The sequence below is a fragment of the Phasianus colchicus genome, chromosome 4 (genome assembly GCF_987193195.1).
Source record: "Phasianus colchicus chromosome 4, bPhaCol1.hap1.1, whole genome shotgun sequence".
In the NCBI taxonomy this organism is placed as follows: Eukaryota; Metazoa; Chordata; class Aves; order Galliformes; family Phasianidae; genus Phasianus; species Phasianus colchicus.
Window position 1 is genome coordinate 40,581,431 of NC_143439.1, and position 72,089 is coordinate 40,653,519.

At 36.6% G+C, this 72,089-nt stretch overlaps 1 long non-coding RNA gene across 1 annotated transcript; it reads left to right on the forward strand.

The window, feature by feature from the left end:
* The first annotated feature begins 2,981 nt into the window (after window positions 1-2,981).
* Window positions 2,982-25,534, forward strand: LOC116239120 (uncharacterized). The gene is made up of 3 exons (XR_004169062.2): window positions 2,982-3,056; window positions 7,370-7,420; window positions 24,892-25,534. It is a non-coding gene; the product is annotated as an uncharacterized LOC116239120 (long non-coding RNA).
* The last annotated feature ends 46,555 nt before the right edge of the window (window positions 25,535-72,089 follow it).

Genomic DNA, 72,089 nt, shown 5'->3' on the forward strand with positions numbered 1-72,089 from the left:
AGTTTCCCATTATTTTTATCTTGAAAATACAAAGCTGTGATGCTTTACCAGTTTAAAATTCTGTCTCCAGACCGAAACATGCGTCATGAAACATTAAATGCATTGAGATCAGCAAATTCCCCAGTTCTTATGAACTGACAAAACTTTCAATAGCTCTTAAAGTCTTGTACTGTTCCTGGTATTCACAGAATTCTGCTGGTATGACTTCTGAGCTGTTGTCATTAAAATAAGATTCCTGTTTCAATGAAAGCATGGTGTCAGGACCATTGCTGCTTCACAGGTCCTTTACATACTATGCCCCTTTTCAAAATCATACTGTAGTATTTTAGGGAGCCTAAAGGCCCATCCTTACTTTGGCAATACATCCTCATTGGGGCAGAGTAGCAATACAAATGTGAAAGAGCTACAGTTTAACAGCTAGAATCAGTAATAAAAAATAAAGCATTTCTTAGATGTGTTGTATTGTATGCTTTTCTGTGACTAAACGATATTGACTGTTGTTCTTACTGGAGAGGAAATAAGTATGTGCTTGGAGCTACTCAGACAACGATTCATCATTTCCTCATGTGACAGAAAGAATCCCTGTGCCAGAATACAAAATCCGATGGCAGCTACAGTAGCAGAAAATCAGAAGTCTGTATAAGAAAACTCACAGGTTAATCACAGCCCAGTTTCCAGGGATCGTTCACTTCTTCAGAAGCATTGCTTTAGGACATAATTCAGTTCTCAGAGGACCACAGTTTGCAACTTAATTCAAACATTTCATAGAAAATGAAGGTTTGAAAAATATGCATTTTATTCCTTATTTCTTTCTAGTGAAGCTTCTGTGTGCTACTGTAGTGAATAATGGCAATATTCGTTCTTAAAATCTGATGCTGGTTCAGTCATTATGCCAAAATAAGATGAGAAATCCTGCTGTGAAAGGTGATGAGACACCATTAATAAACATCATTTTTTATAATGTAATGGTGAATTTTGCTGCTTGGTAAACCCACTATTAATATCTGTGAAGGTAAACGATTATTGCTTTGCTACTTTAATTTATGGAAATTTGAGTTGGTTCATAACCACTTACTTAAATTCTATTGCTAGTATAAAACAATAGATTTAAAGCTGTGTCATAGCATTTTCTGCCCTAATTGGAGTCAATTGGCAACATTTTAAGCAATAAAGAAAATAGGTACAGACACTAGCCTTCAATCTCAAGGGTGTCTAGAATTGTAAAGTTTACACAGTACACTCAGAAAACCAAAACTGACTCTTTGGGTACAAAACATGCTATCCCAGTTTCTGGCGATACTCAGATTTATGTCCTGTTGGCAGCTTGTGGAATATGCTCACTCTTAGTTTAGCAGTGTCTACACTTATCGCCGAATAGTAACAAGTACAGCTCTTGGACAGGTGTTTTCTACCTTGACTAGAAAATGTAGTTATCCGGCTCAGAGCCAGTCTTATGAAGTGGCAAGATCTAGATAGAAGATTCTTATATCTAGGACCAATGTTATGGAGTGTGCTTTCTGTCATAGTGGCTAAACCTCCCTTCAATTTTTCCTAGCCTTCCATTATTTGAAGCTTCAAATTAGAAATGCCGTTTCTAAAAGATTGTGCCCAAATTATAACAATCAAGGGAACACTGAACTATTTCATTTTGAACTGAACTTTAAAACACTGCAAGGTGCTTATCATTGCATGTTTTCATATATTATTAAAAGATATTGCAATGGATATAGGAAATGTACAATCTAATCTCAATTCAATAAAACCTGGAAAAACAAAAGCTTTATCAAGAAAAATGAAAGCACTGCTTGAAAGCAAAAGCTAATTAAAAAAAAAAATCTTAAAAATGCCCTAGAGAGAGGCAAACGTATGGATAGTAGTCACAGTCTGTTTAATGTTGGCAAGTGTGTCTAACATGACAGCACATTCAAACCAACCTTTGCCTGTACAATCCAGCATCTGGCATGGCTATAATGATTAGGCTTCATAACATTTATTAGAAATGCCTATTTAAAGTAAAAAGGAAACATGGCATTCTGATGTACTGCTATTATTTTGTTTATCAATAGCTCACAAATTCTTTGTTTATTTTGAGTGTTTCGTATTTATGTGTGAGAATACTTAAGCGATACAGTATTAATGTGATTTACTGCTGTAAAGAAACACAGGAAATTTCTTGTTCCTCCTTGCAAAAACAGTTGGCAATAACTGAGAGAGTGTCAATGATTAATACTGATAAAAGTAATAGGGAAAATTTTTTCTAATATTTTCTACTTTCAAATTTTTTACATCCAGTGGTCAAAGAATGACATCTTGCTCCATCATTTACTAGCAAATATACATATTCACCTTTTTGAACTATGTGAAATATATTAGCAGAGTTTCTTATGACTTATTATAACCACAATTTTACATCCAAACATGGAACAACTGAATTAAAACATTTTGCCATCTCTAACCTCAGTCATTGGGTAGCTAGATGTAATAGCATGCCATATTTTCTGTCTGCCAAAATACACCTGCAAGTTATCCGTAACCACCATTGCAATGAATTCATCCATATAGATTTTCCCATTCTTCTTCTGCAGAAGAACCCTTAATTTCAAAAGGAGTTATTGTGGATTTGTCCTGTGGATATGAGTGCTGCTCTGAAAGTGATGCCTCCTGTTTTGTTCTGTTGGCCCATGATATCTGAGGCAGATGGTGGTATGACCCACCAATGTTACACTGCAGTTTTGTTGTTGTGTGACAGACAGCAGCAGAGGGGCAGTCTGACAACATGGTGTCAGACATAGAAGTACATATGAAGCAAAGGTGTGTCATTTGTATGGTAACTGCTGAGTCACGGCCTGTACCACTGATTGAGCACCTGAGGTAAGGACCCAGCCAGCCTTGGGAGCACAGGTGAAGGCAATTCAACTGTGCCACCAGAAGGGGTGGAGCCTGGCTGCACCTCTCTTAGACCTCACTTAAGGGCTGACTGCCACAAGGGAAGAATCTCTGCTTGGAGATTACCCCTTTGCGAAGTCTTCTCAGGGAGCCTACATCTTTGGAAATAGGTATGCACTTTTCATTTGTAACACCTTTCAGTTCATGCTAGTCTCTTTGTTATTGCATCTCCTGTATTGCTATTCTACTACATTGATCTTTCTGATTGTTATAGTCTTTGAATTCCTCTATGTAGAGAAAATGGCACCCATGCACATTCACTGACGCTTGATGAGTGTTTTTGGAGACCAAACAGCGAATGTGAGCATAATGAGGTGGTTGATGCATTTCCATGGTGGTGGTAGAAACATTAGTCACTCTGAGCAGCCTGGTGTTGTGGTTGGTGACCCTGCTGGTGGCAGAGGGGTTGAAACTAAATGATTTTTGAGGTCTTTTCAACCCAGGCCATTCTCCAATTCACTAGTTCAGATGTTTGAGTGCAACATGCAGACTGTTGTTCATTGATGGTAAAAATACATAGGTAATGATGATAGCTATGTTGAAAAACAGTGTTTTATAGCTGAGAACTTGCTCTATCAACTAGTATTACTGTACTTTTTGTATCTGTTCTGGTTTCCATGGAAATAAATAGGAGGCATTACATTCAGAGCAACCTATGTATAATATACTCAGCTATTCAATTACTCTTCATATCAGTGTAAAATGGCAAATCCAGGTTTTTGTTCCCTGTGAAACTGTTAAGGTCATCAAGTGCATTAATTAGCTTTAATGACCCTGATGAGCCTCACCTGCATCCCCACATCCCCAGGCCACCTGGGCTCTACTAGTAGCCTGGGGCTGCTCCCAGCTTGGCATAATGAGTCCTGCCTCAAGCTGGCCCCACCTGTGGTTTGACTCCCCATCTTGACCTTCATTTGACTCCTGTACTGTATTATGATCTGGATGGCTGATTGGACCTGGCCACCGAACTCTAGGGTTGTATTGATTGCCTTGCTTGGATGCTGTGGGATGTGCTTTGGCTGTAGAGGTCTTTTCACAGTCATCTGTGAGGTGCTCTCTGCTCCAGCCTGTCCTCTTGTCAAGGGGCAGGCTTGCTTTAGTGGCTCATGCCGCGTTTATTTGAGATCCCTCCCCTAGGAGGGAAGGTCAGACTAGCAGTGGGTTTAAGTGTGCCTTCAGGAATGCTCAAGAGGTAACTTTATGGTTTTTTTTCCTTTCTCAAAAATGCTTTGATAACTAAGCTGGTAGCTTCACTATCTGTTAAGTGAGGTGGTAGATTACTATGCATTTTCAAGGCATACAAAGAAGTAAGTGCAAGCTTCAGGACGTATGAATATTAGGAGACAATTTGTTCCTCATTTTATATCTGACTGTAAACCCAGACTTCAGCTGTTTGCTTGTGGGAGAATGTGTTTTTTTTTTCCATGGAGTATGTATACCTGCTCACATTTCTAAGGTTGAGTGGATGAATATATGCGTATCTATTCATATGTCCTTGTACTGTTTACACATAACAAAATTTGTCCTTAAAATCTCCCTAGAAAATCAATGTATTTATCATTGCTTAAGATCATTTTACTAGTGATCTTCTGCAGAAGTCGCATGTTACAGTTCTTTTTAATATTGATACTGGCAAACATGCATGTGAATATTTGTTATTTTTTATAATTAAGTATCAGTATATCTGTTATTAGTATTTGCTGCTACATAGACAGTATTCTTATGATATGTATGAGCTGAAAGCATTGCATCCATGTAGCCTGGTTGGTGATGGAAGTTAAAAACAAATGTAGAAGTTATTTCAGATCTGTTGAACTTCATTGCCTTCATAGCTGTGATAGAGTGCGTTACCTATTTGCAGTGATAAGCAAAAGATTTATCTGTCCAGACCATCAAAGTCTCCTAGTAAGGCAATAAAACTTTATCCTTACTTTAATTTCTTGAGTTTTCCTTTTGTTGATATGGTTAAAATACAGTACAGCAAAATGAAATGCTTTGACTTCAGAGTTTAATATGCTGCTGGAAAAGGAGTTGAAAAAATTAAAATTGCTAGGGAGAGTTTAACTGTTGTCAGAGATTCTGGAATTTCACCTATAGAATTGAAGTTGGAACAATCATATACTTTTCAAGCTAAGACTGATTTCAAATCCTATTTTTAATCTGTAATTCATGTATTTGAGGAAGTAGTTCATCTATGAAAGTACTGTTGTAGGATAATGGCACTATCTACGTTATATGCATACACGTATTGCTAAGCAATGATAAGCACAGACATTGACACCAATTGTATCAGGGATCCTGCTGTCAGCCATTTTGCCATATCTGCAATGAAGGGGCATGAGTGCTGCTGCAGTGGTTGCAGGTTGCAGTGATCAGTGGAGATCAAGTAATGAGTTCTAAAAGTAGCCTTACCCTTTTGTGTAAGCATTCTTTGAAAAGAAATTCTCTATATCTTTCTCATTTTAATGACAGAAGGTGAAAATCGCTCACAAATACTACCTTCTTGAGTTTAATTAGTTAAATTTACATTTGAATGTCAGGTTTAGAAGCTCGGTACCCTCACTGCTAGCAATTGAAGCCAGGTGCTTGAAGCTAGTCCCAAACTAACCTTTGTTCTTTGTAGTAGTCATATTGAAGGGGAGAAGGTGATTATGCTGCAGGATGTCAAAGGAAATTGCAGTGACCCGTGCTCTTTATTCTCGAGCAATATGGTAACTTGTAATTCATAAAAACAAGGGAACATTTTTAGTAATTTCAGTAAGTTTATTTCAAGTTTTATGATGCGTCAACACATACTTCTACTGGTGAACATAGCTGTAGTTACTAGGCATGGTACTTTGGTGCTTAAAATCTGCCCAACAAATAGTTTTCAGTTCAGCAATAGTCAAGTCTGTAGTTAACTTTATGCACATCTGTAAATAAACAGCTCCACTCATCTTTTTTTTTTTTTTTGCTTTTTTATTTCTAATACCTTACTTTGCTCTCAGACTGGACAACTGGACTTTGACAGTTGCTTAGTAGCATGAATCATGCTTGTACAAGAATCATGTACCATGATTCTTACTGTACTTTGAAGCACTGATTAGTACTGGAGCTAAAACTTGTTTTTTTCACGGGTATAATTGTTTTCATGAATATCCAAAACCAAGCAACAACAAAACAAAAGCCAAGCAGTCAACAACGAAAAGCCCAGTTGTCTTCTCTCCCTCTTTATTTCCCAGTTCTCTTACAGTGAGTGACAGTTCAGAATGTCAGTGTCCTGCAGTTAATTTACTGTGGCAGCATTTATTAAACAATAGGAAATGTGTGTTGTGAGCCAATGGATAAACTTCGGTGGATCTTATCAGTGGTTAAAATAATCTACTTGGGCAAGCTATCCTCATTTATATTGTGGTTCTTGTAAAATCAAACAGCAGCAAACCATTTCTCTTGGTTTCAGCTAGGACAGAGTTGATTTTTCCTTCATAGGAAGGAAAGTTGTGTCTATGTTTTGGCTATGAAAGCAAAAGTGTTTAGCATAGTGATGTTCTGATTGTTGCTGAGCAGCTCTGTACAGAGTGCGAATTTCAGTTTTTCGCTTTCTCATACTGCTCCCCCAGTGAGAGGGGTGGGGAGGCACAAGGAGCTGGGAGGGGACAGAACCAGGATAGCTGTCCTGAACTGGCCAAAGGGATATTCCATCCTGTATGATAATAACATGTGAATAAAAACTTGATAAATGATGATGAGTTGGCCAGAGAGCAATCACTGCTCAGAGACTGGCTGGGCGGTCTGTGTGTGATGAGAGATTGCCTTCTTCACAAAGTGTTTTATGTATATATTGTTATCATTGCTATTATTATTTTATCTTCCTTTCCTGTCTTAGTAAATGGCTTTTATCTCATATCTTGAAAGTTCTACTCCCCACCCCCTGGGTTGGAGGGACAAGGTAGCAGGAAATAAGCAAATAACTGTTGTATTTAGCTGCCTGGTGAGTTATATCCAACAGCATTTCATGTAAAGACAACCTTACAGAGTTTCATCTGTCTCAATTAATAATTACAACACAAAGTAAGCATCAGGAATAACTAGAAGAAAAACGTCCTTCTCATTTCTTTGCCTGTGTCACTCACGTGACTGCTTTTAACTCATGCTCATTTTGCTAATCTTAGAAGTTTTAGTCCCAAATCTGAGCCAGCAGGTATCAAAAGGTAATACTGGGGCTTCCAGTGTCAGTGTTGACCAGAAACAACTGTTACTACCGATCTAATGATCCAAGAACAGTTTGATTTTTATTCTTAATAATTGAAGTGTCATGTATTGGCTGCCATGGACCACTTGATAGGCAGCACTTGTTTTTATTATTGATAGTTTTCTTTGGTCAATTTCTTGTAAGGAAACAAAGGCAGTATTTTTATTTGAGTATCTTCTGTTTGTAATCTAGGAATGCCTCAGGAAGGTAACCTTGATGTGGATGATATGGATGAAAAGGGAGGTAAGCACTTACGATTTTTTAAAGAATGTGAAATATACCTTGTGTGTTTACAGGATTGTCTTCTTGAAGCTGCATTTACTGTGCTATACAGTTTTTTAGCCTGCTTTTAAGCATAAAAGCAATCCTGTTTATATAGTGAAGGATTTGCATTCTCAGTTGTATTTGCACTTAAATATCCTGATAGATTGAGGCTTTTGCCTTGTCACTAGACTTCATAATTTTTGTTAATCTTTCTAAGGTTAAAATATTAAGATTAAACTATCATTTTTCAACATTTTTGAAGAGTCCCACGATATTTTAAGAGTAGTTCTATGTATCAAGCCTTTTGGTAGTATGTACAGAGATGAGATTTTATAAAGCTAACTATTTGTAGAAGGAAATACAAAATGAAAATCCTTCATTAAAGATGCTTTTGTAGATATGTTACAGGAAAATATGAAAGTGGATAGAGTAATTCCATGTATTGAAATTATAGCTCTCTACTTTCTGCATGGAGTTACAAGCTGTAATGGAACCGAGGCACTTACTAGTACTTTTTCCATGTCATTTATTGCATTTAATGAATCAGGAGGCCAGATACTAGACTGTGCAACTGAAATTTCACAGTCAGAATGTTTGATTATATATGTGAAGTAATTTAGTCATCAAATAGTGCTATTAAATTTAGGATGCCTTTAAAGCACTGTTTCTATTGTTGTTTTCACATTCTATTTTGCTGGCAATAAATCATTTTGAAGCAATTCATTTCTTACATGGTGAGAGATAGACAGCAGATCCTGAACTCAGCAGGTGACACATTAAATTCAGAGATGTGTCAGTCACATTTAAAGCATATGGCTAACTCCTACAGCAGATCACTCCAGTGGAAAAAAACAGTTTCTGTGCAGTTCTCTATCCATGTCAAGCTGAAACAGAATTTTATTTTTCTTCATGTTGAGAATGAACTCCTTATGAATATTCTATGCTTTGTCACCAAGTACCAATAAAACTAACTGATATTCATGTTTAAAATCTGATGTTCATACCAGGAAAGGCCAGTCCAGAACTTTGAATTAAGGCCACTTTGATTATACTATACTTGTACATGATATATCTTAAAGTTGCAAGTAAACAAAAATCAAGATTTCTATTTCTTATTGTGTAATAAGTTGTACTTCAGACATCCCTTGGTATTCACCTTTTGGGATCCACTGGAGTGTAAGGAGGAGACTTTCTCCAAAGCCTTCAGGTTCCAGTCTGATAAAATGCAGAGAGACTTGAACTAGCCGGGATATCTGCTCTGCTGCAGGTTGTAGCACTTGCTTCTGAATGGGACTGGCACCTCCAGCACAAGTCCTCACAGCCAGGTTTGTCTGGTAGGAGTTTGGATAAATCATAAATAAGACCTGGGGGATCTATTTAATGAAGTACAAAATTTAATCAATGACAAACTTGCACTTGAAACATCATAAACATCATTTTGTCAGTTTTAGCAACAATGAAAGTTAGTTACATCTTCATTTTAATGCACTTAAGTAACTGCTCTTGCATGTCAGTGTGCAAGCTTGACTTCAAACTTTCTGTGCAGCTGTAGTTAGGCTGTGGTGTATAGTTGCTCTGGATGTTATATTTGAACTGTCCAAACCAGTTAATGTTAAGTGCTTGTTTTGCACCTTGGTCTGCAAAGAATGATGTGTAATGTCTGTAGCAATTGCGTTTTACCTCTTGTCTCTGTTACTTAATATTAAACTTTAGATTACACTGAACTGTGTAACTCTGCAAATTTTTTCTGAATCCTTTGCATCTATCTTTTCAGTTAATCCCTTTAAAGGGAAACTATATAGTACCAAATCTTACAGGGCTTAATTTTTGGAGCTTTCATGAGTACTGAGCAAGGATTAAAAATTCTGAGAGGCAGTATGTTCTGATGATCAGCTGCCATTTGCCATATATCAGAGCTGTTCAGATTTAATAGATGTCTCGTATCTCTTATTGTTATTATGATTCTAATGGTAATGTAATTTTTCTCTAACAGACTTTCTCCTATGAAATTAGCGTTGAATGTATTTTTTTCCTTTGATACTAATCACTGTATCTATAAATGGAGTGAAAATGGATGAAGATATGACAGATGCAACTTCTTAATTGACATTTATGGTGGACTCTCTAGGTACACTTTCATACCAGAACACCATCAGTATTTCCCTTAAGTAATGTGTTGGCTCTTGTCAAATACTTATTTGAAAGGTCAGTTGTGTTGGTGATAGCTCTCATTCTCTCCTGTTGCTACTGCTTCCTTTTCTGTCACTAGCTGACATTAGAGAGAAAGCAAGTATAGCAGCCAGGAGACCTCCATGTCAGCATTAAAAGATACCCCAAAGACAGTGAGGATGGTACTTGTATTTGTGGTAAGGTGTGACTGACTTAAGGAAAGTAGCATAGCAGTCTTGTGACTGCTTTTGGACAGGTAGACTTTTTAGCATATGACACAATCTCCAGGCTGTTTTCGTGTGTGTAGATCAATCTACAATTACTTTTCCTCTCTATATGATGTCACCTCTCCTTACAATCTCTCCAGTGTGCAATATGTGCTCTTTAGTCAAGTGTCAAGGTTTGCAGTGTGCTCATGCATGTTTCAATATTTCATGTTGAAGCACACTTAATGCTAAATATAAATCAGAAAAACTCTCATCTGAAGTAAATCTATGCATTTGATTTTGTCACACTTAAATAACAAATATTACGTATTCCAGATCTCTGCATGAATTTGTGTCCCATAGCTGTATCCCTTCCTTTTCCCATTCCTTTCTGAAGTGAAACTGTTTGGGATCTGGGGGGCAACTAGGAAGAGAAATTAGAAAATGGAATTATGAGATACACAGGTGGCTCTCATTTTAACTGCTGTGCTTACAATCAAGTTCAATGTGGTACTTCTTTGTGGATGTCATGCCACTCTTAAGGTCAAAATATTCGGTAGCTGTTCGCATTTGGATCAGGAAGATGCCCAACTGACTGCTGGTATTCTAAGAGTGCATAAAATGACATCTTGCCTTTTCTCTTGTAATTATTATTGTGAACTTCTGTGAGGATGAGAAATGAGTTTACTTTTTTAGAAGTGGTTCTCAGAGGACTGAGCCTGTTCTTTAAACTTTGATCATTGCTGGCTACTACTGAAAATCTTTTTCTCATGTGTATCTCTAAACAATGAAGGGATTGCACTGTGAGTGAGGATTCCCATCATTCACCATTAAGATTGCTTATCTGGAGATTTCTGGCTGCATGAGGCTGCGTGCACATGTTTTCTGTTAATTTCTTGCATACTGTTTACTTGTGTGTACCAACTTCCTTTATTCTAGAAATCTGACTTATCAGGGAAGTAGGAATAGTACATAAGATGTAACTTAGAAGTATATGGCATGTAGCTGCTTCATGAATATGCTCAACATCAGTTAAGAAAAAAACCCGAAAAAGTATGAAGCAAGCTCAAACTGTCCACTCTAAATATAAACATATACTTCAGAGTAGCCAGTTCTAGAGAGCTGAAATCAACTTGGAAGCAAATTACCTGAGTGAGTTTGGGAATTTTAATTTAAACAAATGTGAACAATAAAGGGAAGTCCAAGGTAACTTCTAGTAAGTAAAGTCGTAAAGGCTTAACAAGAAAGCAGTGAGTGCTGGTTCACGTATACTGGTTCTGGTGCGGTTCTTTGAGATCTAGCTATTCAGAATTTTGTACAGTAAAATACAATTTATTTGTATTATTTAATTTTATCAATTTTTTTAAGCAATTATAGTTTTACTTACATTTCTGTAAAGTATTTTTTCAGCTCAATGTATATGAAGTTCTGAATAATTGTTTTGTTAAAATATTCATAGAAGTTAATGTCGTCTTGAGACTTGTGTATTTTCTGTTTATCTTGATAATATGTATCAACTATTTTTCCCATTTCACTTAATCTTGAATTTTTCCTGTGAGTCTTACTCCATAGTTCCAAGGACTGCATTGGATCGAAGCAAACACATTTGGTTTAGAAAGTGTTTTTTCATGTTTAGTGAAATACGGACTAAGAGAGAGATCTACCTGGCTTGACTTGATATTTAAATGCTTACTCTTACTCTGCTGTAATCAGTGATCTTTTGCTCTCTAGGTCGATCAGATGCTGTAACTATTACTGTTAATACCTAGTTCTCTTAAGGTACTTCCTGGAATCTTATATGTAATTTTCAATTACTTCTATATCTCTGGATCAGTAAGTATTTCTGAAAAGACCTAGGCAATTTGAAATGCAGTGACTTTAGCCATCTTCAGCACCACTCTAGGTGGAAGATTAGGAATGGATTCTTCCTTACTTGTATAGTAATGATCTCATGCAATTTGAAATGAAAGAAGAGCATCTGAAAACAAGCAAAACTGAAGTGTGCTGTTATGCTTGACCATTTTTCATGCCTGAGATCTTTGTCTCTGAAATAATAAAAGCCAAACTTTAAAGCTCTTTCTGAAAACTAGATCATTATTACTAAAAAAGCAAAATATATGAAATTGAAATTCTTATTGTGTGATAAATGGATGAGAATAATAAAGGATGTGTTCATCTTACATAGGGAAACTGCATTTTGTAAGTCTGTTATTTGCAAGTCAGGAAAATAAGCAGTTTTGTCCAACCATCATTCATGACTGCATTAAATTTCCCTATTTTTTACTAGTAGTGCACAATCTAAGAAAAAACAGATTTGATTGTTTTTACTCTGATTTTTACTTAGTCCAGCCTTCTAATCCATACTTCTCCAATAAGGATGTGGTGTAGGACCATGTCAAAGGTCTTGCAGAAGACCAGGTAGATGATACTAGTTGTCTTTTTTTTGTCCATTGATGCTGTTGCTCCATCATAGAAGGCTGCCAGACTGGTCAGGAATAATTTGTTCATGGTGAGGTCATACTGACGGTCTCAAATCACCTCCTTGTCTCACATCTGCCTCAACATATTCTACTGCTCATACTAGGCACCTCCAACCCACAGGCTGAGCACTGCTCAACTTGCATTATGGCCTGCCTCCTGCCCTGTACCATTGTGACACTGTGATGTTAGGCTGGTTGGTGGCTGTGCCCTGTCTGCACAATTCCCATTCAGCATCAACAGATCATGGGAGCAAAACCAACTGTACTTGGGCTGAAACAAGGGCATGGATATGGTGCAGTGCCAACTCAAATTATGGTAAACAAGTTTATGGATTATGGTCCTGTGAACAGCAAAAATTATGCTACTTTGCTTTCTTTTTTCAGAAAGGAATTTGAGGATTGGTTTGAGGATTGCAAAATTGATGTTTTTTTATTATGCCATTTTCAGTTGACATAAATATATTTCAAATAGACTTGTATGTCAGATATACAAATATTTCAAATGTATGGAGCTGCAATCAGGCATTCAATTCAAATTATAGTTTGGTTATGTCTCTTTACTAGATCTTCGCAAGACCTCTCTTACCACGAAAAAATAATCTCTTGCTTCACAATTATGCCTTATTTATCTCATCACTTTTTGACAGTGCATTCATGAAAAACTTTTTTCAAGGATGAAGTATGTGAAGAATAAAACTAAATCAAAAGTCTGAACACCTTTGGAATTCACTAAGAACTGCAGCCATTTCTTTTGTACCAGACACTGATGTATTAGTTTTGCAGAAACAAGATGAAATATCTCAATAGTATGTTTTTGTTGCCCTCTTTTTAAATGTTATATGCGTTATTTCTGGAGCAGCCTTCATTAATGCCTCCTATTTTATTGTCTAGGCCTGTTATGTCTGAGGCTGCTGGTGGTATGACAGTGGGCATAGAACGTTCCCACCAATACTCCATTACGTGTTATGGCTGTGTGACAGATAGTAGTGGAGTGGTAGTCTGGCAGTGTGGAGTCTGATGTGGAAGTGTATATGGAGCAAAGGTGTGCCTTTGAATTCTTCCATGCCAGGAAACATTGACATTCATTGATGCTTACTGAAAGTTTGTAGTCACCAAACAGTATATGTTAGTGCAGTGAGACAGTGACCTGTACATTTTGGCACTGGTGACAGCAGTGTGGGAGGCAAACCATGCTGTGGATGGCCATGCATAGCTGTAATGATATGAAATGAAAAGCATCTTGATAAACTAATCTGCACAACTGCATATTATTACCAGGAGACTATATAAGAAGCTGAATATTGGCTTCTATGCTTTAGAAATGTTGGAATGTGGTAAAGTGGGGCCCAGGTGGGTCCTACAGATGTTCCTACACAGGAACAGAAGAATTGCATATACAAATTTGTCAATAACTATTGAAAAAGTACAAGTCTGATGGTGATTACTTTCAGAGCAGACTAGTTGTTTGCAGATTATTTTGGGGGGTGGGGAAATGTGTAAAAGCAATGTAAAAGACCAGGGGTCTTTTAACATCACTTTTCTTTGTGTGGTAGACCACGGCTGCAGTTATCCTCACAGGTAGTAGCCTTTTGCTGAAATTCCAGTAATTTATTTAATCCATACATGGATTTAGCTTGGGATCTGTGACTGGTTTGCCCAGGAATATCTGGCCAAAAATGAAGCCATGCTGAACAGAAATTTCTCTACTTCTGAGATTATTTCCATTCTCTCCATACCATGCTTTATTTTTTTCCTCCTCATATCTGGAGAAAATTGCACTAAAGAAAGTCCTGCTTGTGCTTATGTGGCTCTCTTACATCAACACAGCTTTTGAATGAAAGCGTTCTACAAATTGTTTTAATGGGAAAAGATCTTTGAGTTTATGTTCTTCTGAGATGTTTTGTAGTAAATTTGACAGCTTAGCTGATTCTTTACATAATCTAAGGAAAGAAAACAGTCTCCTTTGCATAAGCTTGATGGGAGCACTTAATTCTATGTTTCAACATTTATTGAGGTTTCTGAGTTATATTCAAAAATATGAAAACTGATATTGAGAAGTATGATTATTTTCAGGTAGAACTGTTTTCAGTGGGGCTTTCCCTAATCTGGACAGATCTTGCTAATGCAAAAATGCATTTTAGGAAATTAAGTCAAAATGTCACCTTATTTAGTCTTCCATAACCCTTTAGCACACGATAATCTGAATTTATTCTGATGATATCATGATTTTACTAGTCTATAAAAGTCTGTCATTATCTCTGTGCACATTCAGAATAGTAACTTAGTCTTTATGTAATGATTTATCACTTACTTCCCTCCACATTACACTTGCTAATTCACTAAGTCTCATTTTGTGCAGTAGAACAGTATTATTAAAAAATCCAATTTATGGGTAGGTAAACTGGGTCACACAGAGTTTGAGGGCTTTGCCAGCTGGCTGACAGCAAGTCAGCTTTAATGAGGAGTAGGCTCAAACTGCCTTGATATTCAGTATGCTTTCATATGTTACCCTATCAGTTGAATATAGTTCACTTGAATTTGAAATCATGTTGCTAAAACAAAGCTCTCCCATGTGTGCAGGCTGGTGGGTAAGTGTGTTAGTGTGTGTGGAAAAAAATCACATCATCTAGAAATAAAAGGTTTTTTTCACAAAAGTTAGTTTGGCTATGTAAGATACTCCACTGAGATGGTTCTTGTCAATTTGAAAGCTTTATTCTGTTTGGCTGTGAGGCTGTAATCTGTGTTATGGATTAACTCATTATACAATACTCTCCAGTCTTGATGGTAGTAATTTTTTTTTCTAAGGCAAATTATCTTTCACTAATCTTACTGATACTCCACTTAGACCACTGCTGCTCTACTGTTAACTTTTTGTTTTTGATTTTTAAATGTCTCCCTGTCATCTGCACACTATACAATTTTCTAGGGCACTATATTATCATGAGATTTTCTTGTGGGTGAAAAATAAATCACTCAAAACTTTTATATGCAAAATACTTGAGAACACGCTGGAGCTTATAATCTTACTAGAAATCTTCATAACAACTACCCAGTGATGACCTAGTTAGGGTGTTGACAAGTAAGAATACTTACTGATAATACTGTAGACCTTGTGGAAGTTCCTTAATATTTCTTCCAATTCTTTTTTCTTTTTTTCATAAGACTCAGAACTGACAGCTGTAAAACAGTTTAAAATTGCTATTGCTTGAATTGAGCTATTAGGTACACCTGGATAGCTGAGTGCTGGTGAAGTAGCTCTGTTGTACTCAAGATCTGGAGTGAAGACAGACAGGACCATTAGTATTATTACAAGTGGTGGGGATCTTATTAAGTTTGTGGTAGGAAATATCTTAAAGTTCTTTGAAGGCCTTATTTTGTTCTCAGTTACCATATTTCCTGCCAATGTCTGCTATTAAAAGTGAGTATAATGGATAAGGGATGAAAAGAGTAAGAGAGTATTCCTATATACTGAATTTGTTTTCTATACAACTTTGTTGCATCTAATTAGTACATACTAACAAATATTAATTAGACTCATTTGTTTTGCTACAAAGAAGGAAGATTTTTTGGCTTTAATGAATTTATTCAGAACAAGAAAATGACAGTGCTTAACCACCAAGTTTATTGATTCAACTATCTGTTGAGTTTACACAAGGATAATTATTTGTAAATTGGGTGACTGCTTCAGTACCATTGTAAAACGTTCATTGAAATATCAGGTGCATTTTTTTATTCTTACATAAAAGCATGTATGAAATTCCAGCAAATATTAGCACAAATCTTCCAAGAATCATGATACTTTCTAGCATGGGAAATAAACACATTGCACTAGTTTTTTCTGAGAATCTGAATAAGAAGTAACACTTCTTAGCCATTCAATACGAACTTTTCTAAACTGGCTAAAAGGAGATATTTATAGTACAGAAGTGATTAGTATACCTGAGTACATGTTTTGGACAATGTGTACTTACAAATAGTGCATAAAGTGTTGGGTGAACACTATACATGTATCATTGTAGACAAAGGAAATACTCTATTCGTTATAGTAGTCTTTAAATAAGCTTCAGTATAGTAACTACCCTAATACCTGTGATTTGTGATGAAATGAAAAATCACAAGTTGGAAGGGACCTATAAGGATCATCGAGTCCTTCTCCTGTCTCTACACTGGACCACCCAAAAAACAGACCATATGACTGAGAACATTGTCCAGATGCTTCTTGAACTATGGCAAGCTTAGGGTCATAACTAGTGCCTTGGAGAGACTGTTCCAGTGCCCAACCACCATCTGGTGAAGAACCAGCTGGCTAGCCCTCCCCTGGCACAGCTTAATGTTGTTACCTTGGGTCATATCACCCTCACTGAAAAGAGGAGAACAGTACTGCCCCTATGGTCCCCTTGTGAGGATCTGTAGGCCACAATGTAATTTCTCCTCAGTCTCCTCTTCTCTTTGTTGAACAAAGCAAGGGACTTCAATCACACTTCGTTTGTTTTCTCTTCTAGACCCTTCACCATGCTTTTGTTGTTCATTTGGCTGTGTGGTCCCAGGATGCTTCTTATAGCATCTGTTAGTTGACAAAAATATATTTGTACCATCCCTTTTCTTGCAAATTGGACGTTTCTCCCTTAAACTCAATACTAATGAACTAGTCATGAGTTGCGAATTAACTTGCAGTCAGATCTGAGCTGTAAATCATTTTTGTAACTTATGAAAATGTTGGTCAATTTGTGTTGTGTTCCTCCTTCCTAATAGCAAGAACAAAATATGATTTTTTTCATTAAGCAGTTTTTTCAAAGATCCATTTCTTTTATTTTCTCTGCACTTCTGCATTGCATGACTTCTTTGGAATGTTCACCAAATTCATGAATCTCTAAACTATTTTTTTGGATGAAAGTGGGACAAAAACATTGTATCTCTTTTCCTTTCATTTCTTGAATTTATGACTGACCCGTAGCTATTCATCTTTATCTTCATTACTCTGATTCCAGTGAAAAACCTTTTTTGTTTTAGATACCCAAGGGACTAATTGCAGCATTTTTTTCTTTGTAGTGAGGATATCTGAGAGGAATGACTATTCATTCAGGTTTCTGACAAAAGAATAACTGTTGAAACATGCCTTAAACAGTATCTGAATCTGTGAAAAAGTTGCGGATTTGGAGTGGACAATTGAGTAAACTGGAAGTATTGTAGTAAACAGAAGTCAGTGAGGATTTTGACGCGATACTTTTGAAGAAGCCACAGGTTATATGGGCTCTTGCCAATAAGTCACAAAAGTCATCCTTGTGAAAAAACATGAACCACATCAGATGATGTGATTGCCCAACGTCAGCTTGAATATGCCATTTTTCACAGAATTTGTTACAGAGCTATTTTATATATATACCAAGGAATTTAATTCCTCTAAAACTTTTCCATTTGTATCTTGGCTACCTGTGCCTTAATTAATCATTGTGCTGCAGGCATATTAAGCAGACTGAATCTTAGTGGGCCATCCTGTCATCCTAAATTCAGAGAGGTAAGGTCTTTCTTTTCTTGTAACTGTAGTTCATACAGGTGTTTACTATCAGTGCAGAGAAAGCATGTGCATGAACCTTCTCTCTGGACACATGTTCTTCACCTTTTTGGTGATACACAAGAAAAAACACAGCCGTAACATCATTTGTGATATTCTTTGCAAATCTGAAAGAAGTTTCATTTGCCTACATGTTGCTAAATTAGTAGGTGACAATTGTTAAGGAGGCTGCTGAAGTTCTAATTGGTATTTCTACTACCATCCGCTGAGGTAGACAAAATGCATTATTTTCCTGCTGCTGACACACAAAGGTCATTTGTGAGAACACTGACTCAAGTAGTGGTGTCATCGTTAATGGAAAGAACAGAGGCTGATACTTGGGCATATTTTTAATAGCTTTTTGCAAATTGTGTGGGCAGCTGCTATTTCATTATTTATTCTCAACTTATGAATCTCCAGTAGTATTTGTAGAGGCAAATAAAGATTTTCAAAAACAAAACTTGAAGCAGAGTGGACACTTGCAAAGGCAAATGCTGATTTTTCAGACAAAGTACCATTTGAATTCTTCAATCAAGTTTCAGGATTCTGTAGTAATAAGGTCCTTGTAAAGAACAAAACAGTGGTTAATGAGTTCTGTTTCATTTCTCTGTCTTTATATGGCACCCCATGGCTCTAAATATTTGATATATTATTCAACATATAGAAATATAGAACTGACAGTAGTACTCAAGCTCAGTAATTATAAGGCATCTACTTATCTCTTCATAGTTCTAAGACTGTAGTAGAATAAACACTTAAGAGAATGTTTCATCTTCAGCAGAGCAGACTATTTAATTTCGGTCTTGTATGATATATATTCCTGCCTATGAAGTACCAAAATGCTTTACAAAACAATCAAATAAATAGCAAAGTGAATATATGGACAAACTTAGCAATTTGTATCATGCTCAGTAAAGCTAAATGGATGTTTCACTCCCAAAAGTGAAATTCTGCTCGCTTAGTGCTTTGGTGAAAATAAAAATCTCACAGATTTCACTTTTGATGTGTTCACTTTGAGCTATTCTTTCTTACTACAACCCAGGGTGATTTGAATTTTTCACACAGAATTTGAAACTTAAAGATATGAGGAAAAGAAATTGGAAGGATGATATTTTGATACCTGGGTCTATTCCAGTATGGCACTGGAATTATTCACAGGGACTATGAAGCTAACAATTTACAATACATGATCTGTGAAATAAATAAGAAGAAAGATTCCAAATTCTCACATAGAATTAAAGGAGTATATTTATCAGTCATATTGTCCATTAATTTATTTTCATGTCTTTCTTCAGAAACTTGGATTTTTCTATTTAAGTTTCAATCCATTTAAAGTGTGATTGGATATTAACCATCCTTGTAATCAGATGCAAAGAGACAAAGGGAAGCGTGGTACCTGTGGTCATACAAGGAGAATTGTTACTGACCTAGGAATGAGTAGGTCCTTGGTCTTCATGCTTAGAAGAGAGACTGGTAGTTATGAAATACGTTGGAAGGGAGGTAAGACTTGTGTCAAATGTATTCACACTGATGGAGGTACTGTAAGTTGGAGAGAGATGTAAACTCATGAAATTTATTAGACATTAGTGAAGCTCCTGAAGACCCAGCTGTTATCTTTGTATGAACAATGTGCAATGTTTACAATTATAGCAGAAGAAAGAGCAGATGGCTCTTTTGGCGGTGATGGGAATTGCAGACTTGCAAGTGCATCTCTTTAAGTTGGTCACAGGCAGCTAAGTGCTCCACTGGAGGTACGCAGCACAGTGCAGCCTGGAGACTATTGCTCTCATAGGGATGCTGCTACAAGACTTTATTCAAAACAAAGACTTTACAAATGAGCCAGCATTAAAATCCTTGACTGAAAAAAAAAAAAAAACATTCTCAATTTGCATTTGCCATCCCCAGGGAAAAATATACAGAACAACCAAACTTGACACACTAAACAGAAATATTTTTTACCAGTAGTTTTTTGTAAAACTCTTTGGTCTGAAGGAGCTTACATCAGTTGAGAGTCTAGTTCTGACTAACTTTCTGTTTCAGGAGGAGCTCAAAATGCACAGCTCAATTATTACTGAAGTAATCAACTGTTAAAGTTGTGTAACTGGTGAAAAGGATTTTGCCATACCTTGGTTGCTTGGATACCTAAACCAAACCTCACATTCATGTTTTTAAGATTTATGTTATTTTTCTTTGAAACCAAAACAAACAAGAACAAATTTCATTTGGTCATGCTATGAAATGTTAAAAAGAACTCTTCTGTTGGCCAAACCATGCACACTACACTATAGCAATAAAAAAAAAAAAGAGAAAAAAGAGGGGAGTGGGGGAGAACTGCATATTAATGATTTGTATCTGTATTTCAAACATGGATTACTACTCTTTTGAAAAACAGCACACGTGTGAAATAAGAAACAATGTTCACACTCTATTCTTTATTTTGGCACTGACCTTAGTGTAACACCCCTGTCTACTTGACCTGTACTGTCATCTGCAATGTAGCATTTTCATTGCCCTTCAGCATCTGTTGAGCAATTATATAGCAGTCCTAAAATTGTGATGGGAAAATTATCTAAGCTTCATATAGACTTTGAAAAGATATCACTCTTCTATATCTGAGAATGGCTGAATTTTGGGTGATGTATATTGTCTGTCTGGAAGGCTTTGTGACCACTTTTTCAAGAGTGTATCAAAATGAGGAAATATAAATTGACTCCAGGAATTACAGATTAAAACAAATGGAAAATGATTAGTAAAATTATCTTATTAACGAGTCTCTACTCAGCCTGCACTGTTAGAATTTCTTCATGAATGAGCAAACTGCATGTACTTGCAGAAACTGATGGTAGGGAAGAGTTTTAACCTTTGCAAAGAAACATAGTTTCTCTGGTGACAACTGAAAAATGCACTCTTCCGTACTCCTAGCACAGTCAAATAGAATTGCTTACTCTGCTTTTCACTAGTTTAAGATATTTACATACAGGAAAAGGATATGAAAACAAGTAGATAAATGTAGGATAGAGTTTCATCTATGCTGGCACTAGATGAAGGTACTGTGCTCCAAGGACAGGTCTTGTAAATTTATATAGCTTTCCTTTAAGCTTCAAAACCGTGATTTGTTATTTTGATGCTCAACTGTAGTACCCAGAGGTGGTACTAAAGTGCCTCACATCTTTCACAATACCTGCTCCTCTGTAAAATTTCTGACCATTTTGATATCGTAAAACCTACTGAGTCAATAGCACTGTCCAGTGCTATATATGTGTTGGTATGTGTTTGTAACAACTTTTTCTCCTATGGAAATGTTTCTCTCCTGTACATGTTTTCTAAGCTGTGCCAGCCTGAATTATGTATTTTATGATTTCTGAAAATGCCTACATTGGCCTGAACTATGGTTACAACGCTTGTTTCTATTTCTTACTACATCCTATGCAAACTGGTTAAAGCAAAAAGAGAAATCTGTTTTACTAACTAAATCTGCACTATTTCTATTGACAGTTACTTTACTGTCAATATTGATAGTTTTGTAACAAGTTGTCAGTGTCCACCCACTGAGTTTCCCTAATAGGCATCAATTAAACACCATTATATAGTCTTGGAAACAAAACAGCCATTTCAAGTTGTAGGAATAAAATATAAAGTAAAATATGGTCATGACATTGATATGCTGAACGATGCTGCTGATGTTATGCGCCATTTCTGATCCACTACTGGGGAAAAAGCTTTTTTTTTTTTTCTTTTTAAAGTCTCTACTATTTTAATGGTAACGTGGTCTGCTTTGCAGGACATACAGCTATAAAACCACTTTCACTGCATTAATTTTTAAAATGTTTATTGTTCATTTTTGAAATGAAATGTAAGTTTTAGACAACACCTCAGCCTTGCTGTATGGGTATTCAGATCATGGCATGTAGCTGCTATAAAATTACTGTACTTGTGTGCATCAATCAATAACATGTTTTGAAACATGCTTAAAACAGTAATCCTTTTTTTTTTTTTCTCACATAGCTCTTCAGTAGCCTAGAGTGAAAATTATATAAGCACCTGAGCAACAACAGCAACACTAAACAGTAATTAATAATAGCAAGAACTATTCCTTCTTTTTTTGTATATTTTCTAAATATTTTATGAGTTTCAGCTTTAGAATGTTGAATTAATCTGTTTCATATTCTCTGTTGAGTTTAATGTGTGACTATGCTTTAAAAGCAGGAAATTTCGCGAGTTTTAAGTAGGTAGCTATTACTTTTTTTTATCCCTTCAATTAAGGCACAGAGAAAATTTTGTGCAGCCTTTTGAAAATCTTGAAAATAAGATGAATCAGCTTTTAAAAATACACACAATTTAGATTGCAAAGTCCTGAATTATTGAAAGCAAAGGCTACTCAGGATTTGTGACCCTTACTGGCTCTGCTCGATTTATAAATGAAGCAAACTTACCCTTGGCTTCTGTGGAGCCTTATAATAAATGTGGCTTCTAAAGACAGCAAATACAGAAGTTAGAAAAAGGGAACTTTCTTCAATAATAGAAACAGAGCTGATGATCTCTATGAGCAGATAAAATCTGTGAGAATGCAAGTCCTCACCTTTAGTAATTAATTGGTAGATATAGTTTGAAAACAGCTTCACAAAAACAGTATCCCTACAGAGTTTCTTCATGCTCTTACATGGAGTTTACCTTAGCAATCTTCTTTCCAGTATTATAAAGAAATGATTTTTCTTTGGTGCAAACTAGGTTGTAATTTTATGTGAAACAATCACTAAAATATAGAAGACATACATATTTAAAACTTCTGGTCAATAAGATGGGAAGAACATGTCAATAGGTATTGAATCTGGAAACTAACTATAGTAAATACAGCAACAACAAAAAACAGCTACAAAACCAGGCCACTAATTTCATATAATGTATTCCTTTATTGGGTATGCTACTGTACTTAATCACTGCCATTTATAATTCAATATTTAGGACTTAAAAATCAAATTGCACTTCTTATTTCTTCTAAGACTCCTTATACAGGAGAGGGCTGGTGTCAGCTTGATACTGCAGTATTGTCCCATGGCTCTTTCATGCAGCTGAAAAACACTTTACTGAATAATCTCCACTGAGCAAAAAGCCTTTTTAAGAGAATTACAGAGAGTAGAAAAAATGGTGAGGAAAATGAAGAAAGTTAAGAAACAAACTTCCTAACCGTTATCACCTCCTTTTCATAATTCTTATTTCCGCTCCTATGAACTGAATGAAGAAAAAAAGAAATCTCACTGATTTAAAATCAAAACTGATTGTTGCTGGATTCAAATGACTGTTTCACAGTGGACTGTATTTTTAATCATGAGTCAAAAAGCCCCCATGCTAAAATTATGCACGTGGTGGGCAATTGTGCAGTTTGATGCAAGTTATACATTAGGATTTGCAAATTACTGTTTACATAGGAGAAAAGGTGTTCTCTTTTGATTACTCTGCCTGATTAAAAAAACACTGTCTATTGTGTAGAGAGCAGAAGCCAATTTCTATATGCTGGCTCATTATTCCTGTACGTATAAATTGCTTGACAATATATTAGTAAGATTTTGAGATTCAGCTATGTTAGAGCAGAGTGATGCGTAAGAATATTTTTTGTCTATGCCATGTCCACTCAGATAAAAAATGTATCTATTTGTTTTCTGAAATGCAAGATTGTGCACAGACAGTATGAGAATCTCAAATTAGTCACTGTTAATTCATGACATCCTCATGAATTTTTGAGTGTGTAAATCCTATGATGTACCAGGACATATGTTTCATTGAGTATGATACTTCTTATCTAGTTTTTAATCACTTTTTCTTAACTGTTAATTTTTCCCAAATTTAGATTTGATAAGGTATTAGGGTAATGCTTAAGTATTCTAATTATGGTCTTTAAAATTCATTTTTATTTCCAAAAGATGTATTCTGGTACAGTTTATTCCCTTTAAAATTCCCTAGTAATTTCTTTAACTTTTGGAGTAACTCTTGTCAAGTTTTAAGAAGACTGACTGAAGATATTTGGTCTTCAGCTCGTACACAAGGGTGTACCTTTGTTAACTTCAGGGAATGGTACTTATTTGCAGTAACTGCAGATGTGCACCATCGGCATACAAAATACTTTGCATTAAACTGTCTCTGTCAAAGCATAGGAAGTAGGAGCACAAGAAAAAAGTTCTATTTCTTGCAGCTCTGGGAAGGATATTAGGTGAACTCTCCAATAGTGTTTCTGCACACTGCTTTACAGGGAATTAAGTTAAGCCATCAAAATATTCAAACAAACATTGACAACTGGCTGTGTAAACGTAGTGTTCCCTTTGCGCACTGTAAGTTCCGACATGTCATTTCCCTACATAAATTTCTGTTTCACCTCATACATATGGTGCCACCTGCTGAACTGCTTAATGTTTTTCTTGCCTGGATAGAAGGAATAGGGGGGGAGATGGCAGTTCTTAACTTGATTTATTTATTTATTTTTCTCTCAGATGTACATAACGTGTGTGTAACAGATATTTACCTAAAAATGCATACCAAATACATAGCAGATTGAAATACTGTTTGTAACTGAAAGGGTTCTACACTGCTTGCAGAAAGCAAACCATAAATCAAGGAGTTTTGTCTTTTTGGATCCATCCACTTTTTTGATGGTACTATTTGCTACATACTCTCCTGTATATTTTTATCCTAGCAATTTACAGAAGTATTTGAGTGAGAAGGCTTCTTTTCTCCCTGGCATTTTTGCCAGTGAAAATGCAGTTCTGAATGAGTTGTTTGTTCGTGGTTGCGAATGAGATGCTGGAAGAGAATGGAGATATGAAAGGCAAAAGATGAAATAAAAAACCAGACATAGCACAAGCCTTGGCTCTGTTATCAGCAGTCTGCAAACAGTCTTGTTGAACATCATTATCTTACTGGAAAGCTTTTTCAGTATAGTTAATAGGTCACAAGATAATTACTGAGCAGTTAGTCAAAACAACAACAACAAAAAAACGAAGATAATTTTTTTTTTTATACTTATCTAACCATGGATTTTGCTTATGCTTCCAGGTGCTTCACAGTTATAAAAGCTGAAATATCATTGTGTTAAAATACCACCTGCTGCAGGTGCCAGAGCAACACAGCAATGGCAAAATGTTGGTGGGAAGAACATCTGGGACAATGCCTTCTGTCCTTGTCTGGCAGGATAGAATACTGAACTCTCTTCTTTAACCTCTCCACTCTTGGCACTTTCCTGTACGATGGACCTCAGAATGATGCAAGACTGTAGTCTTTGTGACAGAATCCCTCTGAGAGTGAAACAATTTCTTTTCATCTGTTGTCTTTCCCCTGGGCACCTACCATAGCTTTTTTCTGTGTTTCTCAAACTTTTTCACTGGAGCATTTTTCAGAAAATTTGTAGTTCTTCTCCATCCCAAACCAACAGATTTTTGGAGAGTTGTTAAAATCATTATCTGCATTAGTATTAAGCAATTCAAATGCATAGTTAGGTCATTAAAGACCTGCAGAGCTAATGAGACACTCTTTCATTACTCCTTTTTCCTGTCGTCCAAGGTCATCTCACTGAGGGGACTCTCAGCTGTACACTCATGATCCCAGGTTTTGCATTACTCTATAGTCTGCAGTGTAGTCCTTTAGATAGCAGCATCTATTAGCATTTTGATGAGACCCTGCAGGCTCTCTGCTGTTATTTCCGTGTAGCTCTCTCCAGACATTGTGATACACCATGCCACCACACGCCTTTCAGCTGTACTGCCTTCTGCACACTGCCTTAGCCCAAACTCACATCTCCAGTATCACACAGTAGCCTTCAGCTTTCATTTTGTGGCACCTAGACCCATTACGTGATCTTTAATTCAATTTTTACATGCATCACTCTAGGAGCCAGACCTGGCTCCTGGCAAGAAGGAGCTGGGCTGCGGATGTGCCAGGCTGGGGGTACCAGCTTTAGTAAGGGGAGTATACGCTTATGGCAGCTCTGGATAGTTGAGAGTTGAGAAGTTCCTGCACACCTCTTCTTCCAGAGAAGGCTTATGCTTTCTGGTTGGTGTTGAATAGTCCAAGATCTACTCATAGTCATCCTGATTTTAGTTAATGTAGGTAAGATCAGATGGCTAGCAGGGCACAAATGAAGTGTGGTAGGTCTCTACTGGGTGGTAGCCTCTTCGGATGGCCTTGCTCAGGTAGGGGTTCAGTTGACCCTGTCTGTTCAGGGCAGAGGCAGGCTGACCTCGTCCATCACAGGAACAGCATATGAGCAGCGACTCAGCTGGCACCAAGTCTGTTGGGCTTCTGACTTTTGGCATTCTCCTGATAGGTGATGTTGACAAAATCTTTTTATCTGTGTATACCTTGCTTTCATCCTCAGTGAAGCCTGTGTAATGCTCTCAAATTGCTTGGAAAGCATGCTGAGATCTAGTCATAATAGACAATGTAAGAGTTAGGACTTACTATTTCGTTATTAACTTGCTTCACTACATTATGTATCTAACTTTGGGACTTGCTTTCTTTGTTACTTTGAAGTTTATTATGTCACTGTTGTTTTTAATATGCATGGCAGTAATTATGAATATCAGTGTATACACAATGACTAAGTGTAAGTATATGCTTACTGACCTTGCTATTATAATAAACTTTCTTCAAGTATTTGTTGTCCGTCTAGAGACGTCTTATAAACTGTATAGTTATTAAAGTTGCTAGTTTTTACTATGAAATACAAAAGTGGAAAACAGATATAACTATGTCCTCAAGTGCCTGCTTAATTTTAAAATAAGTCTGCTTTTTGTTTTCTCTTGACTCAGTCAGTCCTGCAAGGATTCTTGTCTTGATGATTTCAAATGAACTGTTCACATATTTAACTGTTAATGAGATAAAGATGGGTTTTGTTGGATTGGATTCTGCTTGACAAAGACCATTAAATTTTAGATATTTGCTACGCTGAGAAGAAATTAATTTCATACTGAAGATAACAGCTGAAAACACTGGAGGCAATGTTTCTTAAACAGTTGATAAAAATGATAAATTTAACTTGTAGCTATCCAGCCTTTTATAATATAAATGATATTGTCCCAAGGATGCTGATTATTATTATTATTATTATTATTTTAAATGACTGTCACTGTCTGTAGTTGCCAAATAATAAACCTAGAAATTTGTAATGAATCTAGACACCCACATTATATGCCAAATTTTGACCTTTAAACTAGTTCTTGTATCTCATGAAAAAATAGAGGTCTGCAGCACAACTGCTGACACATCCTTAACTGTAGCATTGCTACTGGGCGCCACTATAATATAGTACATATTTCTTTGTGAAAGAACTGAAAGCTGCAATAATATAGCTTAACTTTATGGTATCGAAATTCTCTGTGTTTGTACCTCCAGGGAGAAAAACAATTAGAGAAAGACAATCTACCTAAATAGTCTGGGAACTGAATTGCACTGTCTATGCTTCATTACCTTCCCTCTTTCTCATCTCACACTTTCCACAAATAGCATGATTATGTTTACCTGACATCTTCATGCTTCCCTGCTGAGCAAGCTGAGGAAGCCTGGCAGCTGAGATCGGCTGTGCTTTCTGTGAAGAACAACCTATATTTAAATGGTCCAATTCTTCAGCCATTTCAGTGAGAATCTTCAGAGCATCCTTGAACTCAGAAAAGAAAAATCTCTGAAATGGCTTTTTTTTTTTTTTTTTTTAAATGAAATGATAGTAACTAGTGTTAGCGTGGCTGAAAATGTATTGATAATTGTTTAGTTGCTGGATAGATGGGCATGCCCAGAAATGCTAGATGTTGTCTCAGAAAGTGCTGTGATTGGTAGAAGGCTTACCAAAGGTGCCTCTTATCAGAAGTTGTTCAAGAGTGTTTCTTTTCAGAAGCTATTTTACTCTGCAACAGTAGTCCCTTTTAGTTGCACTCGAATAAAATACCTTTTACAGATATAAACCTTACTATAAAGAAAAAGATCTGGAAGAAAGTCTGCAATGAAAGTTACCAAATGGTTTTTCAGTGACTGCTTTGGAGAACTGAATCATAAATCCAGAACAACAGAAAGACTTGAGAAATACACAGGTTGCCCTTATACATAGCACGTGCTTTCTGTTTCAGACTTCTCAGGTAACAGAGAACAATTCAGTGCTTTCTTGTTCTGAATTGCCAAATTATAATTCTGATAAGCAAAATAATAATAATAATAATTGGACGCAATTCTTCAAATTAGAAAACAATATTACATGTAAGAATTTAATGACATTTCACGGTACTTACTGTTAATTAATAAACTATGACTGTATGAGTCTTAGCAACAGCAAACAGGACCTGGAGATGTATATATTTTATATTACACTAATATGGGCTCAGATCCTTCAATCTCTCATTCAAGTAAAAGATTTTATATAAAAGAGTATTACTGCATTAACATTTTAAAACATTTGTATAGATGTGTAATTTCTGCAACTGCTGTTTCATGCATTTTTGTAAACTATAGAAAGTGATGCAAGGGACCAGACCTGCTCTGATTTGTATGTTTGTGGCTTCTTTTTTCTTAGTGCTTCTTAAAAAATAATAACTAGTTAGGGTTTCTAGAGGTTTTAGAACCAGCTGGCTTTAACTGGAACTTAGTCACTTTTAGGTTTAAGCTCTATCACCTGTCTCCACATTTCATCTCCTAGTGCCAAGAAAATATTAACAGCCAACATCATATTTCACAGTTTCCCTTAGATTTTGGAAACAAGCCACTTACACAATCTTGTTAGCCTTTCCCCTGCTTTATTTCTCTTGAATGTTAGCATATTTCTATCATGGAATCTGACAGTATTAATTTTATCAAAGCTTATTTTGGCCCAATGACAGTGAGTGTTTAGAAACACCCTCAAATCAAATATGGGCCACAGAGATCTTTTTCCGTAAGTGGATTTAAGTTCTAAGTGAGACTGAACAAATGGGGATCTCTCAGTAATGTGGAGTCACCAGCTGAGGGTCTAGATCTTAAAGTGAGAGAGAGCAGATCTCTAGGACCCAGCTCTGAAACAGCTTCCAGAACAAGCAACCACATGGCCAATGTGGTGGAGTGCTTTGCTTACCCAATTAGTAGTGGCAGAAGGCAATACTGATGCAGCTTTGCTGCTTTTAGAGACCAACCTGGCATTTCTGTGAAATGCTCTGCCACACAGTTGTGTAGCAGGTCATTCAGAACCAAGTGCAAGACTTCTATGTTGCAGGACATTTCACAGTGTTAGGCTTACTCAGAGAGACCTTCCTGAAAGTGTGTACTATGTGCTAAACTACAGATTGGTTAGTTGCATGGAAAATATCTCAGTTTTCTGTTGCTATTAAAAAGAAATGAGAGGGGGGGGAAAAAAAAAAGAAGAAAGGAAAGCACAGCTTTCTAGACCGATGTCTTGAGAAGTAGAAATAAGCAAGTCCATTATTAATAACTCCAAAAATATCTCTTCAGCTTTTCCTATATTGGGTTAGCTTTGTGATGGGTGCCAATCTGCCTGCTTTCACTGATTAAAATAAAACTGCAGTGATTTACACCTGTGTTGACTCAGCACACTTGCCCTTGTAAGTAGCCTGTGATAAAATAGATCAATAAATAAAATAAAAGCACAAATCCTGTACTATATAGATATTGTTTAAATAATTCATTATGGCTGTGGGGATAGAAGTAAATACAAAGAAAAATGCTTGGCTTTTGAAATACTAGCTAGAGCAAAGTCTTTTACACTTTTCAATTGGAGTAGCTCATATTTTCTTGCTATGTACTCTTCAAGAACTTATAAAAGTGCACAACTTTTTAGGGTCTCTCTTATTTATGTGGAAAAGCTGACATAGTCCCGTAGATCGAAGCACTGTTCACAACTCCAACCACTGAAACAAATGTGGCCGTGTAACGTATAAATTTGCAGTTTGTTTATTAAGTTGGAAAACAGCCCTGCTACCATACTTTATATCTTCTCACTATAAAATTCAGAAGCAAATTACTCCAAAATTCCACACTAAGCAAGACAACTTATTTGTTCCAGCATACCTAAAGAAAAAAAGGCACTAAAATAATTTTTAGTGATGAGATGCTCCAGTTATTTTTTGAGGTATTTAAAAGCCTCTGCTGAAGTTTATAGATCTTACTGATGACCTTCTAGTTCTTTCAGTTCTATGCAAGTCAAGCATATTCACTCTTAGACTCTAACAAAGTCATTAGAAATATTCTCAAGGTAGGATTTTAACAAATGACTTTACAACCATGTGTAGCTCCAGACCCAGCAGATGACTCAGAACGCCATTGTTCAGACTTTTTTTCTGTCATGTCTTGGGGGAAGCAGTTCTGATGCTATAAGTATTAACAGATGAGATACATCCTGCCTTGCCCCTTCAAAGAGTTATAGAAATGATGGGATAAAAAAATCCTTCTTATTTTCAGTAAGTTGGAGTGAAGATACCACGTGTCAGTGGAATCTACCTATGCCACAAATGAAGTTCAGGTTTAGAAATTTTTATTGCTTTGTATTTGTGACTGTATTTGCTACCAGAAGTTCTTGTGTAGATATCCACTCTTAAAGAAATAAAATATATGAGGTGGAATTCTCTGTAAATAATAAGCTAACTTTAAAGGCAGTGTACAACCTGTGTAAGTGTGACCCTCTAACAAGTGCAGGTCTTTAACATGTTAGGCTTTTCCGTCATACTTGACTGCAGAATATTACTGTAAAAAAAGCATCAACTGATATAATTAATATATGAAAGCATTAAAAAAAGAGGATATGAGAACATGCTAAGGGCTACCAGATTGGTTTAAGCCAGCAACTTGTCTCTAGAAGTGTCATAAATAGATGCTCAGAGACATGCTGCAATGGTACATGGTGCTTCTTTTATTGGGTCTTTAAACAAAGAGATTTACCAAGCTCCTGAGGCCCAGGTTATATTTGGAAGACCATGCCTAACAGTGAATAATGTACTTTTAATAACCACCGTTCTGTTTGCCTTCCTAAATTTTTTTCCTTTTTGGCCGCCTTAATTCTGTGTAGTATTACAGGTCTGTGAAGTTCACAGGTTGGTTAGCAACTGCTTAAGGAAGTGTTTCTCTCGGTTCACTTGAATGCCTTCTGCTTGTTGCCTTCTGAACAAATGGAAGACCTTCACTTATTCAGAAATCTTCAGCCTTCTGTCTTGTTAGTCATCCTGGTCCCTGTTCAAAAGTTTTAGTCAGCTCTAACTTCTTTCAGATGGAGATGGATTAGTATATCTAATAATCTTTGCAGTCTGTTGAGTCTCTTCTGAATCAAGAAGTTAAATTATGCAAATTAAGCCAGGTAGGAGTACCTGAACAGCAGGTTTGTCTGTACTCTGCCTCATCTCCGAGATGAGCAAAATATACGCAGCCAGGTTGGTGAAGTGGGCTAGCTAGGATGCTGAACAGCATTTTCATCCTGCTAACATCATCATGTAGTTTTTGGACTTGATCTGGATTATCATGACTGATTGGGCTGTGTTTAGAGCTGCTTTCACCTTCATATATGTTGCTGTAGCCTGATGCTATGCTATCCTCCAATTTCTCCATTAGTTAAGTTACAATGGGACACAGTTTCCTTTGTGAAAATAGTGTAAAAGTGACAAAATAGTCTTTAAACTCAGAAAATTTTTAGTTAATGAGTGACTGGGGCTGCCAAATCTGATAAGAAAGTATTCCAAGCACCTTATCTTTGTCTCCCTCGGTTTCTTTCTTTGCTTTGGTAAAGGCAATACACTTAAATAATGGATGTTAAAACCCAGCTGTGTTTAAATCAAAGGTAAAGAATTCCACTGACTTTACTTTGGCTGGGATTTACCTCAAGGTATTTATTAACTTATTCTGTGTTAACATTTGTAAGATCTGCTTAAAAAGAATATCACAGTACTGCCCAAAAAGGTCACAGTATCTGTAAGATGTATATTTTTACAGCATAAAATGCATGTTACCTGTGAATAATTACAGAATATTGTCGTCTTGATCTATATGTTTCTGTTCTTCCTCCAGCAGTATCACTGCCAGCATCTCTCTTCATTTTAGTGTCTATGTCTTGGTCTCCACCAGGACTGCCTTAGAGTAGCAGGGAAAGAACATTTAGCTGGCCCAGTAGCCAGTGGAGGAATTAAGGTTTGGCTCTAAGAGACTTAATCTTGTAAACATGGTTCCATTCTAAAATGGTGTAACATCCACAACATTGAAGAGATTTTATTTGTACCTGGCAGCAGTGATATTTTCATAGGCATAATATTCAATTTTCGAGCCTCTGGTGAAGGAAAGCAAAGGCAGGACAAGACAACAAATATGAACAGATGGCTCAAGAATAAATGTTGTAAGAAATGTCTAAGGATGTTTGACCATTGGAAAGCATTTGTGGAAAATTTCCTCTGGAACGATGGACTCCTCTGGAGTTGCTGGGATACTAGCTTTTCTGCTTAAAAATTCTGAGATGGCTACACCAATGAAAGTGATCATTGTCACTGTTGCCTCTGCTGCTTGGTCTTCACAAACATTCAGCAAGTGTCAATGAATGCAAATGGGTGCAATTTTTTCCAAACAGAGGTATTCAGTGACACACCTTTGTTTCAAATGCACTTCCATGTCAGATGCCATTTTTTTAGACTGTCCCTCTGCTGTCATCAGTCACATGGCAACAAAATGTAATGGAATATTGATGGGGAGGTTCAGTCTTTACTGCCGTATCACCAAGATCCTCTTCTAATATTGTGAGCCAACATAATAACATAAGAGGTGTTACTTTCAGAGCAGTCCTTGTGCTGTAGTGATATGAGAAAGTGGAAGAAACCAAACTGCAAGAGAAAGAAGAACAATAGAATATCAGAACACAATAACAGAATCACAAAATTGTAGGGGTTGGAAAGGACCTCTAGAGACCATCTAGTCCAACTCCCCTGCAAAGCAGGCTTCCTAGACCAGATTGTGCAGGTAGGTGTCCAGGTATGTCTCGAATATCTCCAAAGGAGACTCCACAGCCACATTGGGCAGCCTGTTCCAGTGCTCTGTCACTCTTACTGTGAAGATCTTATGCGTATTTGTGCGGAACTTCTTTGCTTCACTCTGTGGCCATTTTCTCTTGTCCTATTGCCACACACCACTAAAGAGTCTGGCCTCATCCCTTAGCCTCCTGCACCTTAGGTATTTATAGACATTTATCAGATCCCCTCAGTCTTCTTTTCTCAAGGCTGAACAGACCCAGGTCGCTCAGCTTTTCCTCATAAGAGAGGTGCTCCAGGCCCTTTATCATCTTTGTGACGCTCCACTAGACTCTTTCCCGGAGATTCCCATCTTTTTTGTATAGGGAAGCCCAGAACTGAACTCAGTACCCCACATGAGGGCAGAGTAGAGCGGGAGGAACTCCTCCCTTGACCTGCTGGCCACACTTTTGTTAATGCACCCCAGGATAGCATTGGCCTTCTTGGCCACTAGGGCACACTGCTGGCTCATAGCCAACCTGTAGTCCACTGGAAACTCCAGGTCCCTCTCTGCAGAGCTTCTCTCCAGCAGGTCGTCCCCCAACCTGTACTGGTATATGCAGTTATTCCTCCCTGGGTGCAAGACTCTACACTTACACATAATAGAAACAAGGGCTCATTGTACAGGTACAGAGGAATAATTTTTTTTAAGGAAATACAAAAAAAAAGATCGTGTTGTATGTTAACATGGGAATATATTGTTAGCAGTACCACCCATCTGGAACTAAATCTCTTGCAGCAGGAGGGAGATTAAGGCATCAGCGAAGTTAAAAAGCAAAAATTATTGAGAAATAAATGAAGTACACATAAAGGTAAGTCAACTGAACTTGGAGGAAAGTTGATACTTCCTTAAGTGTTGAAGAAGTATTGTAAAAAACTCTAGTCTTCGTGACAACCTTTAGAAGGTGATACAAGAGTAGAAAACTTACAAAAAATCATACAAATAGAAACAAAAGCCAGGTTTGTTGGGCTGGAGAGATACGGTGAGACCTGTCATACATCTAACTTATGGAGGGAATTAAAACAGCGACTGAAAGCATCTGTATGGAAAAGAATGGATAATGAATAGAGGCAAAAGTTTGTCATGGTTCCAAAACTAAGCTAACTAGTTGCCTAGAATATCTTGTATGATTAATGAGTGTTGTAAGACATGAATGCAGGATGGATTTGGAAATGAATGCTTCCAAGTTAAAAGTAATAGTACAAGACCTAACACTGTCCAGTTCCTGGGAGATCTACATAATGTTCACTCTAAGACTGGAATAGAAGCAGCTCATAAAATTACAAATACCATCTCCCTTTTTCCCAGTCTTCCTCTTTGGATGTGGTTCTATATAGCACTGTGCCACCAGGACTGTTGCTGAAGTTTTCTTTCACTAACAGATCTGTTTTCATTTAATTGGAAAGGAGCAAAGCTTGTGGGTTATGTAAAATACCTTTCTTTTTAGCACTTTGTGGATTTTACCTCGTGGGAATCTGCCTGAAAAATTACCTTCTTGAAGCTTTCCTTGAAAACACATCTGATTTCAAATCATGATCTAACAATACAGTTCGTAGAATTTAGCAGAAAGTTTATAAACTTAATGCCTGTTTCAATATAATTTTATCCTTAGAGATATCATTTAAACCTAAACTCAAAGTTCCATAGCTTTTATCTATCGCCTCTGACTGTCCACAATATCCTGATCAATAGAAATAAGCCTGACTTATGTAAATCTATTTCCTTTCTGTGAGTTCTTCACAACTCTTAGATGACTGCAGCAAGACCAGCAGAAAAAAAAAAAAAATTCCTTACCAGAAGTATCCCCTTTCTCAGAGTTAACAAGACCACCCTCAGGCAAGTGGTGTGGCAGAGGTACTGTTTTACAGGACTCAATCATTCGGACTCTGTTATAAAAGATGAGCTTAAGCCTCCAGGCTTATGCAGGGTATGTGCAGTGTGTTAGCCTTGGGCCAACCCTTTGCCCTGAGGGAGCTCCGGAGCTGTAGGAATATTTTCCTTTCTTTCTTTCAAACACTGAGTGTATATTTTAATGGTTATGTGCTGCACATTGCACACATATTTCCTTGGGCTGGTTACTGGTATTTAAATGTAAATTATACTAATGATGTCACAGCTCTTCATGCATAGTAGTCCTCTCAGTTTTAGAAGTGCATTTGATATTTCTGAAAAAAAGAACAGGAATTTGGGAGGGGGGGCGGGGAAAGAAAAAAAACCTCTGAACCTTTAAAGAGAAGGGTCTACAAAATGGAGATATAGACTTCGTTCATGCTGATAACATAGTGGCATAGATCATTTTATTCTCATGGTAATCCTTATGTGTTCCTGGATTTATAATAGTAAACACTTATTTACGGTTCCTCATGTTCACCTGCATTCTTGCAAACATGCTTCAAAATCTTTTATTTTGTGTTTGAAGAATTTGAAGTGACATAACAGGTTTTAGAAGGTATTGTGTTATTTCTGTAATGTAAAATTAATTACTGACTTAAGTCAGGAGATAATTGGACATGCGGTACTTGTGGAAAGATAGCTTGGTATTTTTGACTCACACCATAAAACTCTTCTCAGATTGTGTGTGTTAGGGATATGCAAGTACATATGCACATGCCTGTGTATGAGAAACACAGACATATTACTTTTACATTATGACTGAAATTCATTCTTATCATCAAAGAATGTACACCAGAAGAAATTTAGTCAGAGTATTTCTCATCAGATGAAAGCCAAAATGTGAAATGTTATTTTCAATCTTCTAGTGTGAAAACAAATCTTATTCTGGACTATACAAATTGTGCACTTTCCACATGTTCATCCCCACATCTCTCGCTGATCTGTTTTGAGAATTGTTTTATGGAAACAATGTGGAAGTGTCTGAAACACAGACTAGGTCAGAAACTAACTCCCTCAACAGCTATTGAGGGAGGGAATAGAGCAGGCAAATTTATGACAGTTTGACATTTCAGATAATAGAGGTCAGTCCTTCAAGTTGCAGTCCCCCTGAGGTGGGTGGATTTCAGTAGGTGAATATAGAAAGAGCTGGTACCATTAAATTGTCTCTTTTCTGCAAGTGAAGCATATGATGATAGGCTGGAAGAAAAGAATTTATTTAATTATTTTGACCGACATTCTACTTCCTTTCTGATGAGAAAGATCCCATTCATTTCTGTGGCATGGAAGAAGAATGGGATTTGAATTTCTAGAATAAAGTCTTATACTGTGAATGAACTGGAATGATGTGTACTATTGCATCTCATTAGGAAATATTTCCCTTTTTTGTACTGTTGTACTAAGATTTTATAATTGTTCATTGTGAATACTGTTTATGACATCAGAGACTGAATGATTACTGATTTTTGAAGATTTTTTGAAATGAAGATGCACTTATTCTTTAGGAGTATGAATTAATCCCATCCCCTGTTGCATCTCTGCCTCACACATTCTAGCAGTTACTTGAGCTATGGATATGAAGTGTGATAACAGCATTGGTGTGAGGTTTATAGTCTAATATTTGATACATGCTTTGAATTTGAGATTTGGGAGATACTTTTATTATTTGTGTAGCTATTTTCATTAAGTATTATGTGAACCTTATAATAATATACTTTTTAAATAATATTAGATTTAATAAACTATATTGGCTTTCTTTTTCAGAAATGGGAAAAATCCCCTGAAATAAAGAAAACCAATGACACTCCTCAAATTAGAAATATGGCTTTATTTGTTTGATTTGTGTTATTGAAAGTAGATTTTTTTTAAAATTTCAATTTGTCCTTGGTGCTTTTTCCACTAAACATATTCCATTTACAGTGTCAAAGGTAACTAACTTACTGCTGCTTACATGTAAACTGTCATATTTCTTAAAAATCTATTTTTAAACTAGCAAGGGAGAAAATAAAGAATTAAAAAATATTTTTTCAATAGAAAAAGAGGAAAAATTATATTCACTTCAGCTTCTTAATATTTAGACTGAAATTGTTTTGCAGACACTTAAGAAAATTAAAAAAAAATGTGTATTAACAATATTTATTATTTATGTTATTCTAAGTTGTAGCATCAGCTGTAACAGGATTTTCTGGGAAAGCATGAACTGTTTGACTCGGTCCTTGAATGTGTATAGATGTTTATGTGATCCACTGATGAGGAAAGAAGGACTTTCATTTCTCCCCTTACTACTTTTGGCCAATGTCGGCATCCCAGGTGTGACTCCTTGTGCAGTACCTTTGTCGTCTGGCCATCGCAGTCAAGCAGATCTGTGCAGAATGGGGTTCCTGGGAACAAGGAACCCCATGAAAGATACTCCTGTCTGTTATCTTACCACATTGGCATTGCCTTCTTGGCAAGTTAAAATTTGCAGCTCTTGACATTTGCTATCAAACTAAGAGTAGAAGGTGTGAAGCTAGGAATTAGAAAAACTGGAATTCTTGTATTCTGTAAAGACCTTCAAATGTCACATTATTGTATTAATGATTATGCAAGTCAGGAATTTCCAATGGGGCTGACTTCAGCAAAATTATAAGCTCTTCAAAATCAAAAAGGGGTTGAAAAATTAATATTAAGAAATTAGAATAAGAAGCAACAAAGATTAGAAGAACATAACATCATGTTTCTTGTGGGGAACTGTGTGGTCAGAAATCAAAGCTGCAAAAATCTCTTTAGAATAGCTGCTATATATGAGTTTAGTGCCGTCTTTCTGCCTATGTCTAACATTCATTGTCTTTTGCATGTTTCAGAATGTTGTTGAGGTTTCTTCTTTCTATATTCCCACAGCATATATTTATCGAAGGCGTGCTTTACTGTAAGTGTTATTCCTGTAACAACAACAGGTATTTTTAACCAGGGATGGTCAGAATCACAGTGCTGAACGCTATATCTTTTGCAGGCTTGAGTATTTTTATTCATGTTGCTGGTCTCTGCCAGGTCTTCCCTGAAGTTGATATCCCCACTTGTAAAAAGTTTATTAGCAGAATGTTTGCACAAATTCACGTTTTCATTTTGATAGATACTCTTTCACTTACTTTTTAATTTTTTTTAAGTGATGCATAGCATAAGCACGTAGTATGCTCACTCTAGGAAGATTTCTGTTTGCTTGTTTTTTCACACCAGCAGTGGAAGGAGAGAAGGAAATGTTATTAAAATTCTCTCTGCTATGATCTGTTGCTGTGGAGCTACAAACAACAAAAACAAGGTGAAAGAATAAGTGTAACTTTATTTGAGAATCTTGTTAAATCTCACTGAAAAGTTGGTATGTCATATGTGTATTTGTATTAAAAGTAATTGAATTAGTTCAACATAAATTGCTTTTGCTCAAAGAATCCAATACTCCTGAGGTCGAAAGTTCACAATTTAGGCCTGATCCACAGCCCAGATGAGTTTTCCTATTGGCCACAGTAAATGTCACATCAGGTTCAATCAGGTACATTTATTGTAATTGATCTCTTTTTCAAAAAAAGAAAAGAAAACAAAAGCAAAAACAAATAAACAACCACAATTTTTTTTCTGTTTTGGTAAGTAAATATTATGTTATTGATTCTTGGAGTCTGTAAACTGTGACTACAGCAAATTGATATTCTAGAAGTTTGTATGATTAAACTGGAGGACTGGAGGTGAGCACTATTCACTCCTCTGTTCCAAACACCCAGGCTCTGGTGCCACGCTATGCAGTGTCAAACACTGGTGATTAACATCTGTCCTGTGATAATTTTGGTTACACCAGCAAATTAATTTATTCACTAGATATTAAAAAGAAAAGTTCTTTAGTAATATCTCAGATAGGAATGTAGTCTGAATTCTCACACAGTGATAAAAACTTTGGGCATGTTGTAGTCAATTTTTATCCAAGAAACGATACATCTCCCTATCATCCTAGCTCTCTTTAACCATATTGCCCTCACTTATGTTTGTTATGTAGTATTTGATTGTAATACATATAAGCTTCATCTAAGTTAGCAAATTTGAGCCCATAGGAACAGATTGCATAGCAAAAGAGATTGTAACAGAGAGCCCCAAACCATGCTGTAAGCATTTCAAGTGGTTTACTTCACACCAGCTCTTGTCCCAGTCCTGTAACTACCCATTAATGAAAGATGAAGCCTTCCAGCAGTTCTTCTAGTTTAGTTTTATTTTAAAAATGAATTATCTTTTTGCTGAGACCATCCTGTGAAATGAACTGAAACAGTTGGAAGAGGTTCTTGAAGTTCGTTTGCTGAATGCTGAACAGTAGTTTATGAGATATGCTTCTAGATGACTGAGATAGAAAGAAGTTGCCTCTTAACAGAGATTTTGTCCCTTCTTCACATAGTATATTATAAATCTGAATTTGGGTAAAAGTTCTATTGGGTCTGCTGAGGTCTTTGGGGTTTGACAGAGCGCAAGTGCTTTTAGGAATCCCAGACAGGAGAGTATTTGGCCATTTCTTACTACAATAAAAGGTTCAGTTCACTAGGCTGAGATGCGAGGTATAGTTCTATTCTGTAGATCAGCAAATGCAAAGATGTCACAGTGCCATTTTCTTAGTCTATCTGATTTCCTATAGGAGCGGATTTAAGTCTGATATAAATTAGCAATGACCTTTTATTTCAAATAAGCAGACTGATTTATAGTAGCTGACAATTTGACTGGTAATTTCAAAATTTTCTGCTGTGTGTAGCATAGTATCTCTTCTAGTAACATGTATGATTTCCTTCTGAGGAAAATATAAAAAGAAGACCTCTTATCCAATATGTGTTGTAATAGGAATTGCACAGGTTTGGTGTTACTTACTTCAGCAAAATAGCAATTCATCAAACTGACTGGAAACAACAGGTCTCTCAGCCATTTGACTGTGTGGGGAATGACAGGCTGTATCTTAGATGCTTTAATCTGAATTTAGTGTGTATGAGAAATCTTGGGATTCTTGTGTGAAAGTCCAGAGAAAAATATTCCTCCAGTGAAATTTGGCTATTGGAGTATGCAAAAAGATACAATGAAGAGAAAAACATAACAGCAGGTGCTTAATTTAGCCCTCTGAAATCCTGTGAATAACCCCTTTCCTATCCTCTGGTCAGGCTACTAAATGAGGCATGCTTGGTAATTACTGTATTATCCCATTCAGCAGGGGGACAGAAACATCAGTGCTAGGCTTTTGTTATTTTACATTCACCCCCATTAGTGCTACTTGCTGCACCTAATAGGCTGATAAATGGGGTATTGCCACTGTCAGTGACTAAATGGCACTTAATATTCCATTTTGAAGTTCAAGAAATCAGAAGTAGGAGGAGAGTCTTTTGATGGCCATTTGTTCAGTGACACAGACTTATAATCAAGGAAATTGATGTTGAAGGTTCTGTTACTCAGATCTCACCACAAAATGGTACTGTAAAACTGCAGTGGATGCCTTGGACTTAGGCAATATAACCTTTGACCTTATTAGGATTACATCTAAAAATAGTATTAAAAATCAGATGTAGAATCTAATCTCTCATTCCTGTAACATTATTTCAGTATAGATCACGAAAAGAAGTTTGAGCGAAGAATGTTGGGTTTGTTTCATTACAGAATACAGAAGGCCACTGCAGAAGTTTGATGTGACAGTGCTTTGTGGTGCTCGAAGGCCACCTTTGATCAGTGGTCGTGTCTCAGCTGAAGAAAGGAGGAGGCTGAAACACTGTAAAACATGCACACCAGTGGCTTCTGCAGGCACACTCAGGGAGGGCTAACGTTCAGTTGTCAAAGCCAATATGTATTTAATAAATTCTTTGTAACTTAGTGATTGTTATCCTTCTCTTTGTAGCAGTCCAGATAAAACAAAGGAGCTCATTAACCTACGTGTGCTGTTTACAGTTGATTTGTACATTTTTCTGCCAGCACAGACAGTGAAATAGCACAAGTCTGCACAATATGTTACTTGGACAGAGGAGAAAACTCTGAAGTGAGAGGATTCAGATCCAGGCAGCAGGAGTTTGCACAGCTGGATCTGGATTTAAGTGTGGATTTTAAATATTCTCATTATTCAGAGTTGTTTGTATTTTGTAAGCTGATCCTGATCTTTTTGATTCCCTAGCACAGAAATACATTGTCCAGTGCTTTGACTCATGAGGAAAAGGTGATGTAGCAAGCAGTTTAACTGTAGAAAGTGGCCAGTGTAGCACACATGCTGATATTTTAAAGTCATAGAAAAGCAGTTTGGCCTCTGCTTGTGTCACTGAAGTCCTCCTCTTGGGCTGTGACCTCTTTTCTGACCCAAATATCATCATAGGTGGATTCAGTCTTCCTGCCCTGCCTTCTGCTGGGCCTTTCTCTTGGTCTGCACTTCACCACGGCTTTGTGGGCCACCTTCTCTGCAGCCCCTACCATCTGGAATAGCTTCACTGTGGCTCTCTGCCTCATTGACTCTCTTCTTAATTTCAATTCTCAGTTGACCATTTATCTTTTCTACCTTGCCAATTTCTTTTAATTTCCCTGTCCATCTGCTTGGTCTATTTAACTCTGTGAAAGCTTTCAGATTATGTATTTTTTAGTGGCTGCATGTGAAAATGGTACTGTATATATATGAACAACTTCCCCAGTTTGGACAAGCGTGTTGTTAGCATCAGCTGTAAAAAAACAAAAAAACTATGTCTCCCTGATGTGCTTAGTGTTACACTTCACAAAGTTAGAGGGGGATGCTGAGATTTGCGTTGACAGCCAAAGGAATATTCTTATTCTCCTAGAGCTGCAGCAAGCAGAACAGATGGTATTTTCCTCCATTGCCCATCACTCTCTGTCCTTTCCTTCCTCATGCCCCATTGTTCATTTCTCATACCTCACTGTCACTTTGGGTTGTATTCAACACCTGCTGAAGTTAGTGGAGAATCTCCCACTGACTTTATTTGGCTTTGAATCTTGCTTTTTGTGATCTCTCCTCCCTCTGGCTATGTATGAACCTAGATCCCTTCTCTGACCTCTCAATGGTTTGGATTATGTCTGTGCATCATTCTCTTTTTACTTCCTATACTTTTCCAAAGGCCTCAGCAGAGGAGTGATGGGGAAAGCTGTATGAAATAGATACTTCTTCATTCAGAAGGTAGAAAGAAAACCAGTAATTTTTTTTTTCCAGTTTAGAATACTCTTGAACAATGTTTCCTAGCTTTTTCCTCACTGAGCTAAAAAGAAAACAAAAACATACTCTGAAGTTAAAAAAAAAAAAGTAACAATAATAATGTCAGAATTATATTGAAATGTTTTGATGGGGATTTTCTTTTTAATTTAAAAGATTAAAAACAAAACAAAAAAAACAAAAAAAAAAAAACGGAAATAAAAGCCACTATTTTGAAAATGCAATTTTGAAATATCTTGATTTTCCACAAATTCTCCTTCCCTCCCCTTTTTCATTAGCTATAATAATTAACCCCCAAATGTATTTTTTTTTTTTTCTGGAGGATCAATTAGTCAGTTATTTATTTCCCCATTATGTGCTATCTTTTCATGGATTTTCTCTGCACTGCAAAGCAATGCCTTGTTGAGATCCTTTCCAATCACCTTTTTCTTCTGTAGGCCTGGAAACAGGAGACAGGGAAAAAAAAAAAAAAAAAAGAAGAAGAAGAAAAAGAAAAGAAAAAGTGAAAGAAAAAGAAGAAAAGGAAAAAGGAGGAGAAGTAAAAAAATTTTGTGTGTGTATGTGGAGGGTCCAGGTTTCTATGGGTTTACCAGCAGATCCTGTTTTATCTTCTTAGGCTTTGTGGTGATTTCCTTGCTTTTTCAATCTAGTACAATACTGAAGTAATTGTTACTGTGTTTTCCAAATAGTGCTACCTGCAGCACAGGCATGCTTGAGAACGATGCCTTGTGACATACTGTAAGATGCCTCACTTCAATAACAGAATTGACAAAGGTTTATAAAGTTTTCTGTCTTAATAAGAAATTCCAAGGCCTTGTTATTTCTCTGAATGTTTGATTCATAAGGACAAAATCATCACCCCAGTAAAGTCAAATGAAAATTTCTGTTGCCTTCATGTAGTCAGAATGTCTTCTTGCAAAATTAACAGTTTGTGTGTTAGTTTATGCTTGGATCAATCCAGAACCAAAAATTCTTCTTACACTAACACTGTGGTTCTCATAAGCTGTAATTCAAATAGCAATTTTCTGCTGTTCTAAAGACCTGGGAAACATTTTGCATTTTAATTGAGGTCCCTAGGAGTTTTGACATTTCTTAGCAACTTGCAGGATTTAACCCTAATAGTATTTACAGTAATTAAATACACAAATTAAATAACAAAACAACTAATGACAAATTGATTCAATGCCAAGTAAAGGACTCAAATAAATGCTTAATTAAAGATGCTAATAAAATCCCCTTCAGTCCTTTACAGCCCACTCCCTAGGGCTAAAGATGACTTTCTACCTCAGAAATCTTTATAGCCCTTTACAAGCCCTGTCTCTTGGGTTATTGCCTTCTTGAACCTCTGGATTAAATGCTTGTTAGCTAAGCACAGTATAAACTCATTTAAAAAGCCATCAAAATAATTAAGTTGGATTCAAAATGCTCTGTGTTCTCCAGATATGATATGCCATGGCATTCCTATCTGCATGCAGGTTCCTATTCACAAAGGCTATGTCTAATTTTGAGCACCTCTGCAGCCAGATATATGTCTGACTATCAGACCTACTTACTTAAGCCTATGGTAGAAATCATGTGCTTAAATTTAGGCTAAGTACCTTGAGGAGTTGGAGCCAAAGTTAGAAAGAGTACAGCCATAATACAGTCCAATTTAAGTAGAGCAAGACTGCTGTTTTGTAATTCACTATTGATTCTAGTAAGCTTTCTTATTTATCACGTAAGTAGAACCTAGCAATAAAAATGTATGTTTTTGAATTAGTGCACTGGAGAATGGAGCTGCTATAAATATTGTTATTAAGCGGCACTCAAAAATGAGAGAGTTCCTTAACTTACTATTCAATCTTTCTTTCATTTGCCAAGAATCTCTCTTTCACCCTGGCAGATAGCCTCATTAGATATTCTCTCCTTATCTGAACATATAGCATTTTACATTTTGTGTCAATAATGATAAAGCAAGTGCTTATAAGCGTACAAAAAAATGAAGAGTAATTTCCCAGTGTTTCGTTAGATAGCTGGCAGAAGGAGATTAAGGCAGGCAAACTGTTGTGATCACCAGATATACACAATGTGACACATCGTAGGCCTTTCTGTTTTACTCTGTGGTATTATTTCATGATGGAATTGTTGTCTTTGGAGTTGTCAGCAGATAGCTGATTTCAAGGTTTTCCTTTCTTCTTCTGATATGTGATAACATTTCACATTATCTCTTCTAAGAAGCCAGTGTGATTTCGGATAACACTGTATGCATTCTATTCCTATTTCATGAAGTTCATTACTTTCATTAGTGTTCAGCTTGGACATCTATTAACAGCTTAAGTATTTTCCAAATTCCCAAACACAGTGAGAAGAAAACAATTCCTTGCAATTTGTATAATCCTCTTCTGTATCTGTGCTGTCTGCTTAAAAAAGAAAACAGGCTGTGAAGCCTGTGAGGAAATGATTGCACTGGTCTGAGTGATGTAATTTGAATTCTGTTGAAAATCATTACAACATCTAACTTATGTGCCACCTTTTTGCAGGGAGAGTGGTGACTGGAAATGGGAGAAAAGTTTGTTCACTTGAAGGTACCGCTGGCAGCATGCCCAGTTACCTGTTGGATATCTGAGTATTTACAAATATTTCAAATAACTTGCACTTATTCCTTTGGAAACCCAAGAGAAATGTATTGTTTATCTGGCAACCTAACAAGTATGCAAACAAATGGACATGAAAGAGGCTTAAGAATAAAAAAAATCTCCAAACCAAAACACAAAACCCTGAAGACTGAAAAGAATAGAATTAGAATTAACAGCCTTAACAGAGACATGGTTGCTCTATCCACTGATCTTTCTAAACTGCATCTCTCTGAATCCTCCAATTATGTCCGCATGCTGCTTCCCATCAAGAATAAAGAAAAAAAATCAGTTCTCCATGCAACAGTATTTCAAATGGTTCAGTGCATCATGAAAAGATGTATTACAGTGTCAGATCAGCGTTATGCGAAGTCATGTTCTGACTCTTCACAGATTGTTTTATCTCCTTTTTCCTGTTTATTCCTGGCCTTTAAAATGTCTGCTGTTACATCATTTATATTTTCAGTACCTTCAATTAGTTCTTATGTAGAGTTATACTAGTATTGGTCTGTTGGTTTCCCATTGTTATACTTTAGTATATAATACATAGCTTGGGTGATTTTCTTTAGTCATTACAATGGATTTATTTCTCAGATCAAAGGGCTCAAAAATTTTTCCAGTGGTATTTATTTATTTATTTATTTAAGAAATCTAGCAACTCATCAAAGAACATACACCGCTTATACCCACTTATTGTTTATGTCCTAAGGCCATCATGATTACATCAGTACAGCTTTAGAGCATTTTAAAATCATATTACTAATGTAAAAAAATACTTTAATATGTTGTGAAAGACTGAGAACAAAAGTAGAGTTCTGGTTCATGGCTTGTATCTTTTAGAAAAAAATAATTAATTTTTCTGGAAGTTTGTAAAGCCAAATAACAACAGGAGAAGTAATATGTGAAGATCATTGCAGAGCCTAGAAGGAAAGGATTCTTCTCAAGTGCTGCATAACTCTCTGTAGGAGTTTTGTCCTTGGTTGGTTCAGATATGATTCTGCAAAGTGAAATGGGAAATTCAAAGCAAAGCAAGGCAGAGACAAAGCTGACTAAAACAGAGCATCTGCAAGCTCTCCTTAAGGGACTTCCTAATATTTATCTGTCTCTCTCTCTGTCCTTTGTTACTGATGAAAATAGTGATTTACCTCTGTTGAGGTAAATCTATACAAGCAGCTTCGCTTCCCTGAAGTGAGAGGGGGTTCTATTCTTTACATAGCTTTGGGAGAAGCTGAAACACAATTCCAAATCCTAAGTCTTTGAGCTATTATTTGAATTCTTCTCAATATCATTCAGAATTTCCATGGCTAACTTGAAAAACTCTTATCACCATGAAAAACTCTTATCACCATTGGAAATAGCCTGGAAGGGAAATGCTACCTTGTAATAAACAAGAGAAGATCTGGTGTGGTTGTACTAAGATGAAGAAGGAAAAAAATATTACCATAAAGTTCAGTAATACTTAAAAGAAACAAAGTGATTCCAATCTGAGAAAAATGTTATGTTTTTTTTTCTAGAAATGTCACAACATGGGAACATGAGAGTACAAGATAAAGCTCTACTGAAAATGGTTATGTCTCTCTGATGGCTTTAGTCAACTATGGCAGGAAAAAGGCATTTTAGCTATGCTGCAGAAGTGTATACTGGACAGTAATAAAGGAATAAAATTAGGAAGTCAGATTGATACAATAACACAATTAAAATTTCCATTGCTTCAGTGAAAACATAAACAATGTCCCTATATTACAGTAATTCTACAGTTATTCTTTTAATGGCATTAATTCAGGATTCTTCCATTGTAGAGTGAGTTGCAATAGTGTCAGAGGTGAAAACTACATCATCACCGCTTAAGAATATGAAGAAGATGAAGTTAAACTTTGTCAAAAAAAAAAAACAAGAGTGTCTTTAGCTTCAAAAACTTCTTGATTTCATTTAATGGCAGATAATGATTAAACATTTTACTGGAAAAACAGAAATAAGAGGTCAGTAAGGATATTCTATTCAAAAATGGTTGGTGAACCGTTATTTTCAGAACTGTAGAAATTATGAGTCTCCAGATTCAGAACATACTGGCCATCTCACAGGTTTTTTGTTTAGTAAAGCAATTACTTGTAAGATTTGGAAACATTTACATAGAGATACAGATAGTGCTAGTCACATAAATTGAATACATCATCAAATGAAGAGCTAAAAATGGCAAGATGTTGTGCTGAAATGGGCCAGAGGAAGCTTGTCAAGAGACCACAGCCAGTCTGGTTCTTCACAGAACTTTTTGATTTAGTTTAGTATGTTGGTTAGGAATAATGCTAGAATCTTTGAAAGGTAAGGTGGTAGCATGGGGAAGTTTGCTAGTGGCACAAAATTAAAAGTGTTGTTGGTGTATATTGGTGTTTTTCAGGAAGAAGTGGGTGTCCTCCCTGTTGATAAATAATTGATGAAATACAATCATGAAAGTGTAAGGTTAAATATTCAGCAATGTATAATCAGAATTTCTCTTATATCTTGGGAGCTCATTAGTCAGAAATGATTGAGGATTGGAATGATCTGCATTTACTAGTCATTCATGCAGTGATGAGGAGCTGCTCCTGTTGTTTTGGAACTAAGGAGGTAAATCCAATTCTAAAGTGATTTTGACAAGCTGTTTCCATTAGAGCTAGTAATGCTAGCAGAATTTTCTCTTGTTCATTTGGAATTCTGTGTGTGTCATTCCATACACTTGCATATAGAAGAAGAAGAATTTAGGCTTAAATAGATATAAAAAAAGAGACTAGAGTAATGAAGAGAAAGAAACTCAATGCAGTGATTAAAGAAATAAACAATATTTTTAAGATGCAGCTCTCCTAGCCTGTGAAAGGAGATGAAAATGGCTGCAGCATCTGGATGGAGATTGAGAGTGCATCTATTGTAGCATTTTAGTTTGAATGAGGAGTACACCTTTCATGCAAGCACTGCCAAAGATGTGCATTGTTTCATACTGGGAAAGTCTCAAAATGCATAGTTGCTTTTCAGATGGAGCTGACAGATGTGATCCAAGAGAATGACTGGTGCTGTAGCTGCCAACAGATTCTCAGCTGACAGGGCCAGGGTATAGCTAGTAGAAAGTAAAGCCATGGATGGGCATTTCCAGCATATATCAGGCTGTTAGCACAACTATTGCACTACTTGTATTTGTACTATTCCTGTATCCAGACTGAAAAGGAAAAATGCTGAATCTGTGATTCAGTTAGTTACATTTCTATCTCATAGTTAAGAAGGCTAATTTGAAATCCATCTTAATGCTAAAATAAGGTATTTTATATTTATTAATGGTATTTGAAAAGCAGGAGGACTGAAGTTTTTAATGCTAACTAGGAAAAAAATCTTCATGTGTATACATGAGTACTGCTCCAAAAGTAATGTCTCTTTTATTATATTGGCCCATGATATCAGTGGTGGATGTTGGTGGTATGGCAGCAGAGGTTGAACCTTACCACCAAAATTCCATTATGTTTTGTTGCCATGCAACAGATGGCAGTAGAGGGGTAGTCTGACAATTCAGTATCTGACACAGAAGTGCAGATGAAGCAAAGGTGTGTCACTGAATTGCATCTCCAGCTGCTCAACAAGCTTGCTTTCTGTAGGTACTTTGAGCTGACTGGCTCTCCAAAACAGATCAGCAGGTTACTGTTGAACCAACAGCTCCTATCTGGAGCTCACTGGATAATGAAAGCTGAATTGCATCTGGTGGCCCAAAATGCTCCTAATGAGGTTTTATTCAACACAGGTAAACAAGTAAATGGAAGCACTTGAACAGCTAGGTAATTTATCCTAGGAAATGTCCACGATTTTTTCTAAGTGCCTCATGTTTCTGTCAGCAATTGATTTTAAGCATTATTTCTGTCTTGAAGAGAAACGATCAAAGCGTACGTTTTGCTGAGAAGAGGTCAATAACAAAGGCAACCACAGAAAACATTGAGTTTTAGTAAGAGTTTGTTGGTTCATTCCAGTATTGTTCAGATTTCATAAAGTCAGAAATTATTCTATTCTTTTTGTACCCTCAGGCAAGTTCTTAGGAGTGACAGAGCATTTTGGTGAAGAGAGATTCTGTTGTACAGGAGCACTTTTAGAGAAGATAGCCTGATACCTACACGTGGAAGGGCATAGCCTAACTTCCACCTACAACTTCATTTCAGAGCTAGGACTTCACAAGAATAGTGGAAGGGGATACATGAGTAATTCTTTATCTCCAGAGAGCATTCTAGCAAGTCACCAACTGAATAAAAATGTTAATTCATGCATCCTCTGTGATTCACAGGATTCAAAATTCAAGTATTTAACATACCCTTCTAGTATTTAAAGAATTTTGTCAAACTAGTATTCTTCAATCCTACATTACATTTGATGCTGTAATAAGAGCATTCCAAAGACTAATAAGTGCTTTGAAATGTTGGTTTAATGAGAAGATGAGAACTATGTGTTTACTCCTTTGAGTTTGTAGTGCAGTTAATAGTCATTACAACAAAATTAGAAAAGATTCCATCTGTGCTTGAAGAGTATTTTCATGAATGCAAGGAGCCATGCCAAATTCATCCCTCACCTAACTCTTTAGTCATGAGAGAAAAATAACACTAAGAAAAGTTTGTCATAGTCATAGTACGACAGGTGTGTACTGCCAAGGTTCCTTGTGGTGATTGTCACCTCTGGGGTGTGATGTTCAGCTTACCTATGTTCATTAGGTTCAATTATCTATATGGATGCAGAGAAAAGCTGAAGATAATGAATACACTTTGTACCCTGAATTTAAGGATGGTAGCCTCCATTACTTACCTTGCAATTGAACAAAACAAAGTAGGCATCAGACACAAAACTAGTAGTGGGAAGAATGTCACTGCTCTTTATGTTCCAGTGGTCAGGACAATCTTCATATTGTCATGTCAGTTCAAGAGCAGCTGGGGCCAGACAACTATCTCTAAAGGAAGTCTTCACAGGCTTTAGAAGATATACATTATTTTTCTTTGTCTGACTCAGCTAAATAAATTCAAATGCACTAGTAATTTTAGGTAATCTAAAAATGCTCTTTGTAAAAAAAAAAAAAGCATACCATGTACATACCACGTTGTCATGGCTGTGCAGACAGTTTTGAAGAATAATTAAAACCAAGTACAAGTGCTCTCCAAGAGCATTTGATATCTCTTACAATTTACTGAAATAATAAGAAAAAATTCTTTTTGTATCTGTATTTCTAACATACTCTTGAAAAAGTCTCCATAGAATATAAAATGAACATATGTCAGTACAGTGTCAGGGGTAGACAGGCTAGAGTTATTGAATGCTCTTTGTTCCTTGATAATCTTCCCCCAAGACTAGGCCCTATGCAAACATGCAAGAGAGCATCCCTAATGCAGTAAGCTTCAAATGTGAGTAGTGATGAGGCATTTCAGGCTTGTACATGCACGGGCTTGTTCTGAAGAGGCATATTAACTGGTGTATGTGGAAAAGCAGCTCTCTCTCAACGGAAGGAGAAATTCAGCAGAGGAGTCTGATCTAGAGAGAAGAGCTCTTTTATTTATTTATGTATGCATGTATGTATGTATGTATTTGTTTACTTACTTTCTGGGATTTATGTAAAAGGGCGTAGTGCTATAAGGAGGTAAAACTGGATCTGAAGCACTGCTGAGGTAGCAGATAGAAACGAGATTTCACACTGTAAATGTTTCTGGCTGTGTTAATGAAAGGGAAATTCTATAGAGGCTATGGAACCTGTGAGTTTTCTACTTTTGGTTTAATGTGGGGGAAAGATGACCCCAAAGACATGCCTGAGAATAAGGTTTCTGGTATTCAAGCAAAAGTAAATAGGAGGTATGCTGTCATGATTCTGACAACAGGACATTTTAATCTATTAAAATGGTAGTGTAGCATGGGACAGCTGGAGTGAAACCAGATGACCATTTTGAAGATAGCAGTCCTTATAAAATTAATGTATAGTGTTGGTTAAAACAAAGACATATTTTAAAAATGTCTTCATCTGATCAGGGACTCTACTCATCCATATATAACTGCCAATAAATCTGTAGAGTTTCTCACAAAGGTAAGATGGACTCTGTAACTTCAGAGAGTCCCCTAATTGTAATATGTGTATGGGACTTTTTTCAGCTGATCAATGATGCAGCTAATTTTGTCAAAAATATTTTTGTTTGTCTCTGGTAAGGTTCTCTACTTAATGATGGGTTTTCTGGTTTACCGCTTTTCTATTCTTTCATCCATTATATAAATAAGTAGTCAAAGACAAAGCAAACATGACATCCTCTCTTATAAAGATAAATAAAGATCAATCTTTACTGACTTTCTGCCTAACAATAAAGTAAACAAAAAATGTTTTTAGAAAAGAGAATAAGTCATAGGGAAGAACTGTCTGGAAAGATAGAAGTTCCTCTAGAAAAAAAAAAAAATAATGGCTGAAACTGATAGCTGTACATTTGGAAGATATTGAAAATACTTCTTTTTTTTGTGAATTTCAGTATATATTGTCTTAACTGTCCCACTCATAGGTTTAGTTCTCTGCTTACTTCTGCTGAAATCAAATCTCTCACTACCAGTATTGTGAATTAAATCAGATAAATTCACATCTGGCCATTTTTTTTTAAATTTTTTTTTTAAAGGAAAAAGGGACTGGGGAATAAAAAAAAAAAAGCATTTCTTACTGAAATGGTTTTAAATCAGATTAAATCAAATTTTCATGTGCTAGGGTGGTATATGTCTTGATAACTGTATATTGAAATAGGATTAAAAATCTTGTGGATATTAATTGATGAGTTACATCCCATTCTGAAGAACTTCTAAAATCTGGGGAAAATGGATGTAGAACTGCCATTTTAGTGAATGACCAAAAAGAACTGATTTCACTGATCATTTGACCTAAAATACGTGAGTCATAATGTTTATAAGTGAATTGTTCAGTTGATGTTGAAATTCATTCTGTTTGTATAATGTTATTTATTTACCAGCTTTCTCTATTAGTATTTGTCTTTTCTTTTTCTTGTAAATGGCTCTTTTTCACCATATTCTTGGATCGTGTCTCAATGATTGATTCATTTTTAAGAAGCAACCAGTACAACACCACATCCTTAAATCTGTCATCCTTTTGAAGGGATCACCTAATAATTTTAATTAGTAAAGGTACCGCCTTGCATAGCATGAGTTACGCAAACAAATCCCTCATGTGCCAAAGAATGGAGCATATGCCTAGTTTTTTGCTCTTGTAAGTAAATATACATACAAACTTAAGGATTTGCAAAGCCTAGCACTGCCTTGGGTCATATCTTGCATTGTATTTCTGCAGACGAGATCTATTCATCTAATAAATGAGTGAGAGCACAGGAATCCCTTTGCAGGTTCAATAACTATTCTTTTTACTGCATAATCAAAGCATTACTAATTTGACTGAGCCTGAGAGAAAGCTAGTGATATTCTTCCCCTAACAAACATCAAATGAAAATAATTTCTGTCATATCTGATTGCCAAAGTTCCCATTGGGTTGATTATTGTAATACTGATGAAATTTCATTCTGTAATAGGATTTCTACAGCAACGATTATGCTTTTAAAAAATACTTTAAATTTTAATAAATAAAATTGAAAGGGATGAATTACGTGCAACTATTCCCATCTTTTTTTGTTGATCATTGTTATATATAGATGTTTTTTGTAGTGTCATACAATTCCACGCTGGAATGATATTTTTGTCAATTTCTGGCTTTAATGTGGGAAACAAAAAAAAAATCTATTCTGATAGGTCAATGAAAAATAAAAATTTATCATATTGTGAATTATATTGGCTTGATGTCTTATGGCATGTTTTCCTAATTCTCAAAATGAAGTAGATGGCCATTGAACTTAAAGGTTTAAATTAAAATAATGATTTAAATTAATACCATTTACTCCAGATAAATGTGCCAATTACTTCAACACAGAATTTAAAGAATATTTAACTTGACCTCTAGGTAGACTTATGAAACAAACAGATTTGCCAAGTATGTTTTATATTTCAATATTAGAAATAACAAGTTCATATTTTAGCAACATTTTTCAATAGAGCAAAGAATAAGGACTGTGTCATGAAATGTGATGAAAATAATTCAGTTAATAAAATCAGAATATATTAAAAGATAATTTTCCAAAATTCTGTACTAGGCAATTCAATTATATATTGTGCCTTGAAACTGTAACTTAGCCTTTTAGTAATACAGTAGAACTTTGCAGATGTGGATTCTAAATTCCTGTAGTATTTAAACAAATAGTTAACTTTGCATATGTGAATAATACCATTGAATATATTAATACATATTCATGGATACATGGAAGACAGCTGCAAATCATTGCCTTTTGTTTGAACCATAAATAAGACAAATCCCAATCACATAGGTTACATGTTTGGCTCAGCACTACATTCCTTTGTGCTTCAGCTTCCAGAAATTGAAAGGAAACTAATTCCTGTGTTTTCTCACTCCCTAAGCCTAGATTTTTAGAAAACTTAGTGTGATGTGTGGTGACAGAGACCGCTTCTATGTTGTTGTCCTTCACATTCCACTTGTTTCAGGATGCTAATGAGTTAAGAGAAAAAAATGTCTTTTTAATCATGCTTTATAAGGAATTCAGCCAAACACCATAGCAAAAATACATAGCAAGTGAAGATGTCAAGAAGGAAGAGGACTGATCTACATAGATTGTAAACATAGTCTATGCTTAAAGCTGTCATTACTGAAGTAACTGTGTCCGACTGTTTAAAAAAGGAAAAACTTCAGATGTACTAAGTTGTCTGATGTGTTAGCTTTCAATAGGAATTTGACTACTAATTCTCCCTTCTGACTTTGAAAAATTATCAGTGCAATTACAAAATACTGTGAAACATTTTTCAAATATGTTCTTGTGATGCCTGTCTCTTGCTGTATTAATTTTTATTGATATCAGCATAGTTGTTTTAAGATACTGTATTTTTTTTTTAATGTCTAGTCAATAGGAAATGATGTATACAATCAGAAGGAGCATCTGAATTGAAAGCTTTCCAAGCACCATGACTGCTTTAAACAAACCAATAATAAAATTTACTGTATTAAGTCTTTACAGTCTCTGCTCTAGCACTGCTTTTAGCCACAATTTTGAGTGAAAATTATTTAAAAGACTCTAATTTTGCTAACGTATTTGTAAATTCACAACTGAGCTTATTATAGGTTAGAACAGTGCAGGTATTTTCAGAATGTGTCTCCCCAAGGTATTACTGGTGTGTAGTGAAAGTTGGCTTGCACTCCTTAAAAAATAAGGCACTTAGATTCTTAATGTTTTCTAGTCAAAGAAGGTTGAGATTTTTCTGATTTGTTATTGAAGGTGTGATCTTATTTTTTAAAAGGTCTAACTGTTAATTAGGAAAGTATCTTCCGAACACTGTGCAATGACTAAGTAAACTTGTGGTGATGAAGTTCACACAAACTCAGTTACAGTTCGCTTTTCCCCCTAGGAAGCCATCTGAAGATCCTTCAAGCTTGAAGCTATCTTTTCTCTTTTCGGGAATTGCATTTGGGAATTATGTTGAAAGACTCTTCAGTAGTTAGGCACTAACTGAATTTTCCTTTTCCTAGCTGAGTTAAGCACTCCAAGGATCAAACTGAAGTTTATTCATGTGAGGTGCACAAGACATTAGGACAGAACAAAAGTCCTGTAATGCAAATAGTAATCACAATTTCATGTCTATCAAGCCCCTGAAAGCTGAGATAGGAATCAGTAACCCTATCCTATATTATTATTCAAATTATTCTAGTTATATCTAGTTTCTGTTGAGAACTTCAAATGATCTGAAGACATCATGCTCCCTTAACATTGTGTATGTTTGTAGGTAGTATGTTTTTAAAGTTGAAAATTGCATGCTGATATTTCAGCCCGGTAGTTGGCTACTAATTTATCTCATATTGAGCATAACAATGAATACCGATTATACTTAGACTCAACCAAAATTCAGTAGTAATTTTTTCCACGTATCTGAGTAGGAAGTAGTTTTTGCTAGCCTTATTGAAGAGATATCCAGTCACATTGGGAAACTGGAATGAAAAATTGAAAGAAAAGCGAACATGTTAAGGGAAATGTTGCAATTTGGCAGACAGCAGTGTGTCTTACTCTGAAGACTGAATCCAGTCTACAACAGCTGGTAACTTTTCAATTGAAAGAAACAGAAATATCACGAGTTTGTATTTATTTATCGGTAAGTGGCATTTTTTTTATTCTAAAGTGATTGATATAGTTTGAAGGTGATAATTCTGAGTAAGGGGAGTTACTTTCCAAGAGCTGATGTTACTTATAATATCCGTGTTATGCAACTAGCCCTCAGGGAAAATACCATAACAAATCGAGATCACCTATGGGTTAGCAAAAATACCCTTTTAAAATCAAGAAGTAGCATTTAGGAGAATACTTTTAAAGATACTTCCTACATAGATGTTGCTTTTCCAACTTACCTCCTTAATTACATTACAAATGAAATATCCTGGATGAAATCTTGGTTCTAATACCAGCTTTATGTTCTCATAACTGACCCAATTTCTATATGAGAACTGAAAACCTGAAGCTATAAATTACTCTTAAATAACACTGTGTGATGAAGAAGGAAAAATATGAAAGAAATTGAGCTTAGAATTGGAGATGAGCTTTAATGTCATTTGGGGACTCCATCCAAAATTCTGTTCTCATTATGTGTTTTTCACTAGCTGCTTGGCACAATACTTGTAGCATAAAATACTGTTATGGATAGCTTTACTACTCTTGTATCTCTAAAGCTGTGTAGCTATTGGAGAACTGTGGTTTTTTCCCTGTCAAAAATAGAATGACAAATTCCTTTTTATTTAAAAAAATTACCTCTAGCAGATCATAAAAAATACTTAAGCTCATGAAATCCAACAAGCTACATTTATATGTTTTAAATAAAAGACACTTAAATTGCTATTTGCAATTGTTAGATGCTATATTCATTCGTTTGTATTAAGTAAACACGCATCCATATAATTAAAAGAAGGCAATTAATAAGTTGCTCAGCTCAGAATAAAACAGGCAATAGAAGAAAATATATTTTCCAGTTTGTGTTTCCATTTTTCATTTTGCTGTTGGCGTTAATAATACATTGCAATACAGAAAAAGGTAATGCAACTCATAGGGTGCCTTATTATCAAGTATCCTCAAGGCACTTCACAGTTACATCAAAAAGGAAACCTGAAGACAATAGTTCATCTATAAGATAGGCTTAAAGCTTTTGTTTAAAATGTGATGAGGTGGGATCTCATTGACTTTAAAATAATTTTGTCTAGGGCCATATCTGTACCTTTTAGTTTTTGTTTGTGTTGTTTAGTGTACTTCACAGAGGAAGAGTATTAGAAATAATATTAGTAATAGATGGAATAAATTATGCATTATATTAGGAAGTTACCATATCCAGCAGTCTTCTGGTAGGGACAAGGGTGCTGCAGGTCAGCGTGCCAGATCCAGCCACTTGCGAGGCTTAGCACTTTGCATGGGCTGTTGCTTCCCTGGGGTGGGCCTGGAAGAAGCCTGGACAGGGTGTCATTCATTTTCTCCACATGTTATTTTGCCTCAGTTCCAAAGTGTGTCTGCAGATGAGCTATTTTTCATGAAGTCTAACATACATAACCTTGTATTTTAGAGATTTATTATACTTGAAACTTCATGGGAATACAAGTAAGTGGATGTGGGAGCAGGACAAAGGTGCCACCCTCTTTCATGCATCTGTAATAGCTCTACACAAAATCTTAGTCAAAACTATTCTGCATGTTAGTGCTTCAGGATTAATGATAAGTAAATCTGCACTGTACCTGCTGTCATCACTGTGGCTCAGATAAAATGTAGAAGAGCCCCATTCAGATTAGCTGCCATCTTACAAAAGCATCATGTGATGGTGGATACATTCAGAAGTAGTTAACCAAGACTGCTAGTGACCTTAAGTGATGATGCAATAGAGACATAGTAAGGCTGCTGAAATTATCTTTGAAGATCATACTATTGTTTGACATCTCCACCAAATCAGCTGACAGCTTCACCAGCATATAGATCCATTTAGCAACAACTGACAAGAACTTATTCATAGGTTACAAAAGGCTTAGACTTTGTTTTCCATTATTCAGTTAAACTAATGTAGGGGCTTTGGCCCACTAACGTCACAGAAAGGAAGCAGCACTGGAATATTTCTAAGCATAACTTCATGGTGCACAAAGCATGAATAAATTTTCAATAGACTTAGGTACAGATTGCCAGTGTAATAAAATCTTTACAGTTAGCCAAAGCACAGTGATGATATAAGACATATTTTACAAGGCATGGCCATATTTAGTCAAAATATTGTTTACAGGGGTATTGTGATGATTGAATGAATGAGATCAAATGTACAACCATTCTCTATTTAATTAATATCCACAAGAAAAGATTTTACAGCCCATATATCAATCTTAATTACTCCATTTTAGCTAGAATATTAAGCTAGACACTGCAGTAAGATGTCTAATATAAATTTAATGACAAATGTGGAGGCTGACATAACTGTATAGTTTGGGCAGAGGTAAAATGCCCAGACTGCACTTTATGTTTTTTTTTAACCAGAATTTCAAATGCCAGTGAGATCAAGTGAGGGCACACAGCATAAGTGAACATGAAATGTACCAACAAATTAGTTGAGATATAAAGACCAGAGAATTTTACTGGTGCCTTTAGCTAAGAGATAAATTACTGTCAGTAATTTTTATTGCAAATTTACATTTCAGGGCCCTTATTATATAAAAGAATGGGTAATTAAAAGAAAATGATATATTTTTGATAATATACCTTCCATGAGTATAAAAAAGATAGAAATTTTGAGGTCACTTTGGTGCACATGCAAACTTAGTTTACTGCATCACGTTTTTTTCCATGACCATCAGACAGCAATGTGGATGAGATATGTTTGAAATTTGATGAAAAACCTGCTCTGATTTTCTTTGGGACATAAGGGACAGAGCACATTTTGACAGTTAAAATCAAGGAGTGCAAGTCATATTAGGAGTTTAGATAAGCCACAGCTTCTCTGTTCTTCAACCTACCCACCTGAAAAATGGAAATAATTCTACACTCTAGTATGTTCCAGAGATCTTAAGTTACAGGGATTTTCTGTTTGCAAAGTTCTCATATTGCAATGTGAAAGATGAAAAGCCAGAAGGATAAGCTTTTACCATACTTAAACTTGAGTACTACTGTCTGCTTGGCTATATTATACTGTTTCAGTCCCAATTTTGCTTCATCATTTAGCAAACTGATTGGAGAATACAAAAATACTAGTTTTCAGAGATTTAAATTCAGTAAAAAGAACTGCATATTTAAAGACTGTGGCATTGAAAATGGCAGAGTTATCCATTAAGGTGCAAGTTGTGCCAATGGTGGTGCTTGTTAAGGATACCGTCAACAGTTGTATTCCCATAGGAGGATTCCCCTGTAGTGAAGGTATCTTTTTGAAAATCAGCCATAAAATGGTACAGAGGAATCTTGAGTCTATCTACACTTTTACTGGTGTGATCTCATCACATGAATTTTAGGACAGTCTCCAAAAATAGGGAAAAGGAGATGGAGTCCTTTGAGAAATCTGTCAGAAACACCAACACGTTTGTTGGATACCTGGTTAGGTATAAGTAATGCAGACTCTGCAGTAAAACTTATGATGTCATTCTGGATTAAGACATATCAGTGGCCCTGGGCAGTCAGATTCCAAGGTTTTCTTTTGCTTTCTATATTCAGATAGACCCCTAATAAGTTGATTGGTTGAGCTGAATTAGTTGAAAATGCTGTAGTGATTCCGTGTGCAGTTTTTGAAAATATTACTTGGGAAATATCTTGGCATTCATCAAGATGAATCAAAACAAAGTTCTTTAATAAGGTAACATTATGATTCAGCTGTCATGGAAAAAGTAGGGAATGAATCCTTTTTCAGGCATATTGCAGGAAAAAAAAATTCCTCAAATTATTCAGGACTTGAGACATTCTCAGAGGCATTCTTGAAAATAAGAAGGAAAAACTCATCTCTGAGCACTGCAGGTAATATTTCCAAACACTAATTAGATCTTTGTTCTTCCCATCAGCCCTTTTCATAATGTTCAACTAAATGAGCTTCTTTGTAATTATCTTTTATTTTCTGACTTTTCTTGCTAATTAAAGAATTTGCCAGTGAGGTCTGCTTTTATTGTGGACAAGCTGAATGGTAGGTTTGCTGGAGCCTGCAGGGTAGAAGATGGATGAGTATGAAGCAGATATTCGGCCTGAGCATTGTCTGATTTAGGCAAAAATAATTATTTCAGTAGAGCAAAAGATAGTTATATTCCAATGCCAAAAAAAAAAACCACCAAAAAAACAACAAAAAAAACAAACACTGGAAGGAACCAATTTGTGAACAAATGAAAACTTGATGATTTTAGATTAACTTCAGTTAAATTTATTATTTTTATTACTTAAAACCTTCTTGTCTCCTGTAAATGTGAATAGCTGGTAGAGGGTGCATAATGAAGAAGACGGTTCATTATTTTCACCTGCATTTTACAAGCTTTCAAAACATCTTTGAAAAGATGAAATTTTTGAACTGGAAACAACAGGAATGCAAAGTTATTTGTGCAGGTGAACATTTAAAATTATTATCAAGGCTCTGTATTTATTTTTCAAATGTTATACAAATGTTTACTATTGAGGAAAAGAAAGTGTTATTGTTCTGAAAAATAGCGATGCCTTCTTTCTGTATCCCTCTGTTAGGTAGGCTTAACTCCATAGCTCAATTGCTGGAGACTTAAATTTATGGGCTGTTTCAGAAATGCTTTGTAGAATTATAGAATCAAAGAATAATTTAGATTAGAAGGAACCTTAAAGATGATGTCTTCACCAATGGCAAATCCTGTCTGACCAACTTAGTAGCCTTTTATGATAGTGTCACTGCATCAATGGACAAGAGAAGAGACACTGATGTCATTTATCTGGACTTCAGTAAGGCCTTTGACATGGTACCCCACAACATCCTTCTCTCCAAATTGGATAGATATAGATTCGATGGGTAGACTATTTGAAGGACAAAGAACTGGCAGGATGGAGTACAGAGTGTGGTGGTCAATGGTTCAGTGTCTGCATGGAGATCAGTGACAAGTGGTGTCCCCTAGAGGTCAGTGCTGGGGCAATACTCTTTAATATCTTCATCAATGACATTAACAGTGTGGTCCAGTGCATCCTCTGTGAGTTTGCTGATGACATCAAGCTGTGGGGTGTGGTCAGCATAGCACAGGGACAGGATGCCATCCAGAAGGACCCAGACAGGCTTGAGCAGTTGGCCCAGGTGAATCTCATGAAATTCAACAAAGCCAAATGCAAGATCTTGCACTGGGTCAGGGCAAGCCTCCACCAATACCAGCTGGGGGATGAAAAGGATTGAGAGCAGCCCTGCTGAAAAACACCTGGGTATACTGGTGGATGGCAAGCTGGACATGAACTGGCCCAGAAAGCCAACTGTAGCCTGAACTGCATCAAAAGAAGTGTAGCCAACAGGTCGAGGGAGGTGATCCTGCCCCTCTACCCTGTGCTGGTGAGGTCTCACCTGGAGCACTGCATACCTCAGTACAGGAGGGACATGGATCTGTTGGAGCCTGTCCAGAGAAGGGCCACAGAAATGATCCATGGAAAGGAACATCTCTTCTATGAGGACAGGCTGAGAGAGCTGGGACTGTTCAGCCTGGAGGAGAAAAGGTTGCAAGGTGACCTGATAGCAGCCTGTCAGTAGCTACAGGAAAGAAGGGGACTGACTGTAGCAGAGTCTGTGATGATAGAACAAAGGCAAATGGCTTCAAGCTTAAAGAGGGTAGATTAATATGGATATAAGGAAAAAATCTTTTACAATCAATGTGGTAAGGCACTGGAATAGATTGCCTAGTGATGTGGTTGATGCCCCAGCCCTGGAAACTTTCAAGGTGAGGCTGGATCAAGCCCCTGGGTAACCTGATCTAGTTGTGCACGTCCCTGTTCATTGTAGGGAAGTTGGACTGGATGACTTTAAAAGGTTCCTTCCAAGTCTAAGGATTCTATGATGTAGGGATTGGAATCTAGTTCCAATCCCCCAACCATGAGCAGAGTTGCCAGCCACTAGATCAGGATGCCCAGCGTTCCATCCAACCTGGCCTTGAACACCTCCATGAATGAGGCATGCACAGCTTCTCTGGGCAGCCTGTTCCAGTGCCTCACCACACTCTGAGTAAAGAGTTTCTTTTTAACATTTAATCTAAATCTTCCCTCTTTAAGTTTAAAGTCATTGCTCCTTGTCTATCAGTATCTGTCCATGTAAAAAGTTGTTCCCCTTCCTGCTTGTAAGCTCCCTTCAAGTACTAAAAAGCTGCAGTGAGCCTTCTCTTCTCCAAGCTAAAGAAGTCCAATTCCCTCAATCTTACTTAATAGTAGAGTTACTCCAGCTCTTTGATAATCTTCATGGCCCTCCTTTGGACCTGTTCCAACATCTCTAGGTCTTTCTTTTGTTGGAGGGCTCAGACCTGGACATAGTTATCCATATGGGACCTCACGAGGCCCCTCCCTCAACTGGCATGAGGCTTGCCCAGGTCAGGCTTCTGTTTATTAGATCTCAGATTTTCAGACTTTCTCAGTGTTATCAGTCCCCTGTGGGGCAAGAAACTTTCTGTGCCAGCTTCTTTCATGAGCTTAGTCACCCCCTTCTCCTGACTCACACACCTCCTTCTGCTGTGTTAAGGTGGGGTTCTCCTTTGAAGTGTTTACTTGTGCAGTGCGTTTGAGTAAGCTCCTTTTATTCTTTCGGGTCTTTAGGTTCACGGTTTGGTTCAGTCAGAAATGAAAACTTTCTATTATAGCTTCACCGTAGGTGTATTTTATATCCTGCTGTGCCACAAGTAAAAATTAAAAACCTTGCTTAACTTTAACTTCACAACGTTATAGAGACATTATAGAAATGTGAAATTACTCAAATCCCTGAAGCGCGCTGTGAACTAAATTAGTGATTTGAAGTTCTCCCATTTAATGTTAAGTATCTTTCAAATTTTGAAGGTAACAGCTGAATGCACTCAGTGATAGCTTTTTTGAGTCTTATTCTTAATTTCTGCATGTTAAGAAGTTTTCACCACATTTTTATAAATTGTTCCTTTTCTTTAGATCAGCAATATAATGAAGTAATTGAAATACTTAACTAGTATGTAACCACTTAACATTAACAAATACTGATGATAACATTTCTGACTTATTAAGGAACCTTTTCTTTCCTTTCATAATCACACAGCTGTACGTATTATCTTTAGAGCCTGTTCCAAATGTGCAGTTATTTCACATTGAATCCTTAAGTTGCAGGACATAATCTGAACACATTTACATGTAATTTCTCAATATAACTCAATTGAAATCATTGTCTAATTCAGTGTGACTACATAAAAATGACAATACAGCTGCTTCTCGATTATAGAATGGTTACAGGGCAGTCAGTGTTTCAGTGTAAAATGTAATTGATTCTTAATTATTCTATCTTGTAGGAAAGACCACTGCTTGTAATTTGATTAAGGTGATAAGAAATGACTCTGTAAAAGATAAGAATCAGGCACAGGTATACATGCTTATTTTATGTTTGCTTTAAGTGTCATTTTTTGATTGCACCTGTACTTCCAGATGGGATTTGTAGCATAGTACTCCATTCTGAAGTTGCAGTAGTATCAATAGTAGAAAGGGATATTCAGTGTTATTGCATTTTATTTTTTAATTTTATTTTATTTTTCCTTGATACATGTTTATTTACTGTCCTAGAAGCAACTAGAAAATAAAACCATGATATTAGGAAAATTGTTTCAAGAGATACAACATTATACAGTTTAAAAAAATAAATAAATACGTTTTCTAATTGGAGTTCAACACATTCAGTCAGCAAGCAGAAGTAGGCTTGCTCATAGCCCCTTCAATCAATCTGCTGTTTTTTTCTGGTCCTTATATCTCTTCCTTTTTCTCCAGCTCCTCTAGGGTCCCTGGGGCAGAGTACCCAAAAGTACATCTGCAGTTGTGGTGTCAAGGCATCTTAGCCATGCATCATCTGTGGCTCGATGCAAGCAGAGTCAGGCATAGCGCAGCTAACCTGGCTAATACTGGAGAGGGGCAGTTTTGCCATGATCTTCAGCACCACCCTCAGGGTGTTTTAGTTCATCAGCATGGTGTAAATGGGAGCCTATGACCCAGGGAGTACAATTATGCTCCATGGTGGAAGCTGGTACAGACCTGAGATGTTTTATACAGCTCAGAATAGCATAAGAAATATTTTCTCTGTTATTGGTCTACCTATATAGTGAAAATATTGACACGCTGCACACCTTTTGATGTCCCATAGCAGCACTTATCAAAAGGAATATTCAGCTATGTATGCTGCTCAGATTACAGCAATCTTATTCAAAAAGAAAGTTTGATTTTGCATGTACAGATAGGTTTCTTTCTTTCTTTCTTTTACTTCCACATCAGAAAATAACTCTAAAGGCTACCAGCACAAGGTTAACAAAAGAGACTTGTCAGGTGAAACACTCTTTCACAGAAATGAAATACCTTTAAACAATAAGTGAACATCCTCAAGGAGAGATGGCCTTCATGGATGGTTGCCTAGTGATGAGCTCATCTGATGCAAGGCTGACTGACTGGCAGCTCATGTCTAGAAGGCTGTAAAAAGTCAAGGTTTTTTACAGTTTGGGATTCCCAGCTACACAGGGAATGCTTTCATTAGTTCAAATTGAGATAAAACTTTCTGGGGGTATTGCAGCCCTTCTCAGTTATAGGTGAGAATAATCTGACAAGGACTCCTTGAAGCTGGCCAAGATGATAGCTTGGGGGGACAGTATGCCTAGAACATCTTTTCTCCATTGTTTTTTTCAGTATTTTCTTTTCCATGAGTTTAAAGATTTACTTTTGTAGCAGAAATGCTAAGTCATGGCTTAAAACAATGATTAGGCACCTGGTGGGAAGGCAGGGCCAATTCAGGGGAGCTCAGGTGCTTGCAGTGTGCCTGAGTGACCGGAAGAGGTGAAGCCAGGCTTCACTCCTTCCCAGACTGCATTTAAGGGTTGTCAGAGGAGACAAGGCTATTTTGCTTGAGATCCCTGCGTACCTGAGGCCTTCTGAAGGTGAGTAGCTTCTTCCCTTTGTTTCTGTGCCTGTGATCATTGCATTTGAATAAGTCCTCGCTTGCTGCAGTACTGGACTGCAGTACTGGACCTTGTTACTCTGCTATCATTGCTGTGCTTCCTATGGCATTACAGAGTTACAACTGTAAAATTTGCTTTAGGCTATGGTTTAACTTCCACTGTAACTTAATATAAATTGTGCTGCTGGTTAAAAAGCACAGTTTGTGATTGTCTCTCCCCACACAAGCACATATGCATGAGAAAGAGAGGGAGACAGTGAAGAAGGGAGAGGTCTGAGGTGATTTTTACTGAGGCAGGAAAGAGCTGGATTTAGAGTTGGAAGGCTTATGGCTGGCCAAAAGGACTGTGTAACTATGTCCTATTATGATAGCACAAATAAAGTGACTGCAGAAAGGTGATCTGCAAATCCTTGAATATCCAGGTTAGTTGTGTTCAAACAAATTCATGTTTTTTTGCAGGGGAGGGTAGTATGACTGTGGTCCCAGTTCATAAAATCACCTGAAAAGTTTGACCCTGGTAGTTAGCACTCAGGGGGTGTGGGCTGAGCTCTGCTTGGCTCCTGGGGTTCAAATGCTTTCATTTGAAGGAATTTCCAAGTCTAAGACACAGAAGTGACCTGAAAAATATTGCATGCTTTATTTTGTGTTGAACTTTGTGTTAACCATAGATTAAGTTTTTTTCTTTTCTCTTCTGAAAAATGAAGTAGTTTTACACTAAAATCTTTTCAAAATAGGGCCTACAACTAGTTTGATCATCTGGAATTTGGTAAAATAGTATAGGAATAAAAGTACACTGACCTTATTTTGTAGTTATATGAACTGAATGTTCCTTTGGCAGAGATATCTGTAGAAACTGGCAGTGATTTTTGTGTTCTAGCTTGCTCAGTGCAGACTGTTAGAAGGCTTGTGTTTTGTTATCTCATGGAGATATATATGTATATTATTTGTTGATACTTTGCTGTAATACTTCAAATTAAAATTAAAAAAGAAAAAATCACATTCATATCCATATATATTTTTTTGCATCTGTGCATTCTTTGCACAAAAGAATCACAGAGTTGGGTAAAAATGACTTTAGCGTGATGTACAAAAAAAGGTTGTAATTGTACTTCTGTAACTTGTACTGCCAAGAAAAAAAAAAATATGGTGACAGAGTAGAAAGTTGCCTTTTTCTGCCTTATTGAAGTGCAGAAAACTGATGCCTTGTCATTTGAGACTTGATTACCTCCATGAAAGCTGGTAGAACAGCCAAACGTGAATATCTTATCAAATTGCTACTTAGTTCTTCACAGAAAAAGACAGCAGTGGTTAACTTATTTTCATCCTGTAATGACTGTGCTTGCCTTCTTTCCTCTCTGAATTTAGCGTGCAGGTTTCTGATGTTGCTCTCTCACTGTGACAGTCTATCTCCTCAATCTTTTCCCTCATTCTTAAATCCTGCAGCTGATTTCTTCAAGATTTCTTGATCTCTTGAAGACCTGATCTATCCAGTCTGTAGACATAAGTGTCATTAAGTGGAATGCCTGACCAGTATGAGTGGCAATAAATAACATGTATTTTTCTTGCTGATATTTCATCACCATGTTTTAAGGCTGATAGAAGTTTCTGGGAGCGGGTGCACCATGCCATTCTACCACACCAAGTAGCTACTTCAGGCACGTACACCCTGTAAGCTGTATGCAACTTAGCACAGCTCACAATGAAGCCTGACCCCAGCCCATACCATCACTGTAGTGGTTCTGCCCCACAGAGTGGCCCAGCCTTGCCCCAGGCAAACAATCCTCACTAAAGCGAATATGGGAGCTCTGTTTAACCCTGCTTGGGCTGAAACTGGAGGCTCAGGGAGAGCACAGAGCAGCAACAACTCAAATTATGGCAAATATGTTTATGGATATATTGGCTAAATGCTGCTTAGTATTCCATTTTCAGAAAGGAATTTGAGAATAGATTTCAAGATTGGAAAAAAAATCAATTTTTTTTGTGTGTTTTTGATGAAAGTATATTACTTGCAAATTTTCAAATTGAATGTATGGAGTTACAATCAAATGTTCAATTCAGATTTGATCATGGCTCTTTAGTAGACTTTCATAGGACCTCTCTTAGCAGAGAAAGATATCCCTTGTTTCACAATCACTCTTTATTCATCTCAGTGCTTTTTTTGGCAGAACATATATTTGTAGAAAAACTGTTTTCAGGGATAAAGTACAGAAAGAGTAAAACTAGATCAAAAATCTCTGCTGAGTGCTTTGACAACTCACTAAGAATAGCAACCACTTCCCTTTAACCAGACCTTGATGTACTATTTTTACAAACACCAAGGTCAAATATCTTGCTAGCTTTGTTTTCGTTGTTCTCTTTATTTAATATTTTAGTAAAAGAAGTTTTGTTACATATATACATTAATGAGGGTTGTTCCAAAGATAGTACCTCCTATTTTATTTTGTCAAAGACAGATGTGGTGATATGGCCAAAGAAGCTGAATCTTCCCATCAATATTCTGTTACATCCTGTTGCCATGCAACAGATGGTAGCAGAGGGGTGGTCTGGCTATGTGGTATCGGACATAGTGACACACACTTGCTTCATATGCACTTCTGAATTCCTCCATGCCAAAAAAATTGCACCCATTGACATTCATTGATGCTTGCTGAATATTTGGGAGACCAAGCAGTGGGTGTTAGCCCAGGGAGGAAATGGGTTGGGTGTTTCAGCAGTGTTGACAGTGACAGTCAACCTCTGCTGGTTCAGAGTTCTTATCCATTACTGGTGAAAATACATAGCTAATGGTGATGACTGCGTTGAAAAAGTTGAGGATTTGCTCAACTTAATAGTGTTACTGTGCACTTTGTATTGGTGTTGTTTCCATGGAAATAATTAGTTGGTATTACTTTCAGAGCAACCTTGTAGATGTGACCCTAGACCATTCCTCTTCTCTCACCGCTGTCCAAGAAAGCCTAAAGGTTGGGCATCTATAACTAGGCACTCACCGGTGTGGTGAATGTGCCAAGAAGCATGACCAGCTCACAGTGCTCAAAAAAGGAGTGCGTACCTATAACTGAGGGTATTTCGTGAGAAGGAATCTCCACAGTTACAAGACTATAGTCAATTTCATTTATTAACAATGTTAAATTTGAAAAAATCTAGAAAAAAGTCATGGCTATCCTGATCTAGAAAGTATTGTGATTTTTAAGTGCTAGTGTATTTCCATATTTCCAAGCAGTTATCTAGGGAATAGAACAGTAAGAACTTTCTGTAGTCTCAGATTTCTTCTGTAATTGTTCTTGATGGTGTGAGTAAGCCAGCTGATGAACAGCCATTTGCTGAGCTAGGCCTGTGGCCACATAGCGTTTGATATGACCGAGTGACAGTGAATACTGTATGAGTCAGAGAATGGGCTTAGTGCAGCTCAGCAGTGGGACATAAGGGCTGAGCCCCCTGGGGACATTGTGGTGTGGTAAGAACTAAAAGTAATCTCTCAAAATAGATTATTTCCTGCCACTTCTCCTCAGGCTGTCACAGGCATCAGAGGGTGGCCAGAAAGAGGGGTGGGGAGGGAGTGTGGCTACAAGAAGGGAGCTGCATCAGCAGGAAGTTGTTGGCTGTCAAACATGCTCTGTTGCTGTGAGTGTCCACTGTGTGCAGCTCAGCCTGTCCAGATGCGCTTGGGAATGAATGAAATTCAGTTTAACGGTTGACAGTGACTCAATGCAGAACAGCAGTTCAGCATCCTGCCTTGTACTGGATATGTGGTGAATAGGTATCAGAAGCATCATTTCCACAACTCAAACTAATTGTGACAGTTTTTGTGGGCGAAATCGGCAGGGGATGGAGAGCCACAGGAGGTCTCACGCCTCAGCTGCCGATGTAACCTTCAGAGCTGTGATAGTACTGTGAGGGGAGATGAGGAGGGAGCTAAGCTCTTGTTCTGTCATTTTAGCATGTAAGTAGTTATCCAACAAAATAAAGGAATGAATGCTCCTTCATTCAAAAAAACCTTGAAGGAGTGTAATATCATACACTGTGCCAGAAGAGTCATCCTTTTTCTAATACGTATTCAGAGGCAATCCTTTTACTTGCATGTATTAATTTTTGGATAGGAGCCCAGGTTACTTAAAGTAATTTTATCCTTTGTTTCTCCCCCCTTCTTTTTTTAGTTACTGCTTATCAAAATATTTTATTATTCAGATAAAAACACTACACCTGAAATGAAGAAGCTGGTGATTGTATTTCCTGGTTTAAGCATTTTATGAATCATACATAATAATTTAAAATGGACATGATCAGTTCAGAAAAGATATCTATCGTAACCTTTGTATTCTGAGATTTTTTTACAACTGTCTTGTGCTCATGATCACATGTTTCTTCTACCCATATACAATATTGAATAAGCATGTAACCAAGCAAATGAGTATTTTCAGCCATTAAAATGCAGAAAGTGAAAATTGCTCATGAATTTAAAAAAAAAAAAAAAACCTCTTCAAATTCCTCACTTTATAGGGACTTTGTGCAATCTAAAGCAGTAATCAGTTTCTCTTGCTTGATTGCTGCTGCAGCAGAACTCCAGTTCCTGTTCCCTGGAAGCTAAAAGCTGTCCACAAAGCCCTTGCATGTGATGTACGCACAGCACTGCCCGCATGTTCAGTGATGCATAAGATACAGGGCACAGTCAGCTAGTGCTTTTACCATTTTGCCATTCACTGCTTTGCAAAGTGGGACTGAAAGGATTTTGTGATCTCTCAGTGGAGGTCAGAGATGGCTTCCAGAGAGGAAGGCAGCAGGGAAAGAACACAGAGAAGACGGAGCATCTACGTGAGTCTGAATATGTCCTCTGAGCTCTCTGAAGCATAGCTTGAATTTGGAGCATCACTACTAAGAGCAGTATCATACTAAATGCTGTGTGAATGCAAGACAAGCACTATGCATTGGAAGTGGCTATAACTTTTTAGTGTTATTAATTCCTTGAGTCATATAACTTGGTAGTCTGGTTCAGATTCAGCAAAGATAGTTTAAAAGGAAATCCTTTATTTACATGCTGCTTTTTGCTCTGTTGTTGTGGGTGCTTTTTTTCCCCATCTTTTACATATATTTTAGCAGGAGTAATCCCAGCATGGCAGCAAGCCTGCAAGAGTGAGGGAAGTAGCAGGAGCTGTAACTTTTCTGACTGTATTTCTGTAAGCCTAAGTCATCAGCAGCATACTGTACTTACTATAGATAAGCAAGGATTTCAGTTCATGATCACAAGCTGTTAATTCAAACTGTCAAGTCATTCATAATTTTTGTGCTTTATCTCAATTAAGTTCCATCTTTAGAGCATGCTGCTCTGTATTACTGATCTACTAATGAAGCAGTAGCTATACAGTGTATCTTTCTGATTTGTGCTGATACAGAAGTAGTACAAATCAAACATTCATTTGACCGGTGTATGAGCCAGGCTTGCATGTCTAGTCAGAAAATAATCAGTTCAGCTGAAATGGGGAGTGTCTAGGTTATTGTACATCTCAGCACTGACACTATTGGTAATGGTTATTTGCTGGTGGAATTATTCCAAATGCAAAAGAAATTGAGGAATAATTGTGGCAAGCTGGATGCTCTGGGACCAGGAGGTGTAGGGATGATGCCTGGCCATACTGCTTGCCACAGCCCCATGGAGCATCAGAAGAGAGGCTTCCCACAGGTAGTGTAGCCCACATCCATCTTCCTGTTTCAAAGGCAGAGGAGAAGAGCAGGGAGATGCTGATAGCAACACACTGGCATTGGACATTGGCTGAGCTCTTTAGGATTAGCTGGAAGAAAGACACTGACATTAGAAAGTTTCCAATAAGATTCTTCCACGTGCTGTTCTCAGCTGCCAGCTACTTACCTAAGTCAGTGCAGTTCTCCTTCACTCCCATTTATTCCAACTGTGCCAAATGCTGATGAGCTAATTCTTGGCTCAACAACAGTGAGTAATTTCCTGGTAATTAATTTGTTTTCTCTACACCTGACTTGATTTTTTTTCAGATAATTTGCAGGTTAGATAACTCCTCAGAATCAAATAATTTTAGGGGGTACCCAGGAGTACAATCAGTAATGGTTATTTTGACTCTGGCTTCACTTAGTCTCTTTCTCTTGTGGCATTCAGTTTCTTTGCTATTATAGCACTTTGCATATAATTACCAACAGCTTCAGGTTATAATTATATTGTCATTTAGTACATTTGTAATGGGGAAAGAATGAACAAAGCAGTGAATTAAATACGTGAAGACTGTTAGTGTTGCGTGCCTTTTGCTCTCCGACCACCTTCACTAATATATTGCAATGTTTATGAGGAGCTCCCTAGAAAAACAGCTACTGTGTATGTGTAAGCTCACAACCTGAGAAGCTAAAAGGAAAAATACACAAGATGAGCAAAACACCTATCAGCATTTAGGAGACTTTAATCTGGACTTTAAAAATTGGTACAATTATTTGCATATTTATTTTCACTAAGCTTTTCGAAAGACAGCAATGAGCTAATGTTGCAATAAGTGGTAGGACACTTACTGACCTCAGTAAGAGACTGAAGTCAGTACCAGTTACTCATGATAATGCCACAGGATGCTTGCTGTTTGCACAACAATTTGGGAGTTAAACCATTACGACTGTCTTTTGTTCTTGAGATCAAACAACTGTGATATTGCTGAATATACAGAATAGCATTGAAAAACTTGAAATGTGTAAGTTCCATTAAGAGTGTCTGCTATAAACTCTTAATGTCATGTAAGTCTGTGTAGAACATACTTTTCCTGAGTACATTCATTGAGCTTGTAGTTATCAATAAAGATTGAGTATTTAATAAAATAACTGGTGCTTGTAACATATTTCAAGTCAATATGGGGAGGTTAGAATTTGATAGGGTAAATGGAGATATTTCCGAAGACTGATCTTTCTAGTAATATTTCTAATCTTTGGATAGGCATCTCTATCGTGTGAGTTTTACAAGAGAAATGTGAATGCTAATTTTTAAATAAAAGCAACTTAGAAGGTCAATTTGGTTTAGCAACAACTTTAAAGATAAATGAATTAGCTAAAAAATAATTAGCAATAGAGTTTGTAAATAATGTACTATTTCTTCATATTCAAATAAACACACACCTCCCAGTGTAACAAGGGTACTTGTTACTTGTTACCCTCAAGTGCAGAAGAAGTTGTGAAGGTAACAAAAAGAAAACGTGAATGGAAACTTGAGTTGACGTTTCTGAAATACAAAATTTTAGTGAGTTCTCTCAAAATATTTACATGAAGAGTATTGAAAAAAAAAACAAAAAAACATTCATCTGTCACTTCCTGGCCAACTACAGGGAAATAGAAGTTAGACTGGTATGGCTAAGTTAGGCTCATCATTCTTCTGTATAGGAGCCATAATACTCTTTTGGCAAAAAATTTACTCACAGAAAGAGAATAAAGAGAATAAAATACTTGATTGTAGCTTTGCCAGATTGTGGACTGGTTGGCTTTCCAATTCAAAGAGCATATGAGCATAATTTTATTCTCACTTCACCAAATTGTTTTCTTCCTCAGATTTTTCAGTGCAGGAAGGCATAAGGAATTTTTTAAACGTGGTGAAAATGCTTGTTTTCATTTCTGAGAGCTGCTGCTGCAGTAAAAGCTGCAAAATAACCCTGCAGTGGTGAAATAACGTAGGTGATTTCACGCCAGTGTGAAGTTTGTTGAAAGTCTGAGTGCAAATAAATTTTTATAACAACGGATTCTGATATATATATATATATATATATATATATATATTTGCTGTACTTGTCTTAAAAGATGGGGCACAGGGACTTCAGCTTAAATGCGAGTTTATTTTTCTATAATCAAAAGATTGCGGCATTAATTGTTTCTTACATAGCTAACATCCTTCAGAAGAACTGCAAATACCAGACTGCTAAGTACTGGGCCTCATACCTTAACCCTAGTAGGCTTCTCAAAGCCAAAATTACTTTCTGTGAAATCAGATCTGGAGGAGTTCTCTGAGTTAAAGGTAATCCTGTGGAGATGGCGATGATAATGAGCCCCTAAGTAATCCATCTATTACCTGAAAGGCTAAGAGGAAAGATTACCCCCAATTCAAAGCTTTCTGTCTCTACCTGAACTTGAAAGCGAAGTATGAATCTGAATATGAAATAAGCACCCCAGTTTGTTTCTCCTAGCAGCCAAATTACAAAATTGTTCTTGCTCCTTTTCTCTATATATTTAGTATTTTTCTCTCTGAATATTTAGTACTTTAAAGTGATCAAATTATTATGAGTTTCAAGATCACTGTTACTGATTAATTATTCACTAATCAAAACTTTTCTGGACTACTTGATGACTTGCTTTTATGGAAACCTATGCATACA